Here is a 63,497-nt window from a genome sequence, read left to right on the forward strand (position 1 = left end):
CAGAAAGAGTGAAGTGGCTGGGCCAAAGCCAAAAGGACGCCCAGCTGTGGATGTGTCTGATGGTGAAAGGAAAGTCCGATGCTGCAAAGAACAATACTGCATTGGAAAGTGGAATGTAAGATCTATGAATCAAGGTAGGCTGGATGTAGTCAAACAAGAGATGGCAAGACTGAACATCGACATCTTGGGAATCAGTGAACTAAAATGGACGGGAATGGATGAATTTAACTCACTACATCTATTATTGTGGGCAAGAGTCCTGTAGAAGAAATGGTGTGGCCTTTATAGTTAACAAGAGAGTGAGGAAGGCAGTAATGGGATACAATCTCAAAAATGACAGAATGATCTCGGTCTGTACCCAAGGCAAACCATTCAATATCGCAGTAATTCAAGTCTATGCCCCAACCACTGATGCAGAAGAGGCTGAAGTGGACCACTTCTATGAAGATCTACAACACCTTCTAGAATTAACACCAAAAAAATATATCCTCCTATCATAGGGGACTGTAATGCCAAAGTAGGAAGTCAAAAGGTAACTGGAACAACTGACAAGTTTGACCTTGCAGAACAAAATGAAGCTGGGCAAAGGCTAATAGAGTTTTGTTAAGAGAACAAACTGGTCATAGTGGTCACTCTTCCAACTGGTCATAGTGGTCACTCTTCCAACTGGTCACTCTTCCAACAACCTAAAAGGCAACTCTACACATGGACATCGCCTGATGGGCAACACAGAAATCAGATTGATTATATACTCTGCAGTCAAAGATGGAGAAGCTCCTTACAGTTAGCAAAAACAAGACCTGGAGCTACTCATTGCAAAATTCAGGCTTCAACTGAAGAAAACTGGGGAAGCCATTAGGACATTCAGGTTTGACCTTGATCATATCCCTTATGAATATACAGTGGAGGTGAAGAATAGGTTTAAGGAACTCAAATTGACAGACAGAGTGCCTGAAGAACTATGGACGGAGGTTCGTGACATTGTACAGAAGACAGCAATCAGCACCATCTCAAAGAAAAAGAAATGCAAGAAAGCAAAGTCTGTCTGATGAGCTGAGGAAAGAAGGAAAGCAAAAGGCAAAGGTGAAAAGTAAAGATTTACCCAACTGAATGCAGATTTCCAGAGAACAGCAAGGAGAGATAAGGAGGCCTTCCTGAAGAAACAATGCAAAGCAACAGAAGAAAATAATAGAATGGGAAGGACAAGAGATCTCTTCAAGAACATTGGAGAAATCAAGGGAACGTTTCGTGCAAAGATGGCCATGATAAAGGACAAAAACAGTAGGGACCTAACAGAAGCAGAAGAGATAAGGAAGAGGTGGCAAGAATACACAGAAGAATTATATAAGAAGGATCTCAATGTCCTTGACAATCATGACAGTGAAATCGCTGATCTTGAGCCAGACGTCCTGGAGTGTGAAGTTAAATAGGCCTTAGAAAGTATTACTAACAACAAAGAGAGTGGAAATGATGGTATCCCAGCTGAGCTATTCAAAGTCCTAAAAGATGATGCTATTAAAGTGATGCACACATTATGTCAACAGATCTGGAAAACACAACAGTGGCCACAGGATTGGAAAAGGTCAGTTTATATTCCAATCCCAAAGAAGGGTAATGCCAAGGAATGTTCAAACTATTGCACCATTGCACTCGTTTCACATGCCAGCAAGGTCATGTTAAAGATCCTACAAGCTAGGCTTCAGCAGTATGAAGATCGAGAACTACCAGAAGTTCAAGCTGGGTTTCAGAGAGATAGAGGAACTAGAGATCAAATTGCCAACATTTGCTGGTTTTTGGAGAAAGCGCGAGAGTATCAGAAAAAGGTCTATTTCTGTTTCATTGACTACGCTAAAGCCTTTGATAGTATGGATCACAACAAACCGTAGTAAGTCTGTAAATAGATGGGAGTACCAGACCACCTCACATGTCTCCTGAGAAATCTGTATAAGGGTCAAGAAGCAACTGTCAGAACGGGATATGAAAAAACTGATTGGTTTAGAATAGGAAAAGAAGATGGACAAGGATGTATATTGTCACCCTGCTTATTTAATTTATATGCAGAGTACATCATGCGGAATGCTGGCCTGGATGAAGCACAAGCCGGAATTAAGACTGCTGGGGAAAATATCAACAACCTCAAATATGCAGATGATACCACTCTAATGGCAGAAAGTGAGGAGGACCTAAAGAACCTTTGGCTGAGGGTGAAAGAGAGCACAAAAGTAGCCTTGAAACTCAACATCAAAAAACTAAGATCATGGCATCTGGCCCCATCACACCTTGGCAAATAGAAGGGGAAGAAAGGGAAGCAGTGAAAGACTTCACATTTCTGGGATCCAAGATCACTGCGGATGGTGACTGTAGCCGTGAAATTAAAATATGTTTGCTCCTTGGGAGGACAGCTATGGCAAACCTGAGCAGTATAATAAGAAGTAGAGACATCACCCTGCCAACAAAAGTTGGTTTAGTCAAAGCGATGGTATTCCCAGTAGTAATGTATGGCTGTGAGAGCTGGACCATAAGGAAGGCCAAGTGCAGAAGAATAGATGCTTTTGACATGTGGTTCTGGAGAAGAATCTTGAAAGTCCCTTGCACTGCAAGAAGATCAAATCAGTCAGTCCTAAGGGAAATCAATCCAGACTGTTCCCTGGCCAAAACCCAGGTGCCATCAGGAAGTCCACCAACAGGACCAGAACTCTAGAAGCCCTCCCACTGTTGCCCCCCCCCCCCAGCACCAAGAACACAGAGCATCACTTCTCCAGACAGAGTGTCCCCCTATACCTTGTGGGTTATTAGCCACTGACAGGCCTCCACTCCATGTTTATCCACTCCCCTCTCAAAGCTGTCTACGCTTGTAGCCACCACCACCACTTCCTGCTGCAGTGAATTCCCAAGTTACTCTTTGGGTGAAGAAGTACTTCCTTTTATCTATACTAAGCCGACTGTTCATTAATTTCACTGAGTGCCCACCAGTTCTTGTATTGTGAGAAAGGGAGAAAAGTACTTCTTTCTCTGCCTTCTCTACCCCGTGCATATTTTGTAAGCCTCTATTAATTCTATTAGAATATTTGATAATATTGGATTGTAACTACTGGAATTTTATAGTTTGCAAATTATCGAATCTTCATATTTGTATACTTCCTATGTATATTTAAATTAAGCTGGACATTGTCTCAAATATTACATATTGCATTTTCACATGAAAATCATATATACACATATATTATGCATGTTATGTTTGTTTACATGTTCCAGAGGGCTTTACTGTGCATTTTCTTTCTTTCTGTTTGTTCTTGTACTGAGTCAAACATTAGTTTATCATCAGTACTGGCTCCTCTGACCGGCAACAGCTTCCCCAGGGCAGGAGGTGAAAGTCCTTCACATCACTTCCTACTTGACCCTTTTAAATGTGGTTGAACTTGGGACCCTCTGTGTGCAAGTCAGATGTTCATCTGCTGAGGTTCAGCCCCACTGGAAACTTTTAGAATCTGCCCAGAGAAAGATGGCACACTCTGCATTTCCTCAGAGTGGACAAGATCCTGCTGATGTTCTCTGTGATTGACCACCAAAGGAGCTGTGGAGAAGTTCTTCCAAAGTATTCAGCTGAGCTATGCAGTCAGGGATTCTCTTCAGTTTCCTGTTTGGATTTTTGACTTAAATTGGCATTAGCTTTGGGGTGATGTTGTGTGTTAATACATCTTCTGTTAACTGACTTGCTCTTGTGGCGTGTAAACAGGAATGTTATATCCTATGTGGAGTTTCTGCTGTGGTCACAGGGCTTTTTTTGTAGCAGGAGCTCCTTTTCATATTAGGCCACACACCCCTGATGTAGCCAATCCAAGAGCTTACAGGGCCCTTCTTACAGGTCCTACTGTAAGCTCTTGGAGAATTGGCTGCATCAGGGGTGTGTAGTCTAATATGCAAATGAGCTCCTGCTACCAAAAAACCCATGGTCATATCTGCATTTGAGTATGTGCGTACTTGTATATATATGTACTAGAAATTGCCCTTTTCAGTTTGGAGTATGATGAGAAAACGAGTTTATGCCAGATCAGTGCCAAAGTGCTTGTCTCTCTAACCAAGTAGATAATTGATAAATCTTAAACTGTTTAGATATTAATCCAACATAAAATTGGAATTTGTTCTCCTTTAATCATTGGTGATTTACTCACAAGTAATGAAATAGCATACTTTGTGATTTTTGAGTGTTCCTTTCTTTGCCCATTGTCACAAAAGGTAAATTCCATATCCGCAGATTACTCAATTCTACTCTGCTGAGGTATGATGGAAAAAAGTCAGACTGGACCAAGGGTTCTGGAACAGCTTTTGTAATGTACTACACAACCACCCCTCTGTACCTGCATTTTAGGCATTTGAAGGTGAACTCTGTCTCAACCAGGGATATTCGCTGTTTAAAGGGATGTTTTTCTAAGCTGTCCCACACGTTGTCCTGAAATGTTGAAGAGTTACTATGAAAAACTTCATTCCCTGACATTTGCTATCTCTGGCATTTTGTGGCTGGATTCACTTTCTGTGGCAGCCATTTTGTGGTGCAAGAAGCCACATACTGAGCCGTAGCCGATGTGAAATTGCTGCTGGAGACGCTCTCTGTCCCTCTTTTTTGAAAATTGTGTAAAGAATCTATATAATTGAATCAATATTGGTCCCAGGTCTGATGAAGACTGGAAAGAAACAAGTACTTAATCGATTGGCTTGTCACCACACTACTTTGGGACTTGAATATACATGTTTTGGACATTTGGACTGATTTCTATATACTTCTTAGTAAATTGGTCACTAGCTTGCATTTTTTGTTGTGTAATCCATTATAGTGACCTCTCTCAGATTGTATTCTATTCTTAGTATTGGGTTAGCATGGTACCAATAACGGTTGTTGAAGCTTTACGTTTCAAGAGATGATGCTGTTCTTATTTCTTTTCCTGTTCTGGAATGTTTACTTCTTGTTGAGGTTATTAATAGTTTTCATACAAGTCTTTTTTCCACTGAGTTACTGCTTCTCGGAGTACCCGAACTGAGGATAAGTGACTCCTAACCGGAACAGGAAGTGAAACTTCAAGTCCTGCCTCCCTGCAAGTAGGTTAGGAATCACCCACAAGATGTCCTCCTCTTTTCAGAGGAGAAGGACCCCTCATGGTAAGTATCCAATGGTCGTCTTCCGTTTGCTTCAGGCGAAGTGCTCATGGCTGTCTGGAGAGAAACCAGCTGTAACAGCAAGAAATCTCCAGGGGCCACATCGAGGGGAGCAACCCGATGTGTGCTCCTGATTTCGCTCTCCCTTGCAGATTTCTCCGATGTGGTTATTTGTTGTCCCGCGAACTCTGTTCACATGTCAGAGTGAATACCTGTATGGCCTGCATGTTCCTATGAGTGCACTGCTGTTTGTAAGAGCTGACCCCAGGTCCGCTTTACACATAAAACCGGCAAGCACTATCTGGATAAACGTGGGGTTTCAATCAGCAGTATGTGTGTTGAGAGTGTAACGTGAGAATTACTCAGGGCATGGAAGTAGAACAGTAACGTGTACACTGTACAGTGACTGTCCCTGCTTGTGAATGCTGCTACACTCTTGTATCCCGGTAATTTTATTCCTCCTTTCCTGATTCAGTCAATGGTCGGTTCCCACTTCCTCTTTTTAAAAAATTTAAACCTTTCCTGGATTCACAAGCTCTTTTTCCCATTTAAGCAAGGACTGCACGAGAACCGCTTGGCTTTCCTGCCTTCATTGCTGCCACCAAACCAAACTCAACGGTCACTTCTTGAATTCCTGCCTCAGAGTTTTGCAACGAAGCTGCAAATCTAGGCTGCGTTCGGTTCCTTACCTCTTTAGCTCTATGGCTACAGTCTCCGCCCCTGGGATGAATTGATGCTGGGACCGCCTCTCTCCATGTGTCTAGGGTGGTAGGTAGGGAGCAACCGCCTTAACATAACCTCTCCCTTTAGTTGTTTTCGCTTTATTTAGGTTCTTAGTGTTGATGCTTGAGAAGCCGCCTTTTCAAGGCAACTTGCCCTGGTTGGAATATTGTAAGTTGCTCCTTGGGCAGGACTTGTGTTGGGCATGGAGGCAGTTTGCGTTTGCACCCTACTGCACGGGTTTCTTTTATTCAGTGCACGTTAAACCTGGTAGAGGCATGCAGCACAATGAGTTTGACAGTGCTAAAGTGGTGGTAGAGACTGCAGGGGAAATATTACATTTCTGAAGTCTTCAGAGAATGGCAAGTTAGCACAGCTGGTAAAGGGTTAAACTGAAACACTTTCCCTTCAAGTGCTAGCTCTTTAGGTACAGGGAGTCTTTTGATGTGGGAAAAATGGGAATACTGCTTGTTATTCCATAATTCTTTTGTCTTTCCCCAGGTGAGTTTGGATCTGCAGCCCCTTTTGGGAGCTGGTAAGTCTCAAGTGCTTTTAGGTGCAAGGGGATTTTGAGGGAAAGGGGCCAGCAGCAAAGTGGGGAGGGGTTGGAAGGAAACTCCTCCATGGGATTAGTATCCCAGGTCCAGTGTCTAGAGGAGGAGTGTCAAACTCATTAGAGGTCCAGACACAAAATAGGATTTTGTGGGCCGAGCCATGCGTGTCACAAAATGTAGTGTCAGGTAGCGGAGATATAAACTTTATAAAGGATACAGATAAACAGAATTAAATATTTTAAAATATAAACATGCTTAAAACTCTTGTGATATTTTGTTTAAAATGTAAAATGAAAAAGTTGAGGAATGGTGGGATTTGGCAATGCAGTTTTTAAAATAAAACATTAAGAAAAAGTGCAAGGATCACAGCAGAAACTAAAAATATAAAATGCATATGAACATGAAATGGCTGGGCATTGCAAGCTTCTCCCTCCACTCCATCTACTCAGATTGGCAATGGCTCTCCAGTGTAATATCCCCCTTTGGCTGTGGGTTCCTAGGTTAGAGTACTCACCAGGCACCAGTTTATTCAGCAGAGACAAGCTGGTTCAAAGCATCAACCTTTTATTTGCAAGGAGCTTCAACTGGCCATAAGCGCTGCAGAAAATGAAACTACCTTAGCTCCACTCCATTGAAATACATTGCAGCACAAAGTTGCAAGAAAAACACAGAATGGATTTGCCATTAAGGACTCTGGATGCCACCAAAGCTTGGGGGGAGGAATCCTAACACAACTACAGGAATTAGTTGACTAAATGATTGTATTGCTGTTTTAAGAAATTGCTTTTGCAGTGATTGTTGTATGATTTTATTGGATTATATATTGTAAACCACCCTGAGTTTACTTTCAGGGTAGGGTGGGATATAAGTCTAAAAAAATGAACACAAATAAAACAAAAAACTAATATATATAGGGTTCCTTCATGAGATGTCCCATGAGATATTACCTCTTCTCCCCTCATCAAGACAGCTGACTTAGTAGAATTGCTTTGTTTTGATGAGAAAGTTACAGGAGTGTGGGGGAGGGATTGGGAGGGAAGTAGCTTTAGTAGGAGGGGGACTGATTGAGAAGGGTGGGAAGATACAACCAGCGCTGAGGATTAAGTGCCTAGTAGCTCCAATCTGAAGAGGCCTTTTCAGCATCCCTTCCAGTTTGTTGGTTAAGGATCGGTGTGACCCAGGTTTGAATCCCCCTCTGCTATGGAAGCTCACTGGGTGATCTTGGGCCAGTCACTCTTTCAGCCTTGCTGACAACACAAGGCTGCTGTGAGCTGGAGGAAGTGAGGGTGAGAAGAATGTTTCTGTAAGCTGTATTGGACCCCAGCACTTGGGAGAAAAGCAGGGTACAAATATCAATAGATTTGCGTTATACCAGGGGTGGCCAAACTTGCTTAATGTAAGAGCTACATAGAATACATTTTGGATGTTTGAGAGCCACAAGTCATGAATGCCAGATGTTTGAGAGCCACAAGAAGGAAGGAAGAAAGGAAGGAAGATAGATGGGGGAGGGAGGAGGAAGGAAGAGGTGGAAAGAAAGCAATGTTAAGTTGAGATGCATTCTCCAAGCCGCTGTATGGTTTAGCTTGGAGCAGTAACTTAGAGAGAAATGCCTTCTGCAAGTTGGTCGACAGGACAGTGGGGGCTTTGAGAGCCATGCAATATGTGTGAAAGAGCCACATGTGGCTCCCGAGCCACAGTTTGGCCTCCCCTGTATTATACTGTGCCCTCCCCCCATCCTTGGGGCAGACCACCCACAGCTAGTCACATTCATCAGCCAGAGTTCTTCACTTCCTGTCATTGGCTTTGCTATCTCTGACATTTTATGGCTGGTCTCACTTCCTATGGCAACCATTTTGTGACTGGCTGTGCCTCCTGCGGTAGTCATTTTATCACACACACACACAAGCCTTTATTGGCAAATTTATTTATTATTTATTAATTTAATTTATATCCCGCCCTCCCCACCAAAGGCAGGCTCAGGGCGGCTCACAAACCAAGGGTCGACGCAAACACATTTGTGTGACTGATACAATAAACAACAATAAAAACATAAAATGTAAAAATAATTTAAAACAATTGCATGTGCTACTATCATAATTTCAGGCAGCGATTTAAGTTCTGGTGGTTAGCTATACTCAGAGGTCTCAGGATCTCCACAGTGCAGTGAAGTAGGCCATTGGTGGTGTTCTATGGGCCAGTCCCATTGCTGCAGATGTTACCATTCATGTAAATGCCTCGTGGAAAAGTGCCATTTTGCAGGCCTTGCGGAACTGTAAGAGCTCTCGCAGGGCCCTAACCTCCTCCGGCAACTCATTCCACCAGCTAGGGGCAGCAACGGAAAAGGCCCTGGCTCTCATTGTTTTGAGCTTCGCTTCTCTGATGCTGGGAACTGTCAACAGGTTTTGAGACCCGGACCTAAGAGCTCGCTGGGGCATGTGCAGGGAAAGGCGGTCCCTAAGGTATGCAGGGCTTTAAAGGTAATAACCAGCACCTTGAAGCGAATCCGGTACATTATCGGTAGCCAGTGCAGCGCTTTCAGCACAGGCTGAATGTGTTCCCGTAAAGGAACTCCCATAAGCAGCCTGGCTGCAGCATTCTGCACTAGCTGGAGTCGCCAGATTTGGAACAAGGGCAGCCCCATGTAGAGAGCATTACAGTAATCCAGTCTCGAGGTGACTGTAGCATGGATCACTGTTGCCAAGTTGTCGCATTCGAGAAAGGGGACCAACTGCCTTGCCATCCGCAGATGGTAAAGGACTGACCTGGCAGTGGCAGCAACTTAGGCCTCCACTGTTAAAGAAGGATCCAAGAGCACCCCTAGGCTTTTAACTTTGGGCGCCAGCATATATCAGATTATAAATAAGGCAATAAACAGATAAAGAAATAACAGAATAAAAAAGTCATATGCAGCCATATATTGGAAGGTAGCCATTTTATCACCTCACCCATCACCATGTGTCAGAATTCTAAAGGTGCCTGCAGGGACAAGAAGGTTGGGGACCCCCAGGGTAAGATATATAATACACAGTGCAACTGACCAATGCAAAGGAAGGAACACAAACTCGAATGACAGCCAACTGCCCAGGTTGGCATAGTGCTAGAAATGCAGGATGTGGGATTGCAAAGGCACAAGGTAATGCAGTATCCACTCCCATATCAAAGTGCCCTTCTGGATTGCTCTGTCTCATTCACTGATCACTTTCCTTTACAAGCAGATCACTATTACTTTGGGAGCCTAGTTTGTATGACATCCATTGGAAATTGGGAGGGGAGGAGGAGACTGCTATGAGAAATTGCAGCACAGAAGCTTAAAATCATAGAACCAAAGAGTTGGAAGGGACCTCCAGAATCATCTAGTCCAACCCTCCTTGCACAAGGAAGGAAACTCACAAATACCTCCCCCTAAATTCACAGGATCTTCATTGCTTTCAGATGGACATCCAACCTCTGTTTAAAAACTTCCAAGGAAGGAGAGCTTATTTTGCCATGATTGAGTAGGTCAGGAAGCTGGCACCTAGAGGTAAAACATCAGGGGTTCCCCACATGGTACCCGCTGACACCTTTTCTGGTGCCAGCCAAGTGTTTCTAAAAAGTGGATGTGGACTGATGAGGCTTCAGCCATGGGACATTTGATTGGCTGTGAAGATTTTTAAAAGCGTTTTAAAGAGGGAGTCTGAGGTGGCCTTTTTCACGCACACGAAAGAAGGGCAGGAGGGTCTCTCCAGAGAAAGAGGCTCCTGAGAATGTGTAGAGAAGGACTGCTGTGTCAGCATCAAAAAAAGCCACCTGCTCCGCATCACAGTTCAGAGTTACTCGGATCCTTTTGAGCCCCCCATTCAGGGCAAGAGGATGTCTCTGAGGATGACTGAAAGCCACATAACCAGCAGCCACCTTCCCCACAGCCCAGATCCCTCCCTCAGGACTAAAGTTGATTTCGCCCTTCCTCGTTAAAGACTTTCTGGCAATCCCCACAGCCCATTCTTGTTCATGGCCCACAATGATTTCCCAGAAATACCTGCCTGTAGTGAACCCCTCACATCCCAACACAGAAACAAAGACATCAAATCTCTCAGGATTGTTGGGCAGATTTTGACGGTTCTCTGTCTCTCTCATGCTTTTCTGACCCTTAGACAGGATGAGTAAGGGGTGGGCCGTGTTTGGATCAAAAGTCACATTTGCTGTTGGGGAGAAATGAGAGGACAAAAGAGAAGCCAAATCAGCTGGGAGACTGATAGTCACATCATACACATTTGTCCCCATTATTAGCATCCCCATCTATCCTGTCCGTTATGTTCTCCTTTCCTCTTTAGTTGAAATCCTTTCCTGGATTCATAAGCTCTCCCAGGAGGGACATTTCCTCTCAAGGACCTTTGTGAGGTACATTTCAGGAGCGGGATGCTCCATTTCTTCTTTCTAACCTTTTCCGTATTTGAAGAGGGAGAAGGTCTGAAATCTCGGGGTGGGGAATTTGAAGGACAGAAGGAAATATCTTCCTCAAAGACACGAGCCAATCTGTTGTTCAAGGACCCTCCCAGAAAGGGAAGCTCTGCTGCTTGAGAAAAGCAGGAAATGGAGAATGTAAGAAAATGTATGCCTCTTTGAAACCTTGCGTGACCTGACAAACTGCGACTTTTGCTGAGGGTATCTCAGAACCAATAGAAGTGATAGAATGAGCCATGGTGCATGCCTGGAAGTCAGTGCTGACTTATGATGACCCCTACTGGGGCTTGTACGTTTCTGAGAGATGGCTTGCCATTGCCTGCCTCTGCGTCCCAGCACTGGTATTCCTTGGAGGTCTCCCATCCAAATACTTGCCAGGGTCGGCCCTGTTTAAGCCACGGTATTTACTGATGATTTGTTCCTGGCGGGAAGCAGTCTGGAAGCAAATCATTCATAACCCTGTTAAAAAACTGGCTCAATACTGCAAAAATTCTGTTTCCGCTTTCAACTCATGCAAGACGAATGTTAATACCTGTTTTTGTATCTATTGTTGGCAGGGCTTTTTTTTTGTAGCAGGAACTCTTTTGCATATTAGGCAACACCTCCTGATGTAGTCAGTCCTCCTGGAGCTTATAACAGGCCCTGTAATAAGAGCCCTGTAAGCTCTTGGAGGATTGGCTATATCAGGGGTGTGTGGCCCAATATGCAAAGGAGTTCCTGCTGCAAAAAAAGCCGATTGTGGTAATTAAACAGCTGCTTTACAAGTCGGAATGTTTTCTGGATCAGGGTTACCATCATGCAGCTGTCATATTTCATGCATAATTTACCACGAGTGGGGAAATGGATGTCTGTAGACTTGCATTGGGTGTGGGAGAATTTCAAATCTTCTGTTATGGAGCTAAACCAAAGAAAAAGCGTCAACTCATGACAATAATCCTTCCCTCCTCTGTATTTTAAGAATCCTTCACCATGTCCACCCCCCCCCCCCCCCGGAAAATACTATTAACTCCAGCCTGTTCATAGCCAAAAATAGGTTAAGAGGGCTGGACTAGGATTTGGGAGATCAGTGTTCACATGTCCATTCTGCCATGAAAGCTTACTGTGTGACTTTTGGCCAATCACTTTTTTTTAGCCTGAACTACCGGACAGGGCTATTGTTATGAGCAGGGGTCAAATTCTAGCAGGAGCTCCTTTGCATATTTATTTTATAAATAAATAAAAGCACTTGCAAGGCTTTTTGAGGATTGGTTACATCAGGGGGTGTAGCCTAATATGCAAAGGAGCTCGTTAGAATTCCATCCCTGGTTATGAAGGTAATGTGGAGAAGGGGGCTGAGAAACAAAGAGAAGGTTGCAGGGTGTATTTCCAGTTTTCTTCCTACCTAAAACTTGTATTGCATAAGGGCTGAAAGACAACCCAGGGTATGGTGAACGCCTCCTTTCACATATTGCTGTCCCAGAATTTCATATGATTTCCTACCAAGTTTTTCCTCAGGCACAATTTATAGTACATTAAAAAGGCAGAGAAACACGGAAGGCAGACATAGAAGTCTGAACTGACTGATAGCCTGTCCTGTGCTTCCTCATATGGAGAATTCTCATGCTTTCACATCTCAAGAAATGATTGTGTAGAAAGGTCCTTGGTGTTGACATCAAGCACCAAGTTGTCAGTCATTTAAAAAAGGCTGATAAGGAGAAAAAGGAGAGAGTTCAATCCCTCACAGTTCGCCTTTTCTGCCATCCAGAAAAAAAGGCTTCTTCACAACAAAACATTTGGGAACTGCCTGGGACAGAGAGTTCTAGATTTTGAGAGTAACAAGATCATCCAACTACTCTCATTACTGGAAAAATGCTTCAATAGATGCCCTGGGCCCGAATCTGGCTGGCCCAGGCTAGCTCTATTTTGTAAGGTCTCAAAAAGTAAGCAGCCCTGATTAATACTTAAATGAGACCAAGGAAGTCCAGGGGCACTACACAGAGGAAGGCAACAGCAAACCAACTCTGAATGCCCTGTGAGGTTGCTGTGAGTCAGCTGATATTTGACAGAGCTTTCCACCAGAAGCACAGGAATTGTGGCTGAAACTGTTTAATTTAGGAAGGAAAAAAGGCTAGCGTACAAAAAGAGATGTACCTTTCTGCTGCTGAAGCCCGGAGACCAGAGTGTCTGAGGAAGCAGAAGGAACAGAGAGTCAACACCATGCCTTTGTGGTTAAAATAAATATTACAGCAATAACAAAAAAACCACTTAATAACAGAGTATATTTTTTCAACCAAAGTAGTAGGTAGAAAGTTTTCTGCTTGGGGGGGAGGTGGGAGGAATCTTCCATCAGTCTTATTTACTTGCAGTAGAAAACCAGAAGGATGTTGTTGTGCTTCCCAGTTAAGATTCTGATCCCCAGAGGGGAGGGGATGGAAAACAGAAACAGGGCTCTCTTGGTAGCCTAACACCATCTTTGGAAAACCTTCCCTCCAAAACTGTACTTCTGGTACAGTTTGTTGGAATAAATGAGCAGTGATTCAGAAAAGCTTATCCCTTGCCACAAATGTTAGTCTTTGAGCTGCTCCTGGACTCTTATTGTTTTCTACTGCTACAAACAGGGCACATGTTTATTGAACATTTTTATTGAATTATTTTATTGCACTGTTTCAGCGCTTTAATGTTTTTATGCCTACTGCCTTGGAGACACTAACCAGGTGAAAAGGCAGCATTGGTTAATATAAATTAACCAAATATATAAATATAAAATGTTTTAAATAAAATAATTTATGTTGGTTCAATGCTGCTGAGCTCTGCATCGCTGGGTTTGTTTTTTTACTATTTTACTGGGTTTTGTTTTGTTTTTTACTACTGACTGAGTTACTTTAATGGAATTTACTTAAGTTGTAAGCAACACATGGATTTTGTAAATGAATAAATATAACACATGCTTCTCGATACACTGTAAGAAGCAACGGGCTCGATGCAATATCCAGTGTAATATCTAGTATAAAGTCCTTGCAAGCTGTTCCTTACCTTTGAATTGCTTCATGACACCCTCCAGAAAGGGACCGATATCCCAGAAATCCCAGATCTTCCACTTCAGAATAGGTGCAAAAACCACTGGAGTAACAAATTTCTCTTTTCCCTCAAGTCTACAGAGAAATCAGGTTAGTCTGCCATCTGTCCAATCCGAGGTTTCCAAATGGAGCAAAATAAAAAGGAACGAGGAGGGTGGAAATGCTAGATATAAAGCTAGTGCTGAAAAACAGAGGACAGAAGGGCTTTGGAAAGAAGATGGTCTCTCACTGTGGCCCCTAAGATCCCAAAGCCAAGCATGTGAGGGGCAAAGCAGACCTCATGAGGACTAGTTGGCTTCCTCCAAAAGTCATCACCAGACATTCCCTTCCTCATTTCTGCCTTGCAATGTCAAATGTAAGCAGAAGGAGACACTGTCATGAAGTGGTCACAACACTGGGCCTGGACTGTGCAGAACTCATTAAATCCCCACTCAACTATTCAGCTAATTGGGTGACCTTAGGCCACCTTTTCCCTCATAGCCTGAGAGGGCTGTTGTGAGGAATAAGTAGAAGAAGCAAGAAGTATCATGTGCACTGCTAAGCTTGCACCTGCCCACAGTGCTTCACCTTTCTTTGCAGCCCTTCTTTGCTCTGGAATATACGGTTACTCTTGAAGTCAGGGCAGCTGGAGGATTCCTGACGTGCTATGGGATATCCTGCACGTTTGCCCAAAACACATGAAGTTGTCTTACCCTGAATCAGAGCCTTGGTCCAATAAAGGCAGTATTGTCTACTCATACTGGTAGCAGAAGAAGACCGTGGATTTATACCTCGCCTTTCTCTCTGAATCTCAGAGCATCTTACAATCTTTATCTTCCTCCCCCACAACAGACACCCTGTGAGGTAGGTAGGGCTGAGAGAGCTCTTACAGCAGCTGCCCTTCCAAGGACAATTCCTGAGATAGCTATGGCTGACCCAAGGCCATTCAAACAGCTGCAAGCAGAGGAGTGGGGAATCAAATCTGGTTATCCCAGATACGAGTCCTCACACTTAACCACTACACCAAACTGGCTCTCCAGGTCTCAGGCAAAGGTCTCACATCACTCGTTGCCTGATTAACTAGAGATGTTGGAGATTGAACGTGGGAGCTTCTGTGTGCCAGGCAGATGCTGTGCTACTGAGCCACGAGCCAATCAGTGGAGTTTTCCCAAGTGTGTGTGATGTGTGGGTTCTAATCTTGCCTGTTTTGCTGTTATCTGGCCCACTGACAGCCACAAAGTGAGCTTTGCCTTCTTTTCAGAATCCCCATGGCAGAATCTGAACTCAGGACTGATACATTGCTGCATTTCCTCAGTCAGCTCTTGGTGGATTGTCAGGACTGTTTTTTGAGAATGTGCAATTATAGATTCCTTTGTTGGTGCTTTACTGCCTGCAGTCAACTTTCCTGGTGGTGCTCCCAGGCTCTCTCCTGTCAGGTTTCAATTCTTGGTCCCCATCCACAGAGACTCAGGCTGGCAGGTTGAAATCAGGACACTAGCTAGCTCACATGAAGGCTTCTATGTTTGTCTACACAGGCAAGCTATCGCACATGAGCATAAGACCATAAAAGAAGCCATGTTGGATCAGACTAATGGCCCATCCAGTCCAACACTCTGTGTCACACAGTGGCCAAAAAACCCCCAGGTGCCATCAGGAGGTCCACCAGTGGGGCCAGGACACTAGAAGCCCTCCCACTGTTGCTCCCCACTAAGCACCAAGAATATAGAGCATCACTGCCCCAGACAGAGAGTCCCAACAATACTCTGTGGCTAATAGCCACTGATAGACCTCTGCTCCATATGTTTATCCAATCCCCTCTTGAAGCTGTCTATGCTTGTAGCCGCCACCTCCTCCTGCAGCAATGAATTCCATGGGTTAATCGCCCTTTGGGTGAAGAAGTACTTCCTTTTATCAGTTCTAACCCGACTACTCAGCAATTTCATTGAATGTTCACATGTAAATGGGAGGCAATATTCTGATGCGGACTGCTCAACTACGCTTTATATTTCACTGCACAAAGGGAATGTCCGTTATTTCCCTGGGTTGTAAATAACCCATCTCCTCACAGTTATATATACTAATCAAAACTAAGCTTCCAGTTCTTCACATCCTTTCTGGACCCTATCCAGATGAGTGGGGTCTACATACCTCTGCAAAGTGGTTCTGATATCCTGGAGGGAAAAGAGAGAAAAAAGAGGGAACTCAGTGCTTTCTATAGGACACTACAAAGATCCCACCCTGACCTGGATAGCCCAGGCTAGCCTGATCTCCTCAGATCAGGAAACCTAAGCAAGGTTGGCCCTGGTCCGTATTTGGATGGGAGACTGTTGGGAACTTCTGAACACGGGACAGGATGTGTGTGTTAGTGTTATTCCCCCCCCTTCCAACTTCCCAGACCTGAGTTCCTAGGAAATGGGGATTGAGGCTCAGTCCAGGCCCCTATTCTGCAACACAGATCAACAAGGAAGTTGCTATGCAGAGGCAGGCGATGGGAAGCCACCTCTGAAAGTCTTTTGCTTTGAAAACCGCGTGGGGTCACCGTAAGTCATCTGCAACTTGACAGCCAAAATAAATAAATAATTCCAAAAGAAAACTGAGCACAGATTCACAGAGAGTGAATGAAGGCTTTTCCTCCCTTGCCTCTAGTGGCATGAGCCAGGATATGAGGCTTGAACCAAGATATGAGGATGGGATTGGGAACTGAGTTGCAAAGCGAGGAGACCCTATCAGAGGCATCTGGGTCCTCTAGCACTTTGGAGACACTGCTCTTCTGCAATCTGCTGGACGAGATTTTATCACCGTGACCCCACAGAGCACACAGTGTACCTACCCACCCAGTATTGTCCTGCAATACTCATCCCTGTAGCACAAGCAAAAATGTGGACAGTGTATTACTCCACTAGTCAAGGTATGCTAGACAGGGCATCACCAGCTGCCCCACAGACACCACTCTTGCTGGTGGCACCATCAGCACTTGGCTAGTCCACACAAACCAGGTCTTTAAAAAAAACTGAAGGGACAATATGGAAAACACTGGAATGCAATCATTTAGAAACCACATTGTCTTGATTCTCTAAATGAGCTCGTTTTAGCTACTCAGGGCTTTCCAGGCTAGTATAGCAGTTCTCTCCAAGAGAACTGGGTCCCTTCTCCAGAAAAATCAGCAGCTTATAAACTTCGTCTAATCTGTTTCTTACTTAAGTTCTTCACACATCAACATGCATGAAACTGCCTTATACTGGATCACACCATTGGTCGCTCAAGGTCAGTATTGTCTACTCAGGCTGGCAGCAGCTCTCCAGGGTCTTAGGTAACCTGTCCCATACTGCCTGGTCTTTTAATTGGAGATGCTGGAGACTGAACCTGGGACCTTCCGCATGCAAAGCAGAGGCTCTCCCACTGGGCCACGGCCCTTCCTCTTCATTTCTCCAGATAGCATCTCACTTTGCAAGACACAGCCAGTGAGCATGTCTGGAAGCGAAAAGGACATTTCTGCATGCAGCAGACCAGTCTTGCGACAATAATTTGGGTCCCTCCACTTCTGGAAGGTGAGACAGGTGTAGAAATGGGTGGAGACAGGCCTCCTCTGAAGCAGAGCTTGGACTGTTTCTGCCATGCTCATACCTGCAGGAGTTCACAGGGTGGCTGCTGAATCTTCCTCTTCCCCTCCAGGATGAGGCTTTCAAGAGAGGAAAGTTCTTGGGAGAGTCTGGCCAGGTGGTCATCCCTTTCGCTCACAACCTCCTTCTCCACCTCCTCCATGTGGGCTAGCAGATGTTTCTCTTGTATTTCCAAAAACTGGTGTAGTTGCCTGAACTCAGCCACTATCTTTTGCTTGTCTCCTTTTGTTTGCTTCTGCAACAAGGAAATGGAAAGCAAGGCTGAGATCACAAACGCACAGAGCAATCCCAAGAGGTCTACTCAGATGTAAGTCCTGCTTTATTCAATGAGACTTACTCCCAGGAAAGTGTACTTAAGGCTGCCCTGACAGCTTATCATTACAGCATGAATAAGTTATGGGACACCTATAGCAAGGGAATTTCTGACTTCTCATAAATCACATCAACAATCAGTATGAAAACAGTTTCTGAAATATTAACGCGGATCTTTCCTAGGGCCAGAATATTTTTGAATCTGAGTCAAATTCCCTTCTCCTTTAGTGTTTTCTCTTTTCTCCCTGGCATTTTTTTTTTCAAAATGCAGCCTTGGAGGACAAAAATGGGAGACCCAGATTTTTTTCCACTAAGACAACTCTGTGCAGTGTCCATCTTTCCCAACTGGGGGAAAGATGCGGGCTTGGATCCCATTATCCCAGAGCACCACTAATGGCAGAAAACTTCTTGGAGATTCAACTGAAGGTGGCCCTAAAGTGACACATCTGGAAATGACTAGATTCAACTCCAGAGGCACCTGAGATGCCAACAGGATTTTCACAGCTCTCTTCAATACAGATGACGTAGCTCATACTTTGACTCACAGAGGCAAGACCCCCAAATCTTGCGGATAGCTAAGCTGCTACTGGACTTGAATCTAGTGGTTCTATTGGAGACCAACACAGCTACCCTCTGAAACTCTCTGGAAATGAGAACTCCAGATTTGGAAGAAAGACTAGGGCTACAGAAAACTTTGGCAAGAAACCATCAAAGATCTTTCTCTCTAGCAATCAGCTGCAACATCAGCTGCAACCATCAAATGGTCTTCCAAAAAACCAAAAGGCTGTGACCAATTTTGCATGAGGCTTGTTCCATGTGGGGAGCCCTTTTGCTCCCGGGGCTTCTCTCCATTTTTGCACAAGTTGCCCCGGAGCTGCAAGTTGGCCCAGGGCTCTTCCGCAGCAAGCAGGATCCTCTTCCAAGCGGTTTCTACTTGCCACAGGAGAACGGCGCGCTAACTTGCAGCTCCGGGGCAACTTGTGAGAAAATGGAGAGAAGCCCTGGGAGCAAAAGGTCTCTCCACTCAGAACAAGCCCTAGTGCAAAATCGCTCCTTGTTTAATTGGGTGTCAGGAGAGCTGTTCCTTTACTATTAAGAGCAAAGCTAAACGCTAAAGAACTTACATCACCAAATCAGGCTTTGGATGCCTTGGATGCTGTCTGGACGTGCACTTAATCTGATTTAACATTCACAGTTGGGGGAGATCATCTTGGGCAAACAGAATTTGATTTAACACAGTTGACCATTATGAACAGGACAAATCCATGTACTAAACAAGGTAATTACACATTTCAGCAACATCAGTAATTCCATGACCATTTTCTACAGGAAATCCACTGTTCCATCCTAAACAGATTTATACTCTTCTACATCTATTGAAGTAAATGCCCTGTGAAGGGTGTCACTCTGCTCAGGGTTGTATTGCAAGTTGTTCTAAATGACCAAAAATTGGTTCACTTTCCAGAAGCAAAATAGTAAAGAGTCCAGTAGCACCTTTAAAACTAACAAATTTTATTGTAGCATAAGCTTTTGCAAATCACAGCTCTCTTTGTCAGATGCATGAAAGGTCTGTGGTAACGGGAAGGGGGGAGGGGGGATGAAGGAAGTGAGTGCCATGTAAATGCAAAGCATGTCTGAATTTCCAGAAGCAGTGGCACTTACCAGCAGGTCTTGGCTTTCCTTTACTACATTCGATTTAAACACCAGAATTTTTGCTCTCTCCTCCTTCAAACCCTCAAGGAAGCTACAGATGTCATCCTGAAGAGGGAGAAAACTCAGGAGTTTGTGTGTGCATGGGCCTATATTCAGAGTTGTCTTCCTTGATGCCAAATACAATTTATAAATATAGCGACGGGGGTCCCCTCATGCCTTCCTTTCTACCACCACCACACCTACATGATCCCCACCTGCCTGAGCCTCCTGCTCTCATTTGCAAGCCATGTTCAGGTGCCCACACTCAGGTGTACCACCTGCACACCCTTTCACCGGCAGCACAAGCCAGTGCATGCAGCTGGGGGTGCTGCTGCCATTGCTGGCAGGAGTGCCACCATTGTGTGCCACCCACATGCCCTTCCTCAGTGAAGACAGTTGGGAGCTCAGGAACAGGCAGGTGCCAGAGAAGACACGCGGGGGTGGATCTGTGAAAGTGGTCTGACCAGAAGTCCTGGGCCCTGGCAATTGAGGTATGCTGACATCAACCCTGTATAAATATCAAAACAGTGTTGATCAAACTGAACAGAATACAAGATTATGTATTAACATACTGTGCCAGAGAATGGGATACAGGTTAGGCCCAATGTTCCCTCTAATCTGTGGAGTCTTGCAAGCAAAAATTCTACTTTGTGAGCTACTGGCATTAAAGTTGTGAGCTACTGCAGATAATAGTTTGCTCTGGGGTTATTTTTCCTGAGCTGAGACAAAAATGTGTGAGCCGGAAGCTAAAAAACTGTGAGCTGGCTCACACTAACTCAGCTTAAAGGGAACACTGGTTAGGCCACAAAATTGAGGGAGGGGTTTACCTTTCACTGCCCATTTTCCCAATTCAATCACCCCTCCCCTTGCTATTTACAGAGGGGACATTCCCATATCATAGGGACATTTCATCCCTGACCTTGATGGCTGGGCTTGCCTGCTCTCATTAGATCTCATTGGCCCTGGTCAGTATTTGGATGGGAGACCTCCAAGGAAGGCCAGAGGCTCTACACAGAAGCAGGGAACAGCTGAACATCTCTTGCCTTGAAACCCCCATGGGGTCGCCATAAATCAGCTGTGACTAGGCAGCCAGAAAGATGTTTCTCTCTAGCAATCAGCTGCAACATCTGCTCAGCCAGAAGTCAACACAACTAGACTAGAACTGTGCACATTTCTCAGCATCAGCCCAAGTGGCCGTAAGGGGGAAGGAGAGGAACAGCGGAGATGGGAGGCTGCAAGAGAAAACCTACAAGGAGGGTTTTCACTACCTGTTTGGGACCAGAGTCTGGAGACAGAACCCACGAGGAGTTTTCCCCACAAAGTGTCATATGGGAGACCCATCAGAGTAGAACAAACAAACCACTCCTCCTCTATCAACATCCACGGAGATCTCTCCTACCTTATATTCCTGGGCTGCCTCCTCCAGAGGAATCACCTCGTGGTATTTGTGCTCCTTGGATCCATCGCAAGCCACACAAATGGGAGCGTTATCATCTTTACAGAAGAGCTTCAAGGGCTTCTGGTGTTTCTCACATACTTGAACCTTTCCAGCTGCTGAGATTATCTGATGCCAAAATTAAAACAATCTTGTTTGCAACATTCCACTTCCTGGTTTCTGTTCCTTTCTTTTGCTTTTTAAATATACCAAGCAGGGTAATCCATGTTAGTGCAAAGATGACTAAATGGTGTAATCCTAAACAGATTTACACCAATCTGAGAGTCAGTTTGGTGTAGTGGTTAAGCGTGTGGACTCTTATCTGGGAGAACCCAGTTTGATTCCCCACTCCTCCACTTGCAGCTGCTGGAAGGGCCTTGGGTCAGCCATAACTCTCGCAGGAGTTGTCCTTGAAAGGGCAGCTTCTGTGAAAGCTCTCTCAGTCCCACCCACCTCACAAGGTGTCTGTTGTGGTGGAAGGAGATAAAGGAGATTATAAATGGCTATGAGTCTCTGATTCAGAGAGAAGGGCAGGGTATAAATCTGAAATTCTTCTTTAAGGGTATAACTCTGTTTAAGACTGCACCATTTATCCCAGTTAATAGTCAAGATAAAAAGGTAACGGTAGTCCCCTGTGCAAGTACCAGTCGTTTCCAACTCTAGGGTGACATCATATCACAATGTTTTCACAGAAGACTTTTTAAGGGGTGGTTTGTGCCTTCTCCAGTCATCTACACTTTACTCCCAGTAAGCTGGGTACTCATTTTACCGACTTTGGAAGGATGGAAGGCTGAGACAACCTCGAGCCGGCTACCGGAACCCAGCTTCTGCTGGGATCAAACTCAGGTCGTGAGCAGAGCTTGGACTGCAGTACTGCAGTTTACTACTCTGCAGGTCAGGATACTGGATCCTAAAATAAATGTGCTAATGGATTTATTAATGCAGGTAAGAGAACAGAATATCTTACAGAAGTAAATTCACAGAGAACGTCCCCCAAAAGAGTCTAGAGCAGGGGTGTCAAACATGCGGCCCGTGGGTCGAATCAGGCCCGCCAGCAACTGGCTGTCCTCTGCTTCATTTTCCCTTGCCTGCTTTTTTCAGTCATCATTTTGTGTTTCTCCCTGGACAGGCCAGAGCAGCAAAGCAGCCTTTCCCTCTCCCCCCTCCCTTTTCCCAGAGGAAGGAGGAGCAGCCTCAGCCAATGAGGAAGTTTGGCTCTGTAGCTCTGCTGGGTGATTAAGTTTCACAGGCTCAATTAATCACTCTGCAGAGCTACTGAAACAAACCTCTCTTCCTTCTAATGAATGGCTGAGGCTCCTCCCCCTCCTCATGCCCCAAGGAAGGAAAGAAAGAGCCAGAGCTTCCTTTGCCAATCCTCACCATCAGGAGAGCTACAAAGGCCTTGTTCACACGGCGTGTTGAGTCCGTGTTAAACTGACCCGGTTCTATTCCGAATATCTTTGTTCCGGATATTGTCGATCAGACTGCCATACTGCAATTCGAATCACTCCGTCGTGAAACCGTCTTCTGCCATCCACATGATGGCACCATGCAGTTTTTTCTCTCCACTATTATGCTCATGCACACATTATGCACATACACACACTAGGCGCATATGCACAAGGATTAAAACATTGTGTGGTTATGCGGTTATGCGCATATTGCTAAGCAGTAAAAAAAAATGGCAACCGTAAACCGGATGTCTGAGGTTCCTTTTGCTCTGGGACAGCCTTCAGACATCCGGAAGTTGCTAATATCGCAGCAGAACTATCCAGACAGAGAAAACTACAAGGTGAAACTGGACACCTCAAAAAACTCTGCAAAGGAGCAGGTAACAAAACAATTCGGTTCCGAGAAGGATTAGGGGGGAGGGGACTACCACGAGTTAATACCGGGAGGCAGATGTTGCTCCTTCCTGATCCTGACCTGCTTGATTTCCTTGGCACCCTGACCTTTTGGCTTTTGGACATTGACTTCTGATTCCGGTTTGTGATTCTGCATTGGTGACTTGGCTCGTGCTTGACTTCCTGCACTTTGACCTGGGACTGGCTTTGGACTCCTGCCTGCCTGCACCCTGAGAACGTGACAGTCACTGGGTTCCCCTCCTCTTTTTCACTGTACTCATGCCCTCCAGTCTTTCTCAATAGGAAAGCATGTGAACTATTTAGAAGAGAAATATTAGCATTAGGCTGAAAGTGTATTCCACCTCAGGATTACCCAGCAAATTTTTCTTAATTTTTCTTTCACGTTTTCCTTTGATTGGGGTTCCTGAATTTAGACTTCCCAGATAGTAGCCTGACACTGACCATTGTACATTGCTGTCTCTCTGTTCTTGTTTTTTTTTGGGGGGGGGAGTTGTTTTTTTTAGTTGTAGTCATTTTTCTGGGGAAGATTATAGTTTTGTAGACAAGCATACAGACAAGCATAGACTGCCATGGTGCCTTCACATGTTCTTGACTGGAACATGAAGCAACTTCTGTACAAAAGCTCACAATGCCCAGCTGCTTCATGTTCCTCTGGGTCTTAGGCTCAAAGCATTGACCATGAGATGTCTGTAGTAAATGTCAATGAATCAAAAGTAGGTTTGCAACTTACAGATGTGCACACCTGAAGTAAGTAAAGTAAAGTAAATTTATTTTTATATCCCGCCCTCCCCCGCCAAAGGCGGGCTCAGGGCGGCTCACAGACATGGAACACCATGATTAGAAAAAAATACAATGTAAACAAGAGTTTAAAATACAATTCAATTATATAGATTAATTAAAATAGATAAACAGGTGCTATAAGGTGCTATTGGTCACAATCATACCTGAGATGAACAGCACAAACATTGTCTGCAGTTTTTGATGCAATAATTCATAGCAAGAGGTGATATTTATCAAAGACTGTAAAACAAAATATTGCAAGCATGCTAATATTTTAGGCATGTTTTATTTTAAGCAAAAAAAACCCTTTGTCTCTGTGCCCTTTACAAAGTTTACATGTCCGCTACCTGACATTACATTTTATGATACACATGGCCCGGCCCGACAAGGTCTCATTTATGTCAAATTCGACTCTCATAACAAATGAGTTCAACACCCCTTGCCTAGAGAGCAATTTCCTATCCACCTGATGATCCAGAGGGATTTCCGCTTTACCTTATTATCTTGAACAGCCTCTTCCAGAGGAATCACTCGATGATCTTTGTGCTCCCTGGATCTGCTGCAGACCACACAGAGGGGGGCTTCCTCGTCCTTGCAGAAAAGTTCCAGGGGTTCCTGATGCTTCTTGCAGAGTCCTCCCTTTCCTTCTCCCCGCTTTGCTTTTGCCTCCATTCCCTCCTGTGGGCAGAGTTTCTTAATGATTTCCACGAAGTTGGCCAGCTGCTGATTAGGCAGGAGGCTGTTTGGCTGAGCTCTTCCTCTGCATTGGGGGCAGGAAGGCTCGGCGGCTCCCGCCTCCCCCCAGCTGCGGGTCAGGCAGGCTCGGCAGAAGTTGTGGCCGCACGCTGCAATCGTGACGGGGTCCTTGAAATAGTCCAGGCAGATGGCGCAGGTAGCTTCCTCGCAGAGATCTTTGACCGGACCGCCGGCAGCCATTGCTGTCTCAACATCCGGGAGACGGAGCCCCGGAGTTAGTTTCGTTTTCTCTGTATTCCAAGGAGGTTTTCTTGCTGGAATTGACTCAGCGCCTCTACTGGCGTGGAAGCAAGTTGCCAGAATGAGCTGGCGCAAATTGAAATTTAAGAAAATCCATTTGTCAAAAGAATGTCCCAGATTCCTATTCTTTGAATTCTTCTTGCTCTATGAGAAAGCTAGATAGATATTTTTGTTCTGTTGCTTCTAGAGATGCAAGCCTCCAGTTGGACCTGTGGATCCCCCAGGCAGGTATAACTCATTAGATGATAAAGGCAGGGATTGGAGAATTGTCTGCCAAGTACAGGGTGATCACAGGAGTTTCAGAGTCAGAACTTTCTGACCAAGATAATCTCTTGCTGGGTGGTCTCTTGGGCCAGTCACATTAATCCTTACCTACCTCGGAGGACTGTTGTGAGGATAAAATGGAAAAGAGCAGAGCAGTGTAAGCAGCGTTAGGTTCTTCGGGAGGAAAGTTGGGGCAAAATGCAATTGTTAAATTTAATTTTGGCTACAGTTTACAAAAAAAAAAAGAGAGAGATTGCTCTGGCTGTTCCTTCATCTGGTGTTACGGCCATTCTTTGGGCAGAAGGCTTAACTGCTCCTGCCATATTCTAACTATCCTTAAATATGTTTAGAGTAAATATTCCACACTTACTGGTTTCCCAACTGGATACATTTTTCTTTTCTAGAAACAAAAGCAACTGCAACTGGAGATGGGGTAGGGGAGTGAATCATTTTCGCAGATGACAAATCTGAATATTTTCAAGTGAATTAGAGTTGGAGACGATCCACATGCCAGCTTCTTGGATTTGTTCAAGTTCCTACCTAACACATTATTTTCAAATAAAGAGGGAAAGATATATCTTGTTACAAGATTTAGGCACTCTTCTTTTGTTTTCACAGACTCTTTGTCTAAATACAAGCCTGGGAAAGCTGGTGGAAGGCTGGAGGACTCGTCAAAATGGTCTCTGGGTTTCACAGAAGTTTTAAAAGGTTCTGTCCTGTTGGCAGAACTGTAGTAGGTACGTACATTGACTGAATAAGGGCAAACAAAAACTTCCACATAATTTGTCTCTGCCATGTCATTCAGTGCTGTTCCTCTTTGTCAATCACTAATTGAAGCCTGTGAGGATTTATGGATTGGTATATGTGTAAAATATTTGTTAAAAACATTTGAGTACCCTTCCTTATCAGGGTACTCAGAAATATACTGCCCTGAGCACATTGGTGCATCAAGTTTCCATAGCTACTAAACTCTTTTTCCTGAATTTGTTCAGTCAGCCATTGCGATACAGTTTTGAAACCTCTTTGTGGAAACAAAATTCTCAAAATATGTTTAAAGGTTTGTGAGGGGCACCTGTGTATTTCTCCTTAATTTCCCGCTTGAGAGGTCTGGCACTTGTTTCTGAGCTCCATCGTTCAAACCCCCTGTGAGAATTTTGCTGAACTCTTAAGATTTGACAAACTTTCTAATATTTTCCCCCACAACGAAAGGAAAAATAACCAAAACGTATAAGGCAGACAGATGGAAATCATCATGACAATTATAATTCAGGAAGCATTTAAAGGTAGATGCTGAGCTGATATAATTTAGTTGGGTTCAGGTAGCCAGCTTAAGGTGGCCCCAGCCTTCCATCGTTCCGAGGTTGGTAAAATGAGTACCCAGCTTGCTGGGGGGAAAGTGTAAAATGACTGATTTGTAAAATGGGTAAAATGAGTACCCATAAAAAGTCTGCTGTGAAAATGTGAAAACAACGTCACCCCAGAGTCGGAAACAACTGGTGCTTGCACAGGGGACCTTTCCTTTCCTTCATTCAGAGTCTCAGAGCGGCTTACAATCTCCTTTTCCTTCCCCCACAACAGACACTCTGTGAGGTAGGTGGGGCTCAGTCTTGACTGAACTTGTGACTGGCCCAAGTTCATCCAGCTGACTGCATGTAAAGAAGTGGGGAATCAAACCTGGTTCTCCAGATTAAAGTCTGCTGCTCTTAACCACTACACCAAAGAGTATAATATAGCCAATATCCAATGCACTGTGAGGTAACTATAATTAATCCAGTACACAGTACAATATGAGAAAAATGGAAGAGGATTACCTACACATGAAGCTGCCTTATACTGAATCAGAAGACATGGTCTACCAATGTTAGTATTATCCCTTCAGTCTAACAGAAGCTCTGCAGAACCTCAGGCAGAGGTCTTTCACATAACTCACTGCCTTTTAACTAGAGATGCCAGGGATTGAACCTGGGACTTTCTGCATGCAAAGCAGAGGGTCTCCCACTGAGCTACAGTATGGTGAGTAGTTTTTTGGCACCTTTATACCTGACTATACTAGAACATGGCCCTACTAGTATGCAGTTTTCTGCTTCCTTTATAGGCTTCCAGATTCAAGCTGGGTGGCAGTGTCAAGTCTGCAGATTCAATGATGAGTCAATGTGGATACAAAGATCATTCTTTATTGATACTGTTACTTGTTGGCTTTCACCAAGTCATTGAAAAGACTAAAATCATACAGTAGATACATTCAATTTAAGGTATACTTCAAAGGGATTCCTACAGGGAGGAAGGGAGGGAATGCAGGGGGACACATTCACACATAGATGTAACTAATACATTCTCATGTTGATTAGAGGGCCATTTGGCCTTGAAGGTTTCCAGGCTTCCTTCTCTCCCACCAGCCTGGCCTGAGAAGGCACAGATAACTTCTTTCACACATTTACATTTCAAAGCAGGAATAAACTTCTAAGGAATAGGGGAAAGGGAAGATAAAGCTAGCAGCATTTGGTTCTACTTTGGTTCTACCCAGCATGCTCTCTGTCAGAGCCAGAGTTATAGCAAGACTTGACATACTGCCCCCCTCAAGCCGCTTCTACCCCCTTTTGAGTAGTGATTCCAAAACAGCTATTCTTTGTATGGTTTGCTCCTTTGTGGAAAACAGCTTTTTGTTACCTCCATATCTGGCCATAAAAACTACCCACACACACCCAAAATGGAGGAAACAACCAGAATTTAAATAATTGGATTTAGAAGAAGAAGATATTGGATTTATATCCCGCCCTCCACTCCGAAGAGTCTCAGAGCGGCTCACAATCTCCTTTACCTTCCTCCCCCACAACAGACACCCTGTGAGGTGGGTGGGGCTGGAGAGGGCTCTCACTGCAGCTGCCCTTTCAAGGACAACCTCTGCCAGAGCTATGGCTGACCCAAGGCCATGCTAGCAGGTGCAAGTGGAGGAGTGGGGAATCAAACCCGCTTCTCCCAGATAAGAGTCCACACACTTAACCACTACACCAAACTGGCTCTCCGGGATAGAGGGATAATGGGGATAGAGATGAGAAAAAACTGTGATGAGACCTTGGATGTTCCTCTGTGCCAAATATAAAAGTGCCCAGAAAGATCACCAACCCACTGTCCTAGCTAGATAACTGATGGACATCTTGGCTGCAAAAGTTCAGAAGATTCCAGTTGATCCCATTAAGAGAAATGGATTACTGTGTTTCGGTTCTACCGCCACCCCTTTGGGTTCAAGCTGGGATCAATATTAGGGAGATCTGAGATCTGTTCTCCATGTGAATTGGACCTTTGAACCCCAAGTTTAGGCAAGGCTCAAACGTCTAAACAAGTCTGACTTTTAGTTAAATTCACTACAGCAATTCTGAAAGAAAAGGAAACTGCAAGGATTCATACCTAGGAAGAACTTGGTAACCTGCAGAGCTGCATGGCAAGTGGGACATTCTATATTCCTCATAGCCATGTAGCAGCTACAGCAGCTATTGAAAAATAAACCAGAGTCTCTTTGGGGAGCTTCTGTCCTCTCCCCCCTCCAGCTGTTTCCATGCTGAAAGAGTGCTGGGGGCGGGATTTTTGCTACTATAGATGGGGTATTCTAAGTACATACGGACCACACAGAACAGCAAAAACAGGGAAATAAAGCCGCCCTCCATGCTTTTTCACTGTGGGAAATAGCTGGGGGGAACAAGAGTCAGTCCTTCCCATAGTGGCAATTTCATCCCAAATGGGCACTGCTTTTTTTTTTTAATAGTCACTCCCAGTAGCTGCTGTGTGGCTGCCTGGAAGCTGAATTGGGTCGGGAATGTGGACCCAGATCTTTTAAAAAGTGTATGTCTAGTTGGCTCTGAGGGGCAGCATAACTCAGAAGGCACACATAAGAACATAAGAGAAGCCATGTTGGATCAGGCCAACGGCCCATCAAGTCCAACACTCTGTGTTACACAGTGGCAAAAAATTTTATATATACACATACACTGTGGCTAATAGCCACTGATGGACCTGTGCTCCATATTTTTATCTAAACCCCTCTTGAAGGTGGCTATACTTGTGGCCGCCACCACCTCCTGTGGCAGTGAATTCCACATGTTAATCACCCTTTGGGTGAAGAAGTACTTCCTTTTATCCGTTTTAGCCTGTCCGCTCAGCAATTTCATCTAATGCCCACGAGTTCTTGTATTGTGAGAAGGGGGGGGGGGGGGGAAGTACTTCTTTCTCTACTTTCTCCATCCCATACATTATCTTGTAAACCTCTATCATGTCACCCCGCAGTCGACGTTTCTCCAAGCTAAAGAGTCCCAAGCGTTTCAACCTTTCTTCATAGGGAAAGTGCTCCAGCCCTTTAATCATTCTAGTTGCCCTTCTCTGGACTTTCTCCAATGCTATAATATCCTTTTTGAGGTGCGGCGACCAGAACTGCACACAGTACTCCAAATGAGACCGCACCATCGATTTATACAGGGGCATTATGATACTGGCTGATTTGTTTTCAATTCCCTTCCTAATAATTCCCAGCATGGCGTTGGCCTTTTTTATTGCAAATGCACACTGTCTTGACATTTTCAGTGAGATCTACTACGACCCCAAGATCTCTCTCTTGGTCAGTCTCTGCCAGTTCACACCCCATCAACTTGTATTTGTAGCTGGGATTCTTGGCCCCAATGTGCATTACTTTGCACTTGGCCACATTGAACCGCATCTGCCACGTTGACACCCACTCACCCAGCCTCAACAGATCCCTCTGGAGTTCCTCACAATCCTCTCTGGTTCTCACCACCCTGAACAATTTAGAACACACTAGTATTCTTCCATTCCAAGACAGAGAGCTTTGTTCATGAAGTCCATTAGGAACAAGAATGACCCACACGGGCTGGAGCAAAATTCACCTACTGCAACACTGTTCCCACCTTCCACATTAAAAAGAACCAAGTCTGTAGTTCTTTTCATTGTGGAGTTATAGGGAGAAATATGCAGCCAATGTGTTCTGAAGAAGAAGAAGATATTGGATTTATATCCCACCCTATACTCTGAATCTCAGAGTGGTCACAATCTCCTTTACCTTCCCTGCCCCCCACAACAGACACCCTGTGAAGTGGGTGAGGCTGAGAGAGCTCTTGTAGCAGCTGTCCTTCCAAGGGCAACTCTGATTAGAGTTATGGCTGACCTGTCCCATCTGCCTGGAGTATTTCAGGGCCATTCCAGGAGGTGCAATTGGAGGAGTGAGGAATCAAACCTGCTTCTCCCAGATAAGAGGTCCCCACACTTAACTACTACACCAAACAGGCTCTCAGTTAGCAATCTAAGTAATATGGATTTCAGAAACCAGCACCAATTTAGATGGTGGGACCTGCAAGCATCCATGTCTGTGCAGAATTTATAGGCTCTTTGACTGAAATCTTTCCAAAGAATTGCATTTGGGAATTGCATTAAATTGCATTTGGGAAGCACTGCAGAAAAGTGGTGTAAACACAGAAACAGGATCAGTAGAGGATGATGTCATGGGATATACTCCAGGAAACAGTGTTGCTGGGTCCCATTGGCCACTGGTGGGGGATGGGGGGTGGGAATCTCCTGGGGATTTGGGGATGGAGCCTAGGGAGGAAAGGGTCCCCACTCCCCAGTGGGGTTCAGTGTGACAGAGTCCACCCTCCAAAGTGTCCATTTTCTTCAGAGGAACTGATTTTTTTCTGGAGAAGAGCTGTAATTCCAGGAGATCCCCAGGTCCCACCTGGAGACTGGCATCCTTAGCCGCAATTAAAGAAGCCATCCCTCCATTTTTGACTAGCTCATTTCCTAAATGAGAAATTCTTTTCATCACAGTGAAGTATGGGATGGGCATTCCCTCCATGCTTTGTATTTGCCAGCTAAAAGTCTGGGCACAACATTCTTCAGGGGCTTTTGCAGATCGGTGTCCCAGACCGGTTCTTGGTTTTTATGCGACGGTCTCTTATTCTGTTTTACAAGACATTTTTTTTTCTTAGTGAACCAATCAATGCAAAAAAAAAAAAAGTCTCTTTGCCTAAGCTGTTCAGTTTATTGCTGTTTCAGTTGATCCACACGTCAGCAGCAGAAAATAACCCTGAGGCGTTTGGAGGGAGGGAAACTGCTAGGAGGCACTTGCTTCTCAAACAAAGGGAAACGAAACCAACACTTTCTTCCTGTGCTTGAGGCAGCCATGGATACTGGGGGTGCGGTCCAAGAGCTCTGTGAAGAACTCACCTGTCCCATCTGCCTGGAGTATTTCAGGGACCCAGTGAGCATCACTGAGTGCGGCCACAATTTCTGCCAAGTCTGCCTGACCCAGAGCTGGGGGGACTTGGGGGCAGAAGCTTCCTGCCCTCTGTGCAGAGAAAGAGTTCAGCAAAGGAACCTGCAGCCAAATCAGCAACTGGCAAATGTTGTGGAAATGTTTAAGAAAATCAGTCTTCAAAGAGGAAATGGAGAAGAAGCAAAGGAGAGGGTCTGCAAGAAACACCAGGAGCGTCTCAGCCTTTTCTGCCAAAATGACGAGATCCTCATCTGCATAGTCTGCAAGAGGCAGAAGGAGCACAAAGATCACAAGGTGATTCTTGACCACGAAGCTTCCTGGCAATACAAGGTAGGAAATTTGTGTGAATCCTGGTGTTGGCATTGCTGATCAACAGGTGGGGCCTGAAGTTCTCCAGGAATTATGTAGTTTATCCTTGGCTACAGAGACCAGTTTTCCTAGGGGGAATGCCCACTTAATCCAAAGGTGCACTCTATGGCATTATACTACACTGAGCTCCAGTCCCAACCCTCCCCAGCCTCTGGTCCCAAATCTCCAAGAATGTCTCAGCCCAGGCAACCATACCTGATGTTGATGGGCAAGCACTAAGAGCAGCAGGCTCTGATCTGGAGAGGCAGGTTTTATTCCCTACTCCTCCACATGCAGCTGCTGGGTGATCTTGGGCCAGTCGCAGTTCTCAGAACTCTCAGCTCCACCTGTCTCTCAGGGTAAATCTTGTGGGGGAGAGAAGGGAAGGAAGATTATAAGCCGCTCTGAGACTCAGTAGAGAAAAGTAGGGTATCAAAACCTACTCTTCTTCTCTTCCTAGAAATGAAGAAGACTGCAGATTTATATCCCACCCTTCTCTCTGAATCAGAGAATCAGAGCGGCTTACAATCTCCTTTATCTTCTCCCCCCACAACAGACACCCTGTGAGGTGGGCGGGGCTGAGAGGACTCTCACAGCAGCTGCCCTTTCAAGGACAATTCCTACCAGAGCTATGGCTGACCCAAGGCCATTCCAGCAGGTGCAAGTGGAGGAGTGGGGAATCAAACCCAGTTCTCCCAGATAAGAGTCCATGCACTTAACCGCTACACCAAACTGACTCTCTGTACAAAATGGGCCATCGAAAGCCACAAACTGACATGGCAACACTGAAATGACAAATGCCACTGAACTCACTTGATTCTCCCCCCCCCCCCGCCACCCCCCACACACAAAGTCCAAGCACACAGGCAGGGAGAGTGTACAGCGCCTCATGCAGAACACCTCATGGCACCATTCAAAGGTCTTCAGGCCACTGATTGATTCTTACTTCCCTGAGCACCAGGATCCTCCAAGCAAAGGATTTCCTGTAGACAGAGAATGAATCCATGGGCAGCACAAAAATGAAGCAAATTGAACACTCGTGGTACAGAGTGGTAAGCTGCAGTACTGCCATCCAAGCTCTGCTTATCACCCCAGAGTCGGAAATGACTGGTGCTTGCACAGGGGACTACCTTTACCTTTTATACTTTAGTCAAGGCAAGAGCAGGACTACAAAAAAGGAATGAGCGGGAGCGGCCGAGGGTTTTTTTTTTTGTGATAGGAACTCCTTTGCGTATTAGGCCACGCACCCCTGATGTAGCCAATTCTCCTTGAGCTTATAGTAGGCCCTTTACTAAGAGCCCTGTAAGCTCTTGGAGGATTGGCTACATCAGGGGTGTGTGGCCTAATATGCAAAGCAGTTCCTACTACAAAAAAAGCCCTGATGAGTGCCATTCTAGTTACAACAGGTCTCCCGCAGTACGCTCTGTTCTGGACATTCATAGATAGGATTGCGAGCTCTGGGTTGGGAAATACTTTGAGATTTGTGGGGGGGGGGGGGCGGTGGAGCCCGAGCAGGGTGGGGTTTGGAGAGGGGAGGGACTTCAATGGGGCCATTTTCTCCAGGAGAGCTGATCTCTGTTACCTGGAGATCAGTTGTAATAGTAGGTGAACTGCGGCTATCACCAAGTTGGCAACCCTGGCTCACCTGGAGAGATGTTTGAGGTGTGAACTAGATAAAGCATTGCTGGGAGATCTGTGAAGGGATCTGAGAGCCAGTGGTTTGGTGCAGTGGTTATGAGCAGTGGACTAATCTTGAGAACCAGGTTTGATGCTGGGTGACCTTGAGTCAGTCATAGTTTTCTCCAGGGCTTTTTGTGAGCAGGAACACACAGGAACGCAGTTCCAGCTGGCTTGGTGTCAATATGCAAATGAGTTCCTGCTGGGCTTTTTCTGCATAAAAAGCCCTGGTTCTCAGAGCTGTTCTCTCGAGAGCAGTTCTCTCAGAGCTCTCGCAGCCCCACCTACCTCACAGGGTGTCTGTTGCAGGGAGAAGAGGGGAAGGAGATTGTAAGCCATTCTGAGACTCAAGAATGAAGAGTGGGGTATATATCCATGTTTATTAGTAAATGAAGAGCCCCATGGCCAGAGTGATAAAGCTGCAGTACTGCAGTCCTAAGCTCTGCTCACGACCTGAGTTCAATCCTGACGGAAGCTGGGTTCAGGTAGCTGACTCAAGGTAAATTCAGCCGTCCATCCTTCCGAGGTCAGTAAAATGAGTACCCAGCTTGCTGAGGGGAAAGTGTACAGGACTGGGGAAGGCAATGGCAAACCACCCCAAAAATAAGTCTGCCGTGAAAATGTTGTGAAAGCAACGTCATCCCAGAGTCGGAATTGACTGGTGCTTGCACAGGGGACTACCTTTACCTTTTTTTAAATTAGTAAATAGCTGCTATGGATGGGTGTGGGAGGCTGATTCAGACCAGGGATGCTATATGAAGCTCCTGCTGTATGATCTCCAGAGCAGGTGGTAGGCCAGTTGGGGCAAATAAGGCAACCCATAAATTTCCCCCAGCAGGTAAGGTTGCTGTGAGGCAAAGCATCCCTGGCTCCCCTCCCCCGGCCCCGGGTTAATGTGAATGGTAAGGGGTTTGTTCCATCCTGCAGGTGTTTACTAATTAATCTCTCAGCCTACATAGCTTTTATCATCTTCAAGGCCAGAGCAAGAAGAGCGATAATAATCTCCTCATGAGAACCTGTGGTCCACAGGATGGGAGGTAGGAGGTAAGGAGTGAGGAGGCAATTTTCTAGAGGATTCCAGTAATACTGTGTGTTGATTGGGTACTAGAAGGGCTTTTTTTGTAGCAGGAACTTTTTTGCATATTAGGCCACACACCCCTGATGTAACTAATCCTCCAAGAGCTTGCAGGGCTCTTAGTACAGGGCCTACTCTAAGCTCCAGGAGGACTGGCTATATCAGGGGTGTGTGGCCTAATATGCAAATGAGTTCCTGCTAAAAAAAAAAGCCTGTGCTATCATCACCTGATATTGCTTGGCCAAAAGTTAATTGAGCTAAGAACCTGGAAAAGCAGGCTAGCTTGGATTCTGATGAACTGAGGGCCTGGATGATGATATGCTTATATTGCAGTAAACAGCAATGTAGAGATGCATCAGCCATGCCCTTTGACTCTTGGACTTAAGGTCTGTGCCGTCTAACACAGGTCACAGAATGTGTTAGATAGTTAAGCCAGCTTTCTTGTTTTTCTGCCATACAACATTAGAGCATTGTGTTGCCTGTAGAACAATTCTTTGTTTTTACATAAATTAAATAAAACTTCCTATTTTAAAAAATATAATACAGAAAGGTTTGGTTATTTGTGCACATCCTCCCTGGGGACCCACAAGGTTCAGCTTTGGACTCATTGACAGATGCCATCTCCTGTTTGGCAAATTCCACAAAATTTGAGGTGGAGTCTAGGGAGGGCAGTATTTTAGGAGGGGAGGGAGATCAGCAGGAACATAGAATCATAGAGTTGGAAGGGACCTTTAGGGTCATCTAGTCCAACCCCCTGCACAATGCAGGAAATTCACAAACATTTCCCCCTAAATTCACAGGATCTTCATTGCTGTCAGATGGCCATCTAGCCTCTGTTTAAAAACCTCCAAGGAAGGAGAGCCCACCACCTCCCAAGGAAGCCTGTTCCACTGAGGAATCGCTCTAGGTCAGGAAGTTCTTCCTAATGTTGAGCCGGAAACACTTTTGATTTAATTTCAACCCATTGGTTCTGGTCCTACCTTCCAGGGCCACAGAAAACAATTCCACACCATCCTCTCTATATGACAGCCCTTCAAGTACTTGAAGATGGTGATCATATCACCTCTCAGCTGCCTCCTTTCCAGGCTAAACATCCCCAGCTCCTTCAACCTTTCCTCATAGGACTTGGTCTCCAGACCCCTCACCATCTTTGTCACCCTCCTCTGGACCCGCTCCAGCTTCTTAAAATGTGGTGCCCAAAACTGAACACAATACTCCAGGTGAGGTCTTACCAGAGCAGAGTAAAGCCATACCATCACATCATGTGATCTGGACGCTATACTTCTGTTGGTACAGCCCAAAATTGCATTAGCCTTTTTAGCCACTGCATCACACTGTTGACTCATGTTCAGCGTATGACCCACTAAGACCCCTAGATCCTTTTTGCACATACTACTGTTAAGACAAGTCTCCCCCATCCTATAACCATGCATTGGATTTTTCCTACCTAAATGCAGAACTTTACATTTATCCCTGTTAAAATTCATTTTATTGATTTTAGCCCAGTGTTCCAGCCTATCAAGGTCATCCTGTATCCTGTCTTTTTCTGTTTGCAACCCCTCCCAATTTAGTATCATCGGCAAATTTAATAAGCATTCCCTCTATTCCTTCATCCAAATCATTGATAAAGATGTTGAACAAAACAGGTCCCAGGACACTCCACTTGTCACTCCTCTCCAAGAGGATGAGGAACCATTCACAAGCACTCTTTGGGTGCGATCTGTAAACCAGTTACAGATCCACCTAATGGTAACAGGATCCAAACCACATTTTACCAACTTGTCAACAAGGATAGTATGTGGAACTTTATCAAAAGCCTTACTGAAATCAAGATAAACGATGTCTACAGCATTCTCCCGATCCAGCAAGGTAGTCACTTTCTTAAAAAAAGAGATCAGGTTAGTCTGAAATGACTTGTTCTTGAGAAAACCATGCTGGCTCTTAGTAATCACATCCATTCTTTCTAAATATTCCAGGACCAACTGTTTGATGATTTGTTCTAAAACTTTTCCAGGTATAGGCGTCAAGCTGACGGGTCGGTAGTTACCCGGATCGTCTTTTGTCCCCTTCTTGAAGATGGGGACAACATTCGTCTGCCTCCAATCTTCCGGCACCTCTCCGGTTCTCCAAGAATTCTCAAAAATAATAGCCAGAGGCTCAGAAATTACATCCGCAAGCTCTTTTAGAATCCTTGGATGCAATTCATCTGGCCCTGAGGACTTAGTTTCATTTAAAGAAACTAGGTGTTTATGTACTACCCCCATGCTGATCCTAGGTTGGAACTTCATACCCTCCTTATATGTTCTGTTTTTGCCATGTTGAGCACCATTTCCCTCAGAAGAGAAGACTGAGGAAAAGTAGAAATTGAGCAGTTCCGATCTCTCTTCATTACCTGTTACAAATTCATTTTCTTGCCCTCGCAATGGGCCTACCGTGTCCTTGCTCTTTTTCTTACTCTGAACATAAGAAAATAACCCTTTTTTTGGTGTTTTTAGCATTTTTGGCCAGCCTAAGCTTATACTGAGCTATAGCTTTCCTAACTTTTTCTCTACAAGCACTGGTGATTTTTTAATATTCATCCTTGGTTATAAGGCCCACCTTCCAATAAAGGAGTCTTTTTTATTTCTCAAGTCTTTAGAGAGCTATGGAGCCACTTCGGCTTTTTTAGGCTTTTTCCATTTTTTCTTCTCATAGGAATCATCTGTGATTGAGCTTTCAGTATTTCACTTTTAAGGAACTCCCATCCCTCCTGAACCCCCTTCCTCCTAAGTATTTCTGACCATGGGTTTTTACCCACATGACATCATAGAGTCTGAAGCTGCCCTTTCCTCCAGGGAAACTGCTCTCTATGGAAATCAGTTGGGCTTTTTTTATAGCGGGAACTCCTTTGCTTATTAGGCCACACCTCCCTGATGTAGCCAATTCTCCAAGAGTTTACAGGGCTCTTAGTACAGGGCGTACTGTAAGCTCAGGGGTGTGTGGCCTATTATGCAAAGGAGTTTCTACTACAAAAAAAGCCCTGTTATTCTAGGAGAGCTGCAGACCCCTTGAGACTGGTAACTCCCAGCAGGTCCTAAGGGCCCCAGAGTCCTATGGGCCCCAGTGAAGGCCTTGAGTAAGGAGAAAGCTGCACTTTGCTCTAGGTATGACTCATCCAGAAGCAGTTCAGCTGAAGCAGGGTTTGGCACATGTGTATGTGATTTCCTCTCTATTGTGTAATGGTTATTCTGACTGCTGCTTTGTTATGTCTGTTAGTTGACCTTGAAGCATACTTCATTGCCCTCCAGGACCCTGATACCTACATTCCAATTGGCTGATCTTTTAGAACCAGCCAATCGGGACATGAGGCATATCTCTCAGGAAATGCAAATAAAGGATCCTGAAGAGACCATTAGGGTGGATTGCTGCCCACTTAAGGGGGCGTGTTTAACTCAGGACAAATGGATATAAGGAGTGATGTGGCCTGTTTGTGTTCAGTTCTGCTCTTGTTCAATAAACTTTCTTGCTGATCTCAAGTTGGCTGAACTCACTATATAATATTTTCCCTGAGAATTGAATCCAGACTCTGACCTTTCCCATCTAACCGAGCCAATACATTATGCGGCACATGGCTTTCTCTGCCAGCCTCAGGATTTTTAATAAGTTTCTGAAGAGGAATCAAAATCAAATTTCTGTTTTCTTTTCAGGATAAAATTTGTAGCTGCCTGGAAATTCTGACGATGAAGAGAGAAAGAATCCTGGTATGCAAAGCAAACATAGAAAGGGAAAGCCGAGAGCTGCTTGTAAGTGTCCTGTGTTATTGAGAAGTGAGACTTGAACAAAGTTTGCCCCATCAGGTCCCAAAAATGGAACAGTAGGGAGGCAGGAGTCCCTTCTCCCTTGCCCCCAGCTGTGAACCTGGAGCCTGCTGGTACTTCAGAGATATTTTTGGGATATTTTGTAGAACTCCTTTGCATATTAGCCACACACCCCTGATGTAGCCAATCTCCAAGAACTTATAGGGCTCTTATAACAGGGCCTACTGTAAGCTGTTGGAGGACTGGCTACCAATGTTCCCTCTAAGCTGCAGAGTCTTGTGAGCAAAAATTCTACTTTGTGAGTTATTGGTATTAAAGTTGTGAGCTATTGGCATGAAAGTTGTGAGCTACTGCATAAATCATATTGCTGTGGGGCCATTTTTCCTGAACTGAGACAAAAATGTGTGAGCTGGAGGCTAAAAATCTGTGAACTGGCTCACGCTAACTCATCTTAGAGGGAACACTGCTGGCTACATCAGGGGTGTGTGGCCTAATATACAAAGGAGTTCCTGCTACAACAAAAGCCCTGCAAAAAACATTGCCTGTGGGGACACATAGCTGCAGAATGGTTGTAAATCCCCATGGCAAACTCAAATAAAGCATAATGTGTAGCTCAAAAGGAGAAGCGCAAGGTGTTGGCAGAGGGGCGGGGGAGTGGAGGATCCACGTGGTGTGTCCGCCAGCACAAGGGAATGGTGGAACGAAGCTCAGCATTCAGAATGGCAGTGCTAAGCTCTGTATTTCACACACATCCTGGTCCTTGTAACAAACACTGAAAGGTAAAAAAATTCCCCTTAACTCCAGAATGACCAGCCTACCTGTAGAGAACTTATTATGACTGGGCCTTTATAAGATCTGTTAGAAACAGGGTTCCCCCTGAACTCAAAAGAACCAAGTCAGGTAGATCCATTTCCAAAAGTTTTACTGAACAGTAAGGAGCTGTACAACAGGACAAGCTCGAGTTATTGAATACAATGTATATTTTATCCTAAACACCGGCTGGTAAGTCCCTCCCCTGTTCTCCATTGGCTAAGGTACTTAGACGTTATAGCCTTCTCATCCCCCGATCATATATAACTACACATTAGCTCCTTATTATGAACCCCTCTTTTATCATACATTGCATGATCATGTAAATGAAGCAATTACCTATGATGTACGTTAGTGAAGATTTATGAAATCATTAAGCATGCTCAGTCTCTACCTATCCCTCCCCTGACCTTTTGAACTTTCCCATTTTCATTTTTGCCTGCCAAAACCTCTATCTTATCACTTAGCTTTGAAGGTCCAAGTGATGTCTGGTACTGAAGCCATCTTCACCTCTTTAGAATTTCACTTCTGTAAAATAACTGTGCTGGCTGAATTTAACCCTACTTACTTATCCAAATTCATTTCCCTCAGATCTTAGGGAGGCACTCTTTACCTCTTGAATGTTGATATGATAGCTCTGGGGGGGAAGTCAGAAGTACTCTACAGGGCTTTTTTTTGTAGTAGGAACTCCTTTGCATATTAGGCCACAACCCCTGATGTAGTCAATCCTCCTGGAGCTTACAATAGGTCCTGTACGAAGAGCCCTGTAAGCTCTTGGAGGATTGGCTACATCAAGGAGGTGTGGCCTAATATGCAAAGGAGTTCATGCTACAAAAAACCCCCTGCTTCTGATAGAATTGTCATAATTTTCTGCATTCCTGACGTGGACCTCCTTTTTCCCTACCTTTCCATCTGTGCTGCAGGAGCAAACAGAAACAGTGAGGAAAGAGATTGTGGCTGAGTTCAGACAATCACACCAGTCCCCGGGGGAACGAGAGAAACTTTTGCTGGCCCAGGCAGAACAGGTAGAAGAAGAGATCGCAAGAAAAAGGGATGAACACCTGTCTAGGCTCTCTGTAGAACTCGCCTCTTTACAAAATATCATCCAAGAGATGGAGAAGAAGATTCACCAGCCAGCAACTGAACTCCTACAGGTAAGAGTGTGGCAGAAACTGTGCAGCCTTCTCTCCAGAAGAGTCCAGACCTTTGTTTGTTGCCATCCATGTTTTGAGTTCCTAGTCATTTTGGAAACTCACTTCTCATGTTTTTGGGGTTACTTCAGCATGTGACCATGGTACGCATTTTCACATCCTGAAACAGCCCTAGGGTGCTGATATTTGGCCTGTTAAGGAAACATATATGTCATTATAGGGCGTGGGTGGCAAAACTTGCTTAACCTAAGAGCCACATAGAATAAATGTCAGATGTCTGAGAGCCAAAAGACATAAATGTCAGATGTCTGAGAGCCACAAGACATGAACATCAGATGTTTGAGAGAGGAAGGAAAGATGGAAGGAAGGAGATGGGGAGAAGAGGTAGAAAGAAAGCAACTTTAACTTTAAATGCATTTTCCAAGCTGCCAGCTGGCTTGGCTTGGAACAATGATTTAAAGAGACAAATAGCTTCTCCAAGCTGGCCAGCAGGGCAATAAAGGTTTCAAGAGCCACACACTATGTGTGAAAGAGCCACACGTGGCTCCCGAGCCACAGTTTGGCCACCCCTGTTATAGGGTTATGCATCAATTTCTCCAACAGGGCAAGTATTTCTCTCATTCACTGTGTAGTGAATATTAACCCCATTAGGTCCCTCTGACTTCTAGTATTTTGCAAGAGGAAGAGAAAAAGTTCTTTCTGTTTTGGGAAGGGTCTGTGGCTCAGTGGAAGAGACTCCAGTTGGCATGCAGAAAATCCTAGGTTCAAGCCCTGGCACCCCCATTAAAAGGACCAGGCAATAAAGTGATGTGAAAGACCTCTGTCTGAGATCTTAGAGAGCTGCTGCCTGTCTGAATAGACAATAATGATCTTGATGGACCAACAATCTCATACAGTATAAGGCAGCTTCTTGTACATTCATGTCCCCTTTATTAACATCCTCCAATTTTCATAATCCTCTATCATATTCCTCCTTTTATCCTTTTTCTAAGCCCCCAGCTTCCTTATTTTTTCTTGTAGGAATGATGCTCCAACCCCTTAATCATGGTGGTTACCTTTTTCTTTACCCTTTTCAGTTCTATGATGTTCATTTGGAAGAGAGGTGATCAGAGCTGTACGCAGTATTCCAAACACAACTGCACATAACATCTACACAAGGGCAATATTGCTGTTTTATTCCAGACTCTAGCACAGATTTGTGCTTTTCATCTCTGCCTTGTACCAGCTCCACATATTTTTTGAGATATCCACCCTCTCCATCCTATGCCAGTCTCTTTCCTGGTCAGTCATCCCTGGGAGATTTCGAGGCAGGGACAGGGGGTGGAAATGACATCACACAATGTCATTTCTGCTTCTGAACCTTTCTCCTGCCAGTCCAGGGAGCAAGGAAGATGATGGGTGTGCCAACAGGCACCCTTCAAACAGAAGTGGGAAAGTAGAGAGCCTAATCACTGACCACTCAGATTTATATGCCAAGTAAGGAATCTTTTTACCTCAGCGTATCTCCCTGGAATTGAACCACATTAGCCATCCTTGCATCCTCTTGGTTTTGAAGGTACTTTCCCCTTACCTATGGTAATCTGAGTTGAGTTATTGCAGATTTTAGTAACTTCCAAGATTCTCCAGACATCCAAGAGGAAAAGGGCAATATGAAATATCATATCATTCAAGACTGCTCATTTTCAACAAGACAGTGTTGGGGTTGGGACTTGGGATACCCTCAATAAATATGTAACATAACTTAGGTTTTGAAGTGTGCTTCCCTGTACTGCATTTCAGTCACACTTGCTTTTGCCTCATTATTAAAAAGGTAAAGGTAGTCCCCTGTGCAAGCACCAGTCGTTTCCGACTCTGGGGTGACGTTGCTTTCACGTTTTCATGGCAGACTTTTTATGGAGTGGTTTGCCATTGCCTTCCCCAGTCATCTGCACTTTCCCCCCAGCAAGGCTGGTTACTCATTTTACCGACCTCGGAAGGATGGAAGGCTGAGTCAACCTTGGAGCTGGCTACCTGAACCAGCTTCCGCCGGGATCGAACTCAGGTTGTGAGCTGAGGGCTCTGACTGCAGTACTGCAGCTTTACCACTCTGCACCATTGGGCTCACATGCCTCATTATTACCTCATGGATAATTTCCCCCACAAATATATAACCCTGAGATGGATAAACCCAATGGATAGAGGGCATCACCTTTAAGATCTCAGGTGTGTGGTCTGTGGCAGGCACTGAGCCACTTCGGTGGGAAGGGCGGGATATAAATAAAAATATAAATAAATAAATAAATAAATAAATAAATAAATTTCCCTCTTCTTTCTCTCTTTTCCCTCCAGGATGTCAGAAGCACCTTGCAGAGGTAAGTGGATCAAGCTCATTTCCCTTCAGGATCCTGTCTCATCTTGCCTGCCTGCACCCTCCTTCTGTCCCCAATTCACCTCCCTCTTTCTCATTATTGTTCGTTTTTGCCACTTGAGAGTTCTGGATCAGATGGATGATAAACCTTGTTTCTCTCCAGGTGTGAGGAGAAGAAGACGTTTGAGGATCCAGTGGCTTTTCCTCCTGCATTAAAGCAGAAAATCTGGAACATCTGTGACCTCAAAGTTTTACTGAAAGGTGTCACAAAGCAGTTCAGAGGTAATGAAGATGAGACACTTGCTGCCACCATCATATCCAAGCTCCACTGCCTTGACCTGGGGGATGACTACACCTCTAGCAAGAAGTTCATTGCCTCCAATGGGAAGGATCAGGATCATAGATGGGATCATGATGACTGCTCCAAAGAGAAACACCGATATTGTGAGAAGGAACGAGATAAGGAAAAGGATTTACGCCCTTCAACTAATTTGGCACTCATTACTGGTGTTGGGTTGCCTTCTTTAAAGCCAACTGTATTTTCACAGGGTATAAACCCGTTTACAAACCTACCACACACACCTCGCTATTATGAGATCTTAAAGAAACGGCTTCAGCTCCCTGTCTGGGAGTATAAGGAAAGGTTTACCGATATCTTGATCAAGCACCAGTCTTTTGTACTTGTTGGTGAGACGGGTTCTGGTAAAACAACACAGATCCCTCAGTGGTGTGTTGACTATATGCGATTAGTGCCAGGACCGAAGAGAGCTGTGGCATGTACCCAGCCCAGGAGAGTTGCCGCAATGAGTGTGGCGCAGCGTGTTGCTGATGAAATGGATGTGATATTGGGTGAGGAAGTGGGTTACTCCATTCGATTTGAAAACTTCAGTACAGCAAAAACTATTCTCAAGTACATGACTGATGGTATGTTACTGCGTGAAGCTATGAATGACCCTTTGCTGGAACGCTATGGTGTAATAATTCTTGACGAAGCTCATGAAAGAACTTTGGCTACTGATATTCTGATGGGAGTTTTGAAAGAGGTTGTAAGGCAAAGGCCTGACTTAAAGGTTATAGTTATGAGTGCTACTCTAGATGCCAGGAAGTTTCAAATTTATTTTGATAACTGTCCTCTCCTCACTGTCCCTGGTCGTACGCATCCCGTGGAGATCATTTATACTCCAAAACCAGAGAGAAATTACCTTGAGGCAGCTATTCGTACAGTAATCCAGATTCACATATGTGAAGAAGAGGAAGGAGATATTCTTCTCTTCCTTACTGGCCAAGGGGAAATAGATGAAGCCTGTAAGAGAATAAAGTGTAAAATTGATGGTCTGGGCCCTGAAGTTGGTGACCTTAAAATCATTCCATTATATTCGACACTTCCACCACAGCAGCAGCAGAGGATTTTTGAGCCGCCCCCTCCGAAAAAACCAAATGGTGCAATAGGACGAAAAGTGGTTGTGTCTACTAATATTGCTGAGACCTCATTAACAATAGATGGCGTGGTGTTTGTTATTGATTCTGGACTGGCTAAGCAAAAGGTGTACAATCCTCGTATAAAAGTGGAATCTCTCCTGGTGACTGCAATAAGCAAATCTTCTGCTCAGCAGAGGGCTGGCCGTGCAGGTCGAACTAGGCCAGGAAAATGTTTTCGACTGTATACAGAAAAGACCTACAACACTGAAATGCAGAACATCACCTATCCAGAGATTCTGAGATCTAATTTGGGCTCTGTGGTATTGCAGCTGAAGAAATTTGGTGTAGATGATTTGGTTCACTTTGATTTTATGGATCCACCAGCTCCAGAAACCTTGCTGAGAGCCCTAGAGCTTTTGAATGACCTGGATGCTTTGAATGAAGATGGAGACTTGACTGAATTGGGATCCATGATGGCAGAATTTCCCCTCAATCCACAGCTGGCTAAAATAGTTATTGCAAGTTGCAACTACAACTGTTCTAATGAGATTCTATCTATTGCAGCCATGTTGTCAGTCCCACCGTGTTTTGTTCGCCCCACGGAAACCAAGAAAGCAGCAGACGAGGCCAAGATGAAGTTCGCCCACACAGATGGAGATCATTTGACTTTGCTGAATGTCTACCATGCTTTCAAACAAAATCATGAATCGGATCAGTGGTGTTGCGACAACTTCATTAACTACAGGTCCCTGATGTTTGCAGACGATGTACGCCAGCAGCTGTCACAAATCATGGACAGACTGAATTTGCCACATCGAAGCACAGACTTCACAAGCAGAGACTATTACATCAATATAAGAAAAGCATTGGTTAGTGGTTACTTTATGCAAGTGGCACATTTAGAACGGACAGGACACTATCTAACAGTGAAAGAAAACCAGGTAGTACAGTTGCATCCTTCCACAGTTCTTGGTCACCAACCTGAATGGGTGCTTTACAATGAATTCATTCTTACCACAAAGAACTACATTTTCACTTGTTCAGCCATCAAGCCAGAATGGTTGGTGAAAATTGCCCCTCAATATTATGACATGAGCAGTTTCCCACAGTGTGAAGCAAAGAGACAACTGGACCTCATCATTGCTATCATTGATGCCAAAAATGATGATGATGATTCTGATTTATATCAAGCCCTATACTCTGAATCTCAGAGTCTCAGAGTCTCAGAGCGGTCACAATCTCCTTTACCTTCCCCACCACCACAACAGACACGCTGTGAGGTAGGTGGGGCTGAAAGAGCTCTTACAGCTGCTGCCCTTTCAAGGACAACTCTGCGAGAGCTATGGCTCAACCAAGACCGTCCCATCAGGTGCAAGTGGAGGAATGAGGAATCAAACCCGGTTCTTCCAGATAAGAGTCCACGCACTGAACCACTACACCAAACTGGCTCTCCAGACTGGCTCTCCAATAAAAGATTATGTGCTGTCTCTTAGTCTCAGACTTCAGAGGGGGACTATAGAGTCAGACAGATAGGCTAGGATCCTGATCATCCTTCCTTTCCATTGCTCTGATGCTATCCCTTTGATGTGTAGATTGCTTCTTTCAGGAAAACATCCTTCCAGTTTTGACACCTTAACTCTGCACTGTGTCAGTCTTCTCCATCTTGGCACCATGAGACATGCTTCCTGCATCTCTGTCCATTCTAGTTAGTTAGATTAGATTAGAACACTGTCTAGAATGTAGTTCCTTACAATAAAGGACTCATATTACTTTGCAAAGATAAAAAGTCTCCAGTAGCAGCTCTAGGTGGAACAGCGCTCAAGGCAGGGTGCCCTGCACCCTCCAGAAGTGATGGGGAGCAGCCACACGCCTTCACCTCAGAGTGCACTGTGAGGCTGCCTTAGCTCCGCCCCTGTGTCTGATATAGCCGGCAGAGCAACAGGCAGCCTCGCTGTACACTCTGCAGTGCAGGTGAGGCTTCTCCCCCTGCTTTTCTCGTTATTTCCCTCACCACGGAGGTGAAGATGGATGGGAGGAACCAACCATCACCCTCCTGAGGCCCACACTGGCACCCTTGCCAGGCTTGTACCCCAGGCAGCTGCCTAGTGCAATGGCTGGCTGTGAAAGGCTCCTGTCAGCACACACAAACCAGAGAGACTCTGCTGTGTTATACTTTGCTGTATTATGTGCCTTGAACACTCTGCTAACTCAATAGTCCCTCAGTTGTCAGACTTCAGTTCAACGAATACTCACAGTACAGAATGGATTATTTCAACTGAAGTTGCTCAGAGGACAGCTTGACACCAAGACAGCCAGAACTGAGTTCCTGTGAATTCCTGCTCAAAAAAGCCCTGCTTATATTGGAAAAGCTCATTAATGTTTTTACAGTTTATTGGAAATGCTTCTAAAATGTGATTATTGACCATAGTATGCATGATCTGTTGACATTCCTTTTAGAAGTGAAATGTTACAACTCATGTAGATACAATCTTCAATCTTCAGTGCAGATTTCAATAAAGCTTCAGCTTCAATGCTACAGACTTCAACAAAGGCTATTTATTCTTTCAAAAGAAGATGCAAAGATTCTTCATGGGACATTATATCAGCACAGCAGATTTCACATCGTGTAAATAATCTGAATACTAATTCAGAAGATTAACTATGAAACCATTTTGCTTAAAATTGTTCCTGTCGCTTTATTTTAGAGTTAGATTTTCTGAAATTTTACAAAAGTATCTTTTTAATCTTCAGAATCATTACCCTGCATAGAGACAAGGGCCCTTTCTGCACTCGGGTTTGATCTAGACAGGGCTTTTTTGCTAGACCACACCCAACACTAAGTCTGCCAAAACTGTGTTCCTGCTCAAAAAAAGCCCTAGATCTAGATTTTATGAGCACTGAATCCGCCTGCTACAGATCTGCATCATCCACCATGATTCTTCTTTTAAAAATTTGCTTTGCACTTTTCCAAATACCTGAAGATTTTTACTTCCGTACTTGCATTGCTTAACACGCTTCTGCAGCCACAAGCACCAGTACTTTATTAGTGGCCATGTGCCTGCAAGTTGAAGGGACAAGAAGGGAAAGGTTGGGAGTCAGGAGAGAACAAATATTTAGACAGAACTTGCTGCAAACATCCCTGTGCGGTGCACGCCTTGAAGTCAGTATGTCTCAGACTCACACCAGAGAGCACTTCCATCTGACATTATGTTGCTGTTTGGGTCTGCTAACTAGAGGTCACACACAAAGAGGCATCCTCATTTCAACATGCTTTCAATTGTCATGCTGAATGAGAACATATGCAGTAGTCACCCCCCCCCCCCAGTCCTTCTGTCTTACCTTTTTGTGTGAAGAATATGTGCAAACCTAGGAAAGCATAAGCTTAATAATAAATTTAGCTTTTCAATGGGATAGTATTTTTTTTCCCCAAATGGTGAGCACTAAAAACTGCACCTGCTGTCCTTTAAGAAGCTTTGTGCCTTACAACTTCCAGAATCAGTGCACTGGCAAGAGATGAATGAAAAGTGGCATGGAGTTCTGGGGAGGCATTTGGAAACTTGAAGGAAAACTTTTACAGTGACAACATTTAGATCCGGATCTTCAGGAAACTCCTGGTCAAAACTGCTTTTGAGAACTGCAGGGCAATTCCAGAGTGGAAGCGATGTTGGTACACATTCACACTAAACAAATGTTGAAGGTTTAAGAAACAGTGAGGCAAGACAAAACTGAAGGCGATATTGAATGTAGAATGTGGCTTTGAAATGTGCACAGAGAAAGGATTTTATGGTGAGTGTAGAAAGAGCCAAGGATGATGGTAGGCATCTAGTAAGAAAGAGAAGGGTAATTGACTCTTTCCAGAAATCCTCACTGAGAGAAAATACCATCATGATTCCTTTCAAGTGCTCAAACACTTTCTCTGTGGTATATCAGTGTGACAAAAATAAACCCTTTTACAGTCAGCTACTGTGAATAAATGGAGACAGCTTGTGTTTCGCCCAAAAGATGATTTGAAGGCGCATGGGGTCTTCTGTTTCTGGCTGTCATGAGCACGTGGATCATGTCTGACCCCTTCCTTTGCTGCCCATCTCCTTGGAAGGGAAGGAGACAGTTATAGCAACTAATTCCCCTTTTGGCAATAACAGATGCAAAGGGAATTAAAGGGAGGCTCAGCATTTTGATTGGCCTCCTTAGCAGGACAAATGGGATTGTTAAAAAATGTTTTGTGGCTTACCTTGCAACACAGAAACCATTTTCCAAAATAAAGCCGAATTCTTTTCTTTCACAGCCCTTCAGAGTTCCGCACGCCCATGATGCTTTAATACTGTCCTGCTACTTTCTCTTAGTAAGAGACTTATACTTTGAAATGGGCTTTAAGGTTTAGGTTTATGTTTTATTAAATTTATACCCTGCCCTCCCCGCTGAGGCAGGCTCAGGGCGGCTTACAACAATCATCATAAAACAATAAAAGACTAACACAATAGGGCATTATAATAATAAAATCAATTAAATTTAAAACAGTTGGTGTTAATAATATTCTGATGTTAATCAGGTTTGATGACATCAGTATTCCCTGGATTCCTCCTGCTGTGACAAGTCTCAAAGTCAATAATAATAAGTTTTTATTTATACCCCGCCCTCCCTGCTGAAGCAGGCTCAGCTGAAAGTCAGCTGAAAGCAAACAGGAAAAGTGTGGTCTTACAGGCCTTGTAGAATTGGGCGAGGTCTCACAAGGCCCTAACCTCTTCTGGCAGCTGGTTCCACTAGTGGGGGGCTGCTACTGAGAATGCAGGATCCCTGGTAGCCATCAACCTCACCTCCCTCGGCCCGGGGATCGCTAAAAGTTGTTGAGTTCCTGATCTTACTGCCCTTAGTACCCTCTTAGTACCTAAGCTGGGGATAGCAACAGTCCTAAGGCAGAGTCCTGGAGTTTTCAAAGAACTATGTCTTTGCTCCATCCCCAACTCTTTTGACATTAAAAGCAATAAGTGATAACTTGAGTTTTGATTTTAAAATCACACGGTCAATTGACTAAGCCTAAATTTTTAGCTTGGTGATCCTGCAAACAAATCTAGGGGAAGAGATTACATGCTGACCCTACTGATTGAAGACTAGCTATAGTAGCTTCCCTAGTTATCAGTAGGCTTTTGCTCCACAGGAGGATTATGATTCTAAAGGAGCAGTTTGAGGTGAGGCTGTGGGTCTCTTAAGACAGAGCTTTTGGAGAACATCTCAGAATGGCTGAGTTATGTGTCAGACTCTGCAAGGTACAAAGTCATTTCAGTTGCAACACAGCACTGGCAAAATCAAGACAATAGTCTTCTTAAGCTGCTCTTCTTTGTATTATTTACAGGATCCTCACTCTTATTATAGAAATTGTGTTGTATTTTGTACCACTGGGGGTTCACCCTGCTAAACTGAAGCCCTTCTGATGAGCCAGTCAACAAGGCAACCAAAGCCAGTTCAGCTGTCCTACTGTTCTCTTGTACCGTGGAGGGATAATCATGATGCTTTTTATAGGATAGGTGGAAGGAACCAAGGAAGAGATTTGACTGTTGCCTGTGCAAGACACAGTGCTAGCTTGTGGAGCAAATGATTATAAGAACTCTATCCATAAGTGCCTTTGGCTAAATGGGTTAGTGATATTTAATATGTTGCTTTACGTACACACACAAAATCACTTCTATTGTAGAAAAAATCGAGCAGGAACTCATTTGCATATTAGGCCACATCCACTGATGCCAAGCCAGCCGGACCTGCATTCCTCTGTGTTCTTGCTTTAAAAATGCCCTGCTTCTAGCTGTGCAACTGATGATTCCGTACAATTGCTGTCTGGAGGGGGACAGGTAAGGCTACTACTGTAAGCCCGCTTTGGTGGGGTAGGGCGGGATATAAATCGAACAAATAAATAAATAAAATAAATATCTTGTTTATCCCAAAGTGGTTTTTTTTCCCTGAGGAAAAATAAACTTGCAAGCTTTTTAAATGCAAAGTTTGTAAATTGCAATATTGGAGTCAAATAATTAAAATGATATTGGGTGTGACCACAAAAAATGAAATAAAAACTGGATCATGGAATTAAAAATGCACTAGAACGGGTCCTCAAACTTTTTAAATAGGGGGCCAGTTCACTGCCCCTTAGACTGTTGGAGGGCCGGACTGCCGTTACTGTACAAGGCCGCGGGCCATCAGTTCTCCATCTTCTGCATCTCTCTCCCTTCCCCACACCACACACCCCGGCCTGGGAACTCACCTCACCTTGGTATCACCTCACACTCTGTCTCCGCCGCCTCAGCCCAGTGCCGAAGTGTGCGTTGCTAACGTGAGTTTAGGTCGAACGTCACTTCCGGTCTGATTTTGCCATAACCCGGCGGGCCGCATAAACGTCCTCAGCGGGCCGCATCTGGCCCGCGGGCCGTAGTTTGAGGACCCCTGCACTAGAACATATAAAGTAGGATTACAACACAAAGTGCATAAAAACCCAATACACATAACAATGCAAAGCCTCCAATATTTATGTATACAAAAGGTAAAGGTAGTCCCCTGTGCAAGAACTGAGTTGTTACCTACCTATGGGATGATGCCACTTCATGATATTTTCTTGGCAGACTTTTTGTTATGGGGTGGTTTGCCATTGCCTTCCCCAGTTATCTACACTTTCCCCCCAGCAAGCTGGGTACTCATTTTACCAACCTCAGAAGGATGGAATAAGCCAACCTTGAGCCAGCTACCTGAACCCAGCTTCCACCGGGATTGAATTCAGGTCATGAACAGAGCTTGGACTGCAGAACTTCAGCTTGCCATTATTTATATATAAAGGTAAAGGTAGTCCCCTGTGCAAGCACCAGTCGTTTTTGACTCTGGGGTGACGTTGCTTTCACGTTTTCATGGCAGACTTTTTACGGGGTGGTTTGCCATTGCCTTTTCCAGTCATCTACACTTTCCCCCCAGCAAGCTGGGTACTCATTTTACTGACCTTGGAAGGATGGAAGGCTGAGTGAACCTGAGCCGGCTACCTGAACCAGCTTCTGCTGGGATCGAACTCAGGTGAAATCTGTTTTAAAGATTCATAGACAAGAGCTACAACTGTGTGTTCCCTTCATAAAAATGCCCTCCTGAACAATTCTGTTTTACATGTTACATTTTACATGTTAGTTGGTCCCAGAGCAAACTAATTTATGCAGTAGCACACAACTTTAATGACAGTGGCTCATGAAGTGGAGCTTTGGCTCACCACACTCCACAGCTTAGAGGGAGCATTGTCAGCGTCTACTCGGTTTTCTCCCCACACACAGCGGCATGAAAACTACAGAGTTTTATATAAAATGTTAATAGGGAGATTCCTTCTTATGTTGCTAGGGGTTTCAGTTATTTTACATACTCACATATAGAAACATAGAGCTGAAAAGGACCTCAAGGGTTATCTAGTCCTGCCCCCTACACAATGCAGAAAATTCCCAAGTACTTCCTATTAGAATTCTGAGTATTTACATTGCATGTCTAGGCAATGTCTAAGTTCAGGCATTATAGGGTTAAATATGTTTACCAGTTCATATTGTTTGGCTGACTCAGGAAGGGATATCTGGCTCACTGCCAATGAGATGAGAGCTGATGGAATGTTAAGGAGAGGGTTGGAAATGAGTTATAAAGAGCGGTTGGCAGCTTTGGATCTGAGGGAAGCTGACAGAGTACCAAGCTGGTTAGCAATAAATTAGGATGTAGCCTATAGTGTTATTATTTTCATCCCAGTGTCCCTATCCTGTTAGAAATAAAATATATATTTTTCAATACTAAAGATCTCTCAATTTCTTTTATGATCCAGTGGTCCATTGAACTGTCTGGGAAATTTTAAACAACATCCCTCGCAAAAATTCCCAACATGTTAAGGTGCTATCTGTGGACTCTTCCAAGTTGACTTTGACTTTCAGACAGTCACATGTCAGCTGTGAGGGAACTTGTTTCAATTCAGCAGGGCCTTTTTTTGTAGAAAAAGTCCAGCAGGAACTCATTTTCATATTAGGCAACCCCCCCCCCTATATCACCATTGTTTTTTGTAGAAAAAGCCCAGCAGAAGCTCATTTGCATATTAGGCCACACCCCCTGATGTCAAGCCAGCCTGAACTGCGTTCCTGCTCAAAAAAAAGCCCTGCAATTCAGAGAAATGGCTTCAGCTTTCAACTCCCCACCATTTTTCTGACGTCTGACCTGAAATGTCCCCACGTGTTCCTACTTGCCCCACTGAGGAGTTCACACAGTAGTAGCTCATACGTTGTAGCTCACAGTACAAGAACTCGTGGGCATTCAATGAAATTGCTGAGCGGTCAGGTTAAAATGGATAAAAGGAAGTACTTCTTCACCCAAAGGGTGATTAACATGTGGAATTCACTGCCACAGAAGGTGGTGGTGGCTACAAGCATAGCCAGCTTCAAGAGAGGATTGGATAAAAATATGGAGCAGAGGTCCATCAGTGGCTATTAGCCACAGTGTGTGTATATATATGTGTGTGTTTATACACGCACACACATATATTGGCCACTGTGTGACACAGAGTGTTGGACTGGATAGGCCATTGGCCTGATCCAACATGGCTTCTCTTATGTTCTTAAGTTCAGTTACAACAACATACAATTAAAATGTGAAATCCCATGCTTTAAAATAACAAAAGAGTAAATAATCACTTAAAAAACAACAACCATCATCTGCACATATTCCTGTTGGTTTGGGCTGCCCCTAATGATCTGCAGAAGAATTCTGGTTTGCAGTCTTGCTGGAAGGCCAGGAGGATAGAAGCCTGTTTTTCCATGAGGTACCAAGGGCTGCTTTTGAAATGATGTTTTAGAACAGGAAAACCTGGATATGTGGAAGAGTTAAGCATCCTCTTCAGCATCTCCTTTTCCCCAGCCTTTTTCCTCCCCTCCAGCTGCAGTTGCTTAAAAACAAAATGATGGATATCTGTGGTACTTCCATACAGGGCACAGGAAGCCCCCACCTTGAAGGGGAACATCCACTTGGCATGCTCATTCTAGTTGATGCTTGACATAAAATAGAAGCAAACAAACTTGTTTTTCTTCCTCTCAAAGGGAAATCTGTGGAGTCCATAGGGACACTGGTTGTCTCAATGGGGGGTGGGGAGTTCAATTCCATTTCAGCATGGCATGGAGTGGTTGGTTGCCATCTGCCATCCCCCTTCTTCTTTGGGTGGGGGCTCCCAGATCAATTTTAGAGCATCCACTTTGCATGCAGAAGGTGAAGTGTTCATTCCCTGGGGACCTCCAGTTAAAAAACAGACCAATTACTATATCCAAGTAGGCAGCCGTGTTGGTCTGTAGTAGTAGAACAAAATAGGAGTCGATTGCACCTTTAAGAGCAACTTAGTTTTATTCAGAACGTAAGCTTTCGTGTGCATGCACCCTCGTCTGAAGAAGTGTGCATGCACACGAAAACATGTTCTGAATACTTGTAAGTGAAGTGAAAATTCAGGACCTGGGAGAGCAGCTGCCTTTTCAGAGCAGACAATGCTGCCCATGGTCTGGCTCAGCACAAGGTACCTTCATGTATTAATGTATTTCAGAGGTCCCCTAACCCTTTTCAGCCTGCGGGCACCTTTTGGGCTCTGACATCAGGTGATTGGTACAGCCACAGAAGGACCACATGGGAGACAGAGCAAAGAACACACATAGAAGAAGCCCAAATACATGGAAGAAGAGAGGAAATTTCAGGCCCGCCATGGGAAAGAGGAGTCAGAGAGCGAAGAGGATATCCAACACGGTAGCTGCAGCCTTTACTGAAACAAGGTTGCCAGCCCTGGGTTGGGAATTACCTGGAGATTTGCAGGGAGGGGCCTGAGGAGGATGGAGTTTCAGGAGGGAGGGGGACTTCAGTGGGGTTTAAAGCCAGAGTCCACCTTCCAAAGTAGCCATTTTCTCCAGTTGAACTGATCTCAGTCATCTGGAGGTCAGCTGTAATAGCAGATCTCCAGCCAGCAGTCACCAATGGGGAATCCAAAATCTTCACCCGACCTGTTTCCTAAGAATTCTTGGAGACACCAGGAGAAGCATTGGCAGGCATCATGTTGGGGACTCCTGATGTCTTTAGTCAGCTCTTTAAAGGACTCTTCCCTCAGGAGCCACTGTGGTTGTAGACTCTCTGTGTGTCTCACTAGGTCCTGGGAGACCCGGGTTTGAATCCCCACCTTGCCATGGAAACTTGCTGGGTGACCTTGGGCCACTCAGAGTCTCTGAGCCTAACCTACCTAATAGGGTTGTTGTGAGGATAAAATGGAAGAGAGGAGAATAATGTCAGCTACTTTGGGTCCCTGTAGGGGGAAAAAAAGATCACATGTGCACATCTGCCCCCTAAGCCCCATCCATACTTACCTCATTTTAGGACAGGTTGGGACCAGATTAAATAGCTACTGGGAACTTCCAAATGGCCCTTGGCAGAAAAAAGGTTCCCCACCCCTGTGTTATGTGATTAGGGATATAATTGTGCAGATATGGATGAGGGAAGGAAAAGCAGGAACACTTCTGGCAGCCCTCCCTTCCCAGTTCTGAAAGTCTGGCAGTATCAGATTGTCCCTTGCCCTGTAAGAACAAAAACATTGGGAATGAAAAGGTCCACCATACATGTGTTGCTTGGGGGAAGAAAGCTTCTTCCCCCCAGATCTGGTCCCTCTGATATGGTCCTGGGAATGACAGAAAAGACAACCATTCTCAGATTCTTTCACACGCTGGGTGACTAACCACTGTGAGCAGATATCCCAGAATTTTTTGTTCTATGAAAAATTACTCACATGGAATTATGACTTCAATTTTGAACAAAGTCACAAAAGAAAAGACTTTCAGTGTTCTCCCTGCTCTGAAACCACCCTGGGAAGTTGCTAGTTGCCACCGCCCCCCCCCCCCGCCGCATTCATATTAGGAAAACAATAAAAGGGAAACTTTTATCATAGGGCTCCCCAACACAGTGCCCAGGGGCACGGTGACTAACACCTTTATTGGGGCCTGCCAATATTTCCAGAAAGTGAGTGGGGCCAGGTGGCTTCTGCCCAGTAGGGCTTCTGATTTGCCACTGAAGATCTGATTGGCTGTGCTGACAGCTTTGTTTCAGTGGCAGCTGCCACCAGGGGTGTTTTTTCATTCCTCTTTCCCAGTACATTTTTAAAAAATTTACCCCTCTTCTCCCCACACTTTGGCTTCCTTGTGTGATTCCACCTCTTGTGGCTGGTATTTTGTGGTTGCACCCACAACCCTATGTCAGAATCCCAAAGGTCCCCACAGGTTCAAAAAGGTGGGGGACCCCTGACTTAACCTCCCGTCTTGCTGCAGCCTCATTTTAACCCCTGCAAGACGGAGACTCTATTCACAGAATTTCCAGCATTGTATGAACCAAGCTTTAGAATAACCCATCAGATATTCTGTGGGCTTCTGCAAGGTCTGGGGCGATGAATGATCTGTGGGTTCAGGTTGCTGCTATACTGCTGAAGCTAAAGCAGGCAATGCTAGGGAATTCACTTGGGAGCTTCAAAAGGGGGGGGGGTCATACTTTATCATGGAGCACTGACTAGGGTCGCTGGCCAGGAATTAAAGTGGGGTGGGGGCATCTGGAGGGTGGAGACTGTGCAAATGGCCTTGCATGATGACCACCCCACTTGATTTGCTTCCACTGCTCCAAACAACAAGGCCAGAGCAGCGGCATTTGGAAACTGCAACCTGTCAGGAGTCTTGTATTGCTTCCTGCTATGGTTTTCTTCTGCCCTGTTTTCCCCTTTGTTGGTAACCATCATCACTTGCTATTCTGTGCACTGTTAGCATGTCCTCGGGACAGACTGGGAATATTTTCATCCTTCTCCCTCCCCCTCCCCACTTACCTCCATGCCTGGGAATCATTCCTTCTCCCACGCCCTCCTTTTCACACCATCTGGAGATGAGACCAGGCTGCGGCCTTGGCATTCACAGATAAGACTTGTATTTTCTGTTTAATTATACCCTGGCAATTTATGGTAGATAGGTACTGGGATGTTTCTGTTAGAGGGGTACTGGGAGGGGGGGAGCAAAAGCCCACACTTTTCAGGCCTGTTTAGTATCTGTGTGTATTCCTGTTTCAATCACACAGGGATGTTTCCCACATAGACTCCCATTTGTGTGGAAAGTAACCTCAATTTGCTGCTAACTTACAAGGATCCCATCAATGGGCTTTCAAAACCAGTGGAAAGCACAGGTGGTCTGCCATTTGCCTTTCTCTGCTGTCTTTCTTGGAGGCCTCCCATCCAAGTACTAACTATGGCTGCTGCTGCTTAGCTCCCAAGATCCTATGAGATCAGGCTATACCAGGGATGGCTGAACTTGCTTAACATAGAACTGCATAAATGTCAGAGACCCACAAGAAGGGAGGAAGGAAGGAAGGAGAGAGAGAGAAGTAGAAAGAAAACAGCTTTAACTTCAAATGCATTCTCCAAGTCACCAGCTGACTTGGCTTGGAGAAGTGATTTAAAGACACAAATGCCTTCTCCAAGCTGGTTGGCAGGTTGAGGGTGGGTTGGGCTTTGAGAGCCACACAATAGGTGTGAAAGAGCCACATGTGACTCCCAAGCCACAGTTTGGCCATCCCTGAACTCCCTTTGCTCCCTGAACTTCCATAATTGCAGTTAGTGCAGAATGCCGCTGCCCGGCTGTTATTGGGGCTTCCAAGATGGGAGCACATTCGGCCGGGGCTTCGGGGTCTGCACTGGCTGCCGATAATATACCGAGTCCGGTACAAGGTGCTGGTTATTACCTTTAAAGCCCTATATGGCCTAGGACCTGCCTACCTTAGGGACCGTCTCTCCCCACATGTTCCCCAGAGAGTACTGAGATCGGGCTCTCAAAACCTGCTCGTAATCCCCGGGCCAAAGGAGGCCCGGTTGAAATCTACCAGGGATCGGACCTTCTCAGTAACAGCACCTTACTGGTGGAACCAGCTGCTGGAGGAGGTGAGGGCCCTGCGGGACCTTGGGCAGTTCTGCAGGGCCTGCAAGACGGCCCTCTTCCGGCTGGCTTACAACTAACCGACACTGGGAATTTCGGGTGGTGGTAGGGGCATTCTGATAGACCGCTGGTTTTATGTTTATGTTTATGTTTTATTAACTTATTGTTTTAAAATGATGTTAATTGATGTTTTAAAAGCTAAACCCTATGTTAAATTGTTACGTGTTGTGAGCCGCCCTGAGCCACTTCAGTGGGAAGGGCGGGATATAAATTGAAATATAAATAAAATAAATAATGTGATAAATAACTAATTAAAGGGACATGACATTTTTCTCCAGGCCACTTGGCAACCGTAAAAAGGACTGTATTTGGTGTCATCTAGGATAGGATGAAGCATAGAGACCAGGACTGACAAATAATAAGAGGGAAATGAAGGCATATTGTGAAAGGAAGAAAGCAAATGGAGAAAAATGATGCTAATTGCTGTGAAATGTAACGTCTGTGCTGCTTAACATGCCTCGTGAATACTTATTATCTGCTTCAGTCCCTTCTGGTTGTTCCAGACTATTAAAATCCTAGCATGATGGTTACTGAATGCCCTATTTGTTAATTGTACTGACTTACTATGAGTTATCCAAAGGTGGACTATAAATGGTATATACAAACAAATAAATAAGGCTAAAGGAGATCCACAGACAAATTTATCCAGTGTTTTATAAGTATAAAGTCTGAAAGCAAGACTGCTCATAAATGTGGATAATGATGGGGGGGGGCGGCTTTCCTCTGCAATCCCGTCTCTTTGTATTATTTCAGTCTCTTTGTAGTGTTGCTGTTTTCGATTGCTTGTAACCCAGGGCAGCCGCCTCAGCAGGAATCACCTCATGACTTTTGTGCTCCTTGGATCTATCCCAGCAGCCCGTAACTACCGTATGTTCCTAGGCTTTTATAGAATGATGTGATTTTATTTTATACCAATTGTTTTTGTTAGTGAATCGATTTATTGTGCTTAAAAAAAAACTCTGTTGAAGTTGTTCAGTTTACCACAGTGGAGGGTGGGTGAGGTGGGGATTTCCTCCACGCATTGTGATTGCCAGATGGAAGTCTGGGCACAAAACTTTATTTGTGCTTTAAAAAAATCTGTTGGAAGTTCTTCAGTTCACTGTGGTTGCCACATTCAGTTGATTGCCACATTCATGGGATTACAAATAAGCAGAAATTCTGAGGCGTTTGAAGGAAGGGAAATTCCCAGGGTCTGTTTCCTAAAACATAGAAAAGTGAAACTAGTTAACTGTCTCTTTCGTTTTTCGAGGCAGGCAGGCAGGCATGGCATCTGGGGGTCCCGTGAAGGAGCTCTGCCACGAAACCACTTGCCCCATCTGCCTGGAGCATTTCAGGGACCCAGTGACCATCACCGAGTGCGGCCACAACTTCTGCCGAGCCTGCCTGACCCGCAGCTGGGGGGAGGCAGCGGCGGAGGCTTCCTGCCCGGTGTGTAGAGGAAAAGCTCAGCCAGGGAACCTCCGGCCGAATCAGCAACTGGCAAATGTCGTGGAAATAGTGAAGAAAATCCGTCTTCAGGTCGGGAAGGGGGGAGAAGCGAAGCAGGCGGTTTGCCAGAAACACCAAGAGCGCCTGAACCTTTTCTGCCAAAACGATGAGATTCTCCTCTGCGTGGTCTGCGATAGATCCAAGGAACACAAAGATCACGAGGTGATTCCTGCTGAGGAGGCTTCCGGAGAATATAAGGTAGGAAATCTGTGTGGGTCCTAGGGATGCCATCCTCCAGGAGGAACCTGGGGAGCTCCTGAAATTATGGCTCATCTCCAGACGGCAAAGATCAGTTCCCCAGGGGGGAAATGGCTGCTTTGGAAGGTGGACTCTCCATGGCAGGGGTGTCAAACCCATTGGTTATGAGGGCCAGATCTGACATAAATGAGACACTGTTGGACTGGGCCATGTCGGTCTGGGCCACGTGTGTTCCTATTTAAGATTAGGTAGCAGAGATAGAAACTTTATAAAGGACACTGACAAACACAATTAAAGATTTTTTTTAACTTAAACTAAAATATGCTTAAAACATTAGCACTTGTTGGTCTTAAAGGTGCTGCTTTCTTTGTATCTCTCCCATGGGATTTAGGGAACTGGACAAAGGAAGCTCTGGCTCTTTCCTTTCTTCCCCAGAGGACCAGGAGGGGGAGAAGCCTCAACCAATAGAAGGAAGAGAGGCTTGGCTCAGTAGCTCTGCTGTATGATTGAGAGAGCCTGGAAAAGAAAGCTCTGCCCCCCCCTTCTTCCCTAAGGGAGGAGCCTCAGCCAATGGAGACAATAGAGCTGGAGTGGCCGAACTTGCTTAACATAAGAGCCACATGGAATAAATGTCAGATGTTTGAGAGCCACAAGACATGTACATCAGATGTTTGAGAGCCACAGGACAGGAAGGAAGGAAAGAAGGCAAATGGATTTGTGGGGAGAGGTGGAAAGAAAGCAATTTTAAATTAATTTCCCAAGCTGCTGGCTGGCTTGGTTTGGAGAAGTGATTTAATGAGAGAAATGTCTTCTCCAAGCTGGCCAACAGGGTGTTAGGGGCTCCAACAGCCACACATTATGTGTTAAAGAGCCACATGTGGCTCCTGAGCCACAGTTTGGCCACCCCTGCAATAGAGATTTTGAACATATGAAGCTGCCTTATACTAAATCAGACCCTTGGTCCATCAAAATCAGTATTGTCTACTCAGACTGGCAGCGGCTTTACAGGGTCTCAAGCTGAGGTTTTTCACATCTACTTGTCTGGACCCTTTTTAGTTGGAGATGCCGGGGATACAGTTTTGCACTGTAGTTAGTGATTGAGGAGGCCTGGCAAAGCAAGCTGTGATGCAGGAGGGAGCAAGAGAGAGGAAGAAGGAAGCAGATGACAGCCAGTTGCTTGGGGGCTTGCTAGGAGCCCTCAGGGGGCCTGATTTGGCCCCTGGGCTGCATGTTTGACACCCCTGCTCTATGGCATTGTATCCCACTGAGGTCCCTGCTTTCTCAAAGCTCCACCCCAAATCCACACGCCTTTCTCAACCTCAACCTGGCATTGGTTGGTACTAGAGAGGATCTGGCAACGTTAGTCTGATATTGATAGATTTGATTGATTGATTGATTGATTGATTGATTGATTCTACCTAATGAATTGCCCCATCCCGTCTAGTGCTGGGCTCTGGATGATGTACAACATAGATGATGGGCAAAAGCTCTGAGTTTCTGTTTCTGAGGTTGTCTGTAGAATCACGTTTAGAAAAGTGGTTTTGAAAGACACAAATCGACATGGGGCAATAGTGGGAATGCCATGATGCTGCTGTTGAACCCATTCAGCATCCTCCCCCCCCCCCCCCCAAGCTCAAGTACACAGCTAGGGAGAACCTGCAGAGCCTCACCTTAGAACACATCTGGGCACTGCTCAAAGGTTTTTCAGGAAATTAATTGATGCTGACTTCTCCATGTGCAAAATCCTCCCCATGGGACAAAAATGCACATTGGGAACAATGGGAGATGGGCCTGTGCCTAAGAGAGGGTTCTGTGAGGACAATGTTTGAATTGTGGTCTCAGGCTATGCCAGTCATCTGAATTATGGTCTTTTTGATTTAATCTGGAATCACAGAATCATAGAGTTGGAAGGGAAGGGTCATCTAGTCCAACAAATACCACCATTTAAATTCACAGGATCCTCAGTGCTGTCAGATGGCCATCTAGCCTCTGTTTAAAAACCTCCAAGGAAGGAGAGCCCACCACTTCCTGAGGAAGCCGCCTGAGGAATCTATATGTATTATATTTATGAGATAGGTTAATTTTGATATGTCTCATTTATTGTTACAGTAATGGTTTTTAATGTTGTAAGCCACCTTGAGCCCACTTTGCGGGATAGGGCAGGGTATAAATTGCAAATTAAATTAAATGTCTGACTCTAAGTGGAATCACAAGTGTCCTGTTTCGGATGTTCTGATGGAACGCCCCTTTTAGGTGTGATTCAACGCACAGACACTTAAAGAACTTGATTCAACTTTATTGAACTCCTGAGATGATCAGCAGGTTATAGGGTTGACAAGTCCAATTCAAGAAATATCTGGGAACTTTGGGGGTGGAGCTAGGAGCAAGGGTGTGGCAAGCATAGCTGAACTCCAAAGGGAGTTCTAGCAATCACATTTAAAGGTACTGCACACTTTTTAAACACCTTCACTCCATTGGAAATATTGAAGGATAGGGAAACCTTCTTTTGGGGCTCATAGAATTGGACCCCCAGTCCAATCCTTTTGAAAACTGGAGGGTATTTTGGGTAGTGGCACTGGATGCTATGCTGACAATTTGGTGCCTCTATTTAAAAAAAACAGCCCCCCCTCAAGCCCCAGATACGCACAGATTAATTCTCCATTATACCATACGGGAATCGGTCTCCATAGGGAATAATAGAGTGTCCAACAGACATTTCCCTCCCATCCCGCTTTCTGATGACCCTGAAGTGGGGGGAGGACCTCCAAAACAGGGATCCCCTGCCCCCACCTGGAGATTGGCAACCCTAGCAGATTATATAAATCACGTAGGACCAGGGGGTTTTTTTGTAGCAGGAACTCATTTGCATATTAGGCCACACCTCCTGGATATAGCCAATCCTCCAAGAGCTTACAGGACTCTTCTTACAGGGTCTACTGTAAGCCTTTGGAGGATTGGCTACATCAGGGAGGTGTAGCTTAATATGCAAAGGATTCCTGCTACAAAAAAAGCCCTGCGTAGGACAAATCAGGCTGAATGCTATTCTGCTCATGTCTAGTGGTGAAAAGATATGAACTCATCCCTCCTTTCATGCTTGCTACTGAGAAAAGACTAAACAGAGTTGTAAAAGAAGCAAACAAGCTATAAAAGGGCAATAAACATATTTCATGGGCTCAATTAGGGACCAGAAAGGACTAGGGTTGCCAAGTCCAATTCAAGAAATATCTGGGGACTTTGGGGGTGGAGCCAGGAGACTTTGGGGGTGGAGCCAGGAGACATTAGGGGTGGAGCCAAGATCAAGGCTGTGACAAAGATAATTGAACTCCAAAGGGAGTTCTGGCCATCACATTTAAAGGGACAGCACACCTTTTCAATTCCTTCCTTCCATAGGAAATAATGAAGGATAGGGGCACCTTCTTTTGGGGCTCATAGAATTGGACCCCCTGGTCCAATCTTTTTGAAACTTGGGGGGTATTTTGGGGATAGGCACTAGATGCTATATTGAAAATTTGGTGACTCTACCCCAAAAACAGCCCCCCCCCCCCAGAGCCCCAGATATCTGCAGATCAATTCTCCATAATTTTCTGTGGGAATAAATCTCCATAGGAAATAACAGAGTTCCCAGCAGACATTTCCCTCCCCTCCCCTCCGCTTTCTGACGACCCTGAAACGGGAGGAGGGCCTCCAAATCAGTGGATCCCCTGCCCCCACCTGGGGATTGGCAATCCTAGCACAGACACCAGCACAGCCCTACTGACCTGCCTCCTCTCGCCATGCATCTCTGACTGGTGCAAACAAACTGACCCAATTTTGAATTGCTTTGCCAGATCAGCCCTTCTCTTCTTCCTCCCAAAGGGAAGCGGCACTGAGAAGTGTGTCTGCAAGGCAGGGGGGAAGAGGGAGCATTTCCTTCCTTCCTTCTTAGGGAAAACCTCCACCCAACAGTTCTTTGGAAAGGGAAACGTGTGCTGGGACTGAATTCTAGGGAGACTGTTGAAATTCCTTTCCCAAAGCCTCGGACTGATGCAGCTCATGTGGGCAATTCCTTGAACGTTCTCCCCTCCTGTCTTTCATCTTTAGTTCACAAAATGTAGGGGGGGGGGGAAGGGAGAGAAAACGGAGCTGACAGAAAGAGAGAGAAAGAGGGCAGGTGGAGAATCTCACCCAATGCGGTTTTGCAGAAAGGCCCGGGAATTATCTTGCGTGCATCCGCACTCGCACACACACAGACACCGGCTCCACCAAATGAAACCACTGACAGCCCTGAGCCCAGGTCCCTTTTGCCCTCAAATCTGCTGTTGCAAGACTGGGAGGGATTCATCTGCCGCTGCCCGCTCTTACTGCCGTGAGTCCTGGCCTGCCCTTCCCCCTCACCTTAGAGGACTGGAGGGAAGCAACAGGCCCCGCCGCCGCTGCCCGCTCTTACTGCCTGACTCCTGGCCTGCCCCCTCCCCTTCTCTGATTGACCTCAGAGGGGAGGGGACAGGGGAGGGGAGCGGAGCAGGCTGACGCCGCCGCTGTGCGCCGCTGCCGCCTCTTCTAGCCAGGCCTTCAACTTGCTGCTGCTCTCAAGACGGGCTCAGCAGCCTCTGACCGACCCGGACTCGCGGCCTTTGCGCCGTTCGCCCCCTTCCCTCCCCCGCTTTTGTTTTTTGGGACAGCGGGAGAAGGGGGTGCTAACCCGGGGCCCCCCCGCCAGGGCGGGAGGGTTGGGACCCCTACTCATTGTTGTGTCAAGAATTCCAATAAAGCAGCTGCCAGGAACAAGAAGGCTACCCTCCACTACCCTTAGGGTATTCTGCTTGTGTTTTCCTGTTAGCCTGAAGAAGCTGGTTGAAATACACCAGAAGGTTACATTTAGTGGCTCCAGTGAGTCAATTGCCCCAGTATCTGTGCGAACTGTTTTTAATATGCCTGCTTTGTGTATGTGTGCATTTCATTTAGTGGAGGTGCAGCCATCTTCTGGGGTATGGAGAAATGAAGACTGTTCAGGGGAAGTGCACTGCTTTATATTTATATTTTTGGCA

At 45.1% G+C, this 63,497-nt stretch overlaps 2 protein-coding genes across 2 annotated transcripts; one reads left to right on the top strand and one right to left on the bottom strand.

Moving 5' to 3' along the window:
* Positions 1 to 8,333: 8,333 nt before the first annotated feature.
* LOC132571347 (E3 ubiquitin-protein ligase TRIM7-like) lies at positions 8,334 to 24,595 on the bottom strand. Its single transcript, XM_060238152.1, has 8 exons — positions 24,100 to 24,595; positions 20,924 to 21,088; positions 19,495 to 19,590; positions 17,525 to 17,755; positions 16,049 to 16,071; positions 13,878 to 13,996; positions 12,996 to 13,028; positions 8,334 to 10,603 (listed from the first exon to the last, which is right to left on the bottom strand). The coding sequence occupies exons 1-8, from the start codon at positions 24,538 to 24,540 to the stop codon at positions 10,086 to 10,088; spliced, it is 1,626 nt and encodes a 541-aa protein (XP_060094135.1). The 5' UTR covers positions 24,541 to 24,595; the 3' UTR covers positions 8,334 to 10,085.
* Positions 24,596 to 31,045: 6,450 nt separating this feature from the next.
* LOC132571907 (ATP-dependent RNA helicase DHX15-like) lies at positions 31,046 to 58,494 on the top strand. The gene is made up of 7 exons (XM_060238699.1): positions 31,046 to 31,468; positions 37,925 to 38,020; positions 39,769 to 39,999; positions 42,322 to 42,347; positions 42,507 to 44,974; positions 49,560 to 49,605; positions 58,038 to 58,494. Exons 1-7 carry the CDS (start codon positions 31,046 to 31,048, stop codon positions 58,492 to 58,494), a joined length of 3,747 nt encoding a protein of 1,248 aa, XP_060094682.1.
* The last annotated feature ends 5,003 nt before the right edge of the window (positions 58,495 to 63,497 follow it).

The sequence above is a fragment of the Heteronotia binoei genome, chromosome 5 (assembly GCF_032191835.1).
Source record: "Heteronotia binoei isolate CCM8104 ecotype False Entrance Well chromosome 5, APGP_CSIRO_Hbin_v1, whole genome shotgun sequence".
NCBI lineage: Eukaryota > Metazoa > Chordata > Lepidosauria > Squamata > Gekkonidae > Heteronotia > Heteronotia binoei.

Bases quoted from the DNA above. Each gene is read 5' to 3' on its own strand.
- LOC132571907 (XM_060238699.1), top strand. From the start codon at position 31,046: ATGGATACTGGGGGTGCGGTCCAAGAGCTCTGTGAAGAACTCACCTGT. The intron at 31,469-37,924 runs GTAGGAAATTTG...TTTTCTTTTCAG, and splicing joins AAGCTTCCTGGCAATACAAG to GATAAAATTTGTAGCTGCCT. The intron at 40,000-42,321 runs GTAAGAGTGTGG...CTCTTTTCCCTC, and splicing joins CAGCAACTGAACTCCTACAG to CAGGATGTCAGAAGCACCTT.
- LOC132571347 (XM_060238152.1), bottom strand. From the start codon at position 24,540: ATGGCTGCCGGCGGTCCGGTCAAAGATCTCTGCGAGGAAGCTACCTGC. The intron at 17,756-19,494 runs GTAAGTGCCACT...TCCTTGTTGCAG, and splicing joins AGGAAAGCCAAGACCTGCTG to AAGCAAACAAAAGGAGACAA. The intron at 16,072-17,524 runs GTATGAGCATGG...TTTTCCCTCCAG, and splicing joins CACCCTGTGAACTCCTGCAG to GATATCAGAACCACTTTGCA.